General features: G+C 42.7%; 6 protein-coding genes across 9 annotated transcripts; 5 read left to right on the top strand and 1 right to left on the bottom strand.

Moving 5' to 3' along the window:
• The first annotated feature begins 4,918 nt into the window (after window positions 1-4,918).
• Window positions 4,919-5,059, top strand: LOC125092971 (protein PIGBOS1-like). The gene has a single exon (XM_047717513.1). The coding sequence runs from the start codon at window positions 4,919-4,921 to the stop codon at window positions 5,057-5,059; it is 141 nt and encodes a 46-aa protein (XP_047573469.1).
• Window positions 5,060-7,295: 2,236 nt separating this feature from the next.
• On the top strand, window positions 7,296-8,252 carry LOC125092058 (olfactory receptor-like protein OLF4). Its single transcript, XM_047716357.1, has one exon. The coding sequence runs from the start codon at window positions 7,320-7,322 to the stop codon at window positions 8,250-8,252; it is 933 nt and encodes a 310-aa protein (XP_047572313.1). The 5' UTR covers window positions 7,296-7,319.
• Window positions 8,253-14,289: 6,037 nt separating this feature from the next.
• Window positions 14,290-15,228, top strand: LOC125091988 (olfactory receptor 7C1-like). The gene has a single exon (XM_047716236.1). The coding sequence runs from the start codon at window positions 14,290-14,292 to the stop codon at window positions 15,226-15,228; it is 939 nt and encodes a 312-aa protein (XP_047572192.1).
• A 19,155-nt stretch (window positions 15,229-34,383) lies between these two features.
• On the top strand, window positions 34,384-35,346 carry LOC125083328 (olfactory receptor 7C2). Its single transcript, XM_047699674.1, has one exon. It carries the CDS (start codon window positions 34,384-34,386, stop codon window positions 35,344-35,346), a length of 963 nt encoding a protein of 320 aa, XP_047555630.1.
• A 1,687-nt stretch (window positions 35,347-37,033) lies between these two features.
• Window positions 37,034-52,697, bottom strand: SLC1A6 (solute carrier family 1 member 6). Of its 4 annotated transcripts, XM_047699641.1 has the most exons (12): window positions 52,559-52,629; window positions 51,094-51,189; window positions 47,257-47,468; window positions 46,930-47,067; window positions 45,185-45,389; window positions 44,324-44,366; window positions 43,482-43,825; window positions 40,714-40,947; window positions 39,332-39,526; window positions 38,421-38,555; window positions 37,213-37,646; window positions 37,034-37,179 (listed from the first exon to the last, which is right to left on the bottom strand). In XM_047699641.1, the coding sequence occupies exons 3-11, from the start codon at window positions 47,459-47,461 to the stop codon at window positions 37,451-37,453; spliced, it is 1,695 nt and encodes a 564-aa protein (XP_047555597.1). In that variant the 5' UTR covers window positions 47,462-47,468; window positions 51,094-51,189; window positions 52,559-52,629; the 3' UTR covers window positions 37,034-37,179; window positions 37,213-37,450. The 4 variants fall into 4 exon arrangements, with proteins under 4 accessions (XP_047555597.1, XP_047555588.1, XP_047555606.1 ...); XM_047699632.1 differs by lacking the exon at window positions 51,094-51,189 and having other exon boundaries at window positions 52,559-52,697; XM_047699650.1 differs by lacking the exons at window positions 51,094-51,189; window positions 52,559-52,629 and adding an exon at window positions 52,371-52,508.
• On the top strand, window positions 52,327-53,224 carry LOC125106508 (translation initiation factor IF-2-like). The gene is made up of 2 exons (XM_047740701.1): window positions 52,327-52,338; window positions 52,478-53,224. Exons 1-2 carry the CDS (start codon window positions 52,327-52,329, stop codon window positions 53,222-53,224), a joined length of 759 nt encoding a protein of 252 aa, XP_047596657.1.
• The last annotated feature ends 18,277 nt before the right edge of the window (window positions 53,225-71,501 follow it).

The raw sequence follows: 71,501 nt of genomic DNA, 5'->3' as shown, positions 1-71,501 counted from the left end.
GATGGCGGCCTCCCGGTCTCCGGCCCGGAGGAGCCGAGAGCCCGGGGCCCCACTCCTCAGTGCGCCCTCAGAGAACAGCGCCCAATGACTCCCGTCACCCTGGCCTCCGGCCGCGCCCCGAGCTGACCGAGCCTGCGACCAGTTCAAGGCAACCCGGAGCTGAGAGTCACTCCTCGGCTCTGTCTCTGCAGCCGGCTTCCCTGTTCTAATACCGGTAAGCTCTGCGACACTGAGACACCCCCGATCCTTCTGCGATCCTGCGGGACCTGAGGCCGCGCTTACCCCGCCTGGGCTTCACCCCAGTTAAGCCTCTGGAGCGATGTCCCTCAGCGGAACAGACTTTTAAAAGTCCTGATTTTGCTCCGTTGCTCTGCCGCTCGCCGGGAGCCGGCCCCTCCCCCCGCGGTCTATCTTCCCGTCGCTTTGGATTCACTTCTCCGCCAGTCCTACCTTGCAGAAAGTGGTTGATTTTCTGTTTCTGGAATTGCTGTTCTTCTTCTCTTCAATCTCCCGTTGGATTTGTAGGTGTTTGCAATCTTTAGATAAGCTATTTAGCTGATCTCCCGCTACCCGATGTAGTCTCAGCCTGCTACTTCTCCGCCATCTTGACTCCTCCCTGTTGGGAGACTTTTGATTACTGATTCAATTTCATTGTTGCTTATGGGTCTATCCTATAACTCAGCAATCACACTACTAAGGATTTATCCAAAGGATACAAATACAGTGATATGAAGGGGCACATGAACCTCAATATTTATTGCAGTAATTTCAGCAATAGTCAAGACATAGAAGAGCCCAAATGTCCATTTACTGATGAATGGATGAAGAAGATGTGGTACATATATACAATGGAGCATTACTCAGCCATCAGAAGGATGAAATCTTGCCATTTGAGACAATGTGTTTGGAACTACAGTGTATTACGCTAAGTGAAATAAGTCAGTCAGAAAAAAACAAATACCATATGATTTCATTTATATGTAAAATCTAAGAAACAAAACTGGTGAACATAGGGGATGGAAGGGGAAAATAAGATAAAAACAGAAAGAAAGGCAAAACATAAGAGACTCAACTATAGAGAACTGAGGGTTGCTAGAGGGGATGTGGGTGGGGAAATGGGGTAATGGGGTGATGGGCATTAAGGAGGACATATCATGTAATGAGCACTGGGTGTTATACACAACTAATGAATCACTAAATACTACCCCTCAAACTAATAATGTACTGTATGTTAAATAACTTGAATTTAAATAAAATGTAAAAATAAATAAATAAAGGTACTGGGGGTGAAGATGTGAACACATTTGGGAGGTCTTATTCTGCCTACTACAAAGTCTTTTTCAAAAGTGCATTATTTTGGTCATTTATGAAAGCAATAAACAGAGTTTACAAACTCACTCCTGAAGAAGGAGTGAATACCTGGTTTCCTCAAAGTTTCATGCTATGACAATATTTGGTGCAGAACTCTTAAATCTCCCTACACCTAACTCTAACACAGGATCACAACTTTGCTAATCAAAGACTTGTCCACACACCAGGACCTGCATATCAACACCATCAAAGAGTTTGCTACAAAGGCAGAATCTCTGGGCCACCCAGGACCTGTGATTAGATTCTGCATTTATAGTGGGACCTGTGTGGATTCACAGGCACATTGAAGTTGGAGAGATGCTGGTCTAGATGAATTTCTCATGTGTTATGGTTGACATTTGTGGTAGGATAATATTTTGGGGGTGCTTTCCTTTGGATTGTAGGTGTTCAGCAGCATCCATTCAGAGATCACCAGACATCCCCAGGGTCAAATTATTTTATGGCTGAAACCAATGCCACAGAGCTTGAGAACTGGAAAGAACCTGACAGAATGACACTCGAGGCCCACCACATAGTCACATATTCAGTGTGGACAGATCATTAGCTAGCAATAAGCACCATGTCTACAATTAAGATTGGAATACATAAATGTACTTCCTTGGGAATAAAATGTTTATAAAAGTAAATCAAACAGTCCCTATGAGATGCAAGCTCATGTTATAGAACACAAAAATATCTAAACACATCTGTTATAACTATCAACCATTTTATGACAAAGGAGCATGTGATGGCTCTTACCTTGTATAAAGTAATGCCTAATTGTAATGGCAAATGTGGTTTTTTTTTTTTTGAGCCAATATGTGTGATGGCCAAGGTTTATTATCAGAAGAACCCTCTTCAGTTTTGAAGGGGCCGGGGGTGGGAGGTTGGGGGATCCAGGTGGTAGGTATTACAGAGGGCATGTACTGCATGGAGCACTGGGTGTGGTGCATAAGCAATGAATTCTGTTATGCTGAAAAGAAAAATTTTTTAAAAGAAAGAAGAACCCTGTTCTCTGCCTTAAAAAAGAAGAATAGACTCTGTCTGGAGACAGCAGAGCTGGGTCCACACCACATGTTAATTCTTTGATGATAAAATGTTCTAATCCAAGCGGGTTACTAGGTCTTAGATTTGAAGAAAATTATAACTTGGAGCTAAGATAAGATGCTAGGAAACTCACACATCAAAAGAGGGGCAAGTTCAGAGAAAGGGAGTAAAAGAAACTTAAAAATTACCAAAAACTGGCTTCACTTGACCTCTAACCCTGTCTTTTGGGAATTGAGATCCATTAGGAAAACATCCTTTCTGTCCAGAGGACTTTTCCACTTGGGAATCGTGTGCTTAGAGACTGGAGTCACAAAAGGGCAATGTGCCTAATGAGCAGATACAAAGAGCTCTAAATACTTCCTTGTCTCCAGTCCTTCAGCCTGTGCAACCTTGGATGTGAAAGCATGCTCCTTGTCTGTTTGTTCCAAATCCCAATTCTGGCTGGAGTCTGATGCTTCACTCCGTGCTGCCTCGGATGAGGACAGAGCTTTCAGCTCTATCATCTGCTCTCCAGGGAGGAATTCAGACTTCCACAGGACACCTTCCTCTCAGACACCTCAGCCAGGTGAGTCCAACACCCCAACTGACTGTTGATGACAGGGTCAGAGAGAATGGAAGCCAAGAACATTGACCAGTCATCACCTGAGAGCCAATTCAACCTAGCCCAGAGCAAAAGATCCCTGTGCTTGTTTGTTTGTTTGTTTGTTTGATTGATTAATTTATTCAGTCCTAATGTCAGTTTCTCAGAGTGATTGCTACTCACACTTTTGAAGGTCTTTCATATTCTTTATCATTAAACTATTATTATAATGCTAGAAAAAATATGTTGAGATTGTTAAACTCAATGTGTGATTCTAATCCAGTGTGATTTTGTCCCCTGAGGGTCACTGATCACAGTCGGAAGCCAGCTTTGCCTGTCACAGGGGAAATGGGTGCATGGGGGTAATGTCTAAACACCCAATAAGGCACCCCGCCCCAGGGCAGGTTCTGTCCAGCATGTCCATGGCACAGAGACAGAGAAACCACGAGGTAAAAAAAAATACCAGTATTTGGAACACAGATGTCTTCAGGTTCTGACTTCAATCTTGTAACAACTTACTTTTCTACCAGCAAATTCACAGTAACCCCTTGGCCACCAGTTTAAAATTTCCAACCACAAAGAATGTAACTGCTCTATAAGTTTGTTCCCCAGGCTGCTGGTGATAGAGATGTTTCTTGCTGTTCTTAAAGTATCCCTCAGTTTCAGCCAACTTCATGTATTTGATGACCATTCTCATTGATTTTTATTACTATATGCCTATATGTTATTCTCTTTCTCCCTCTTTTATTTTTAAAACACTATCAGCATTTTAAATTATTTCTTCAGATCTTTACTTCTCAATTGACTTTTGGAACATATTTTGACCATAAAAATTTGACATTTTATTTAAATGTGTCTACCTACTTACTTCTGAGTTTCTTGTTATATTTAAGTGGTTTTGCCCAACTGCAATTTTTGTGTGTCGTTTTATTAATGTTCTAATATAAGCTATGGTTACACTAATACCAAGGCCATAATCCTCTGAGTTTTTGTAAGATCTGAGAGGGGACTGATTTCATATTCTTCCAAACAGATATTTTTTTAATTTCTTTTCAGCGTAACAGAATTCATTCAAACAGATATTCTCTTATGCCAATATTTATTTAGCAATTCAACCTTGTCCAACAAAATAGAAATACAACATTGCCATATGGTAAATGTCCTTATACAATGAGACCTAATTCCTGACACATATAACAAATAAAAACTGAGGATCAGCCATAACCCAGAACATTCTAGGAATATTACATGCTATATTCATATATAAGCTTTTTCCAATTTAGTTATTAATCCACACTGTTATCATTGATGATTGCTATTTTATATCCCATTTCAGTTCATTTTGGTTTTACATACAAATTTCCCTAGGACAGGTGTTTTGAAACTACTCATTTTACATTTTAACCTAGTTTTGGTTAACCTAGTTAAACCTAGTTTAACCTAGTTTTTTCATTCTCTAACTTTTTACATTCTTAGGTCTTTTTATATTAAGCACGTATGTTCACAAAACTTGGTGAAAAAAAACAAAAGTGAGCCAGGAAGGTAAAGTCCATGCACTTTTGAATCATGTCTCATAGCAGTGAGGACAGCACAATGAAATAAATGTATGATATGATGCCCACAGACAGAAGATCTGAAGCAAATTATTGAGTACAAAATGATAGAATTGTCATGGTGTGGGCAGGATTATAGAGCATGGTCTGTGGACCCTTTTGCATGTTGGATGAAATCCAGTTTGAAGATTAGAGTGGGCACATTGGGTTTGTCAAAGGATAGAAAAATACCTAAAGCCCAAGAATGTCAATAAAAAGATGCCACATAAAACTCTGAAATTTGCGTCTGCCACTGAGTGCAGCAGATCTGAAGATATTTCCTGGATGTGGACTGTAATTTTTCAAAAGCCACAGTGTGACAGAAGCACTGTATGGGATTTGTTGGAAAATGTTTGGGAGATTGACTCTTCCAAAACTGCTTTTTACTAGCATCCTTGGAATTGCTGGAAGGATGTATATTTATCAACTAATATTGGAACAATATTACCAAGATCAGATGGAATTAAAAGAAAAGTTGAAATTGGCATAAGAATCAAAAGAGAAGAAAAGTTAATACTACATGGAGATGAACTGTAATTGCTTAAAAATCTACTGAAATTATACATTGATTATAAATAATCTAGTAAGACAAACCATAAGTGACTCTTAATTCACAAAACAAACTGAGGGTTGATGGGGGGAGGGGTTTGGGAGAGGGGGGTGGGGTTATGGATATTGGGGAGGGTATGTGCTATGGTGAGTGCTGTGAAGTGTGTAAACCTGGCGATTCGCAGACCTGTACCCCTGGGGATAAAAATATATGTTTATAAAGCTGTAAAAAAAAAAAAAGGAAAGAAAGAAAAAGAAAAAGAAAAAAGAAAGGATGAATACCCAAGTTTTGTAGCAACATGGACGGGACTGGAAGAGATGATGCTGAGTGAAATAAGTCAAGCAGAGAGAGTCAATTATCATATGGTTTCACTTATTTGTGGAGCATAACAAATAGCATGGAGAACAAGGGGAGATGGAGAGGAGAAGGGAGTTGAGGGAAATTGGAAGGGGAGGTGAACCATGAGAGACTATGGACTCTGAAAAACGATCTGAGAATTTTGAAGGGGTGGGGGGTGGGAGGTTGGGGGCACCAGGTGGTGGGTATTGTAGAGGGCACGGATTGCATGGAGCACTGGGTGTGGTGCAAAAATAATGAATACTGTTATGCTGAAAAAATAAAAAATTAATTTAAAAAAATAAATAATCTAGTAGATTGGGAACACTGAAAAGAATTTTTTTTAAATAAATAAAAATTTTTTTAAAAATAAATAATCTAGTAGAAAATTAAAAAAAAAAAAAAAGATGCCGCATAAGAGAAGGGAGAAAGGGGCTAACCTCATCTCCTATAAGACCACATATAAAAGAGTTGGTCAAATAATGATGCAGGAGGTACAGGGAAAATAAGTCTTCTATGCTTGATATAAAAATCTCCAACTTTTGTTGTTTTGTGTACCTTTCCTTTTGGGAAGTGTTGGTTTATCCCGTTGCTAATTTGAGGGGGGTGTACATATATATCACACCCAATTAGAACCACACATTGAGTTTAACAATCTCAACATACTTTTTCTAACATTGTAATAATAGCAATTTAATGATAAGGAATATGAAAGACCTTCAAAAGCGTGAGTTGCAGTCACTCTATGAAATTGACATTAGCACTGAATAAATTAATGAATTGTATATATACACATATACATAAATATATATTTTTATATATTATTTGTCCATAGGAGGCTTAAGAATTGGCATTTCTGCATTTTGTAGGGGAAAGTCACTAATCTGGCCTACTTGCATTGGATCCATTCCTAGCATAACCAGGATGGTCGGGGCTGAGAAAGGGGAATAACACAACCCAGAAGACCATGGTGTCCTCTGTGTGTATGACTTGTAGAGTGTGAGCAGTCCCCAAAAAAGGGTGCCAGGATTCATAACTCCCAAGGTTACACAATACAGGGCCAGAACTGAATCAAGAGAGGACCCTAAGAAGGAGATCTTGTTTAATTAATCGGATGCCTTTGCAATACGATGAATACAGTGGGAGCAGTGGGAGAGACAGTGTGGACATGGATATCCCTGTGCCTTGAGTGTTCATAGGTAGAGAGGCCACTTTCCTCCTCAGCATGTCTGATGACATCTCTCCTCAGTCTCCCTCCTGCTCATTCCCCTTGCAGCACTGACTTTGCTCCTTTGACTTGAACCTTGGAAACATGTACCTTCTTTGAGGATTTTGCACTGGCCATTCCCTCTGATGGACACACACTTCCCCCATATTCCTTCATCTATCCCTCTGTCTTACTTGAGATCTATATTCCAGTATCACCTTTGCAGAATGTCTTATATATCCAGAAAAACAGCATGCCCTATTCACACTATGCTTTACCCCTGCTTTCATTTTCTTCATACCACCTGCCACCATCTGAAATGCTTTTTAATTTTCTTATTTGTTAATGTATTTTTTTCTACATCGGTGAATACTAAGGATTTTTACTCTTTACCACCCCATAGTCCTTGCCTAGACAATGCCTAAAATGTGGACAACACTCAATTTATGTTTGGGGAAAAAGTAAGTAGAACAAAAATTCCAAAACAATGGGGGTATAGAGGTTCCCCTGAAGTGTACCATATCTATGCACAATATATTAAAGTGAATTTCTGGAATATAAAATTTTAAAAGTAGCATTTAAAAACTGAGAGTAATACAAGATTCTGTGAAAATTATTCATGCTATTTGTTTCTGTCCTTGAAGTCACCTCTACCACATGGAACCAGGAAATGATACACAAATTTCAGAGTTTCACCTTCTGGGCTTATCTGAGGACCCAGAACTGCAGCCCCTCATATTTGGGCTTTTCCTCTCCATGTACCTGATCACTGTGTTTGGAAACCTGCTCATCATCTTGGCCATCAGTTCAGACTCCCACCTCCACACCCCCATGTACTTTTTCCTTGACAACCTGTCCTTTGTTGACATCTGTTTCACCTCCACCATCATCCCCAAGATGCTGTGGAACATCCAGACTCAAAGCAAGGTCATAACCTATGCAGACTGCCTCACGCAGATTTATTTTCTCATACTCTTTGCTGTGTCAGACATCTTCCTCCTGAGTGTGATGGCCTATGACAGGTTCGTGGCCATCTGTCAACCCCTGCACTACACGGTCATCATGAATCCCTGGCTCTGTGGCCTGCTGGTTCTGGTGTCCTGGATCATTTCTATCCTGAATTCCTTGCTACATAGTTTAATGATGTTGCAGCTTTCCTTCTGTGCACATTTCCAAATCCCCCACTTCTTTTGTGAACTCAATCAGATGATCCAACTTGCCTGTTCTGACACCCTTCTTAATAACTTGGTGATGTATTTTGCAGCTGTCCTGCTGTGTGGTGGTCCTTTTGCTGGGATCCTTTACTCTTATTCTAAGATTGTTTCTGCCATATGTAGAATATCATCAGCTCAAGGCAAGTATAAAGCATTTTCCACCTGTGCATCTCACCTCTCTGTTGTCTCCTTATTTTATTGTATAATGCTTGGTGTGTACCTTAGCTCTGCTGCTCCCCAGAGCTCCCACTCAAGTGCAGTGGTCTCCGTGATGTACACTGTGGTCACACCTATGTTGAACCCCTTCATCTATAGCCTGAGGAACAAAGATATTAAGAGGGCTCTGAAAGCAATCACTGGTGTTCCAGTGATGTAACAGCCAATCATCCTGGGTCTGAGGAAGTGCCCATGATTGCAGGGTTCACAGCCTCAGAACCAGGAATTGATATTCATTGATCAGACTTTGGAGGTAGAATTGGCTCCTTCTATTTATTTCCTGGAATTTCCATTTGTTTGAATTCAACTTCTCTGTATATTTAAGTAACTCACTTTATTAAACTTCTGCTCTATCTGATATACAGACAGTTTTCCCCTATGTCCATAATATATTTTTCCACATTTTTTTCTACCCTTGATCAAAAATACTTGGAAATTCTCATTTATGTCATGGAGTACCATGGATTTCTTAAGAATACTTTCTCCTTGGGTCACCAGGGTGCCTCAATCAGTTAAGCATCTTCCTTTGCCTCAAGTCATGATCCCAGAGCCCTGGGATTGAGCCCTATGTTGGGCTCCCTGCTTGGTGGGGAGTCTTCTTGTCTCTCTCCCTCTGTCTGCTGCTCCTCCTCCTTGTGCTCACTCTCTCTCTCCCTCTCTTTCCCTCTGTCAAATAAATGAATTTTAAAAATCTTTAAAAGAAGAATACTTTCTATTTAAAAACACATATCATCCCAAGTAATTTTCTCTTATTTTAAAAAAGAATAGTCATGATTCATATTATTCATACAGAAAAAAATACTAGTTTGATAACTATGGTCATTTATATAATCTTATAATAAAGGAAAGTATGAGATCCCAGTTTTTCTCTTTTGTGTATATCAAAACTTTGTATATCACTGCCTCACTGCTCATCCTGACAATGTAGACAAACTTATAGTTTGTCCTATAGGTAGTCACTGACTTCCAGTCTCCTTATTGGGATCTTGTTCTCCCACCCAGCTGTGTCCATTGTGCCTACCGCAGTGATGGGCAAAATGAATACCAAGTACATGTCTCCAAGTGGAGTCTACACAGAAACACACATTAGAATAAATAATTTCATATGGCCTTTGAGTCAGGGAAGATCTTAAATACGATGAAGAAAAATTGAAATTATACTTTGTGTTACTAAGCAGAGTATTTCATTTTATGTTGCCATAAAACACTCATACTCACTGAAGTATGCAGTTTGACATCCATGTACAAGAATTGGCTTCCCCCTTTGTGGTAAATAATTGGTTGGCATGTTTATGATGTTTTACTGACTCATCCTCTTCTTTCTGCTGCATAGAAATAGGACTATTTTCTCCCTTCTAAATGAAATATTTCCTCTTTTCTAAATTTTGTCATAACCATAAAATGGGAAATGATTGAATAAAATCAATATCATCCATTATATATCATCCATAAATATCTTCAGGATCAAAGGATGATTCATTAGAGAGACAATTCCTGTTCAGTCATGTGATTCAGGTCACAACCTTTGTGCAAAGAGGCATCTCCTTCCACCTTCTCTTGGTGACCTGGAAGGTACTCTAACAAAGCCTGTCTTCATTTCAGCCACCTGAAATAAATATACAGAAACACTTTGTTGAATCCAAAGGAAACATTCAAGGTTAGGAGTGTGAGTATGTATTGTGTGTGTGTACTTGTATACATCTTTCTCTAAAATGAACACATTCACACAATTTATGTAGACATATAGAGAATTATTTAAATCTCATCTACTGTATTGAAAAGAAAATCTAAATAAGGGAGAGGATACAAATCCAAAGAATAAACATTTAAATCAACATTAAATAGGAGGAATGTAGAATTTTGACACAAACATGTAAAGTAGAATGAGTAACCTTAATTTTAATAAGGAATTATTTATCTCAAAATTTCAAGGACCTCAGATTCCAAACCATATTTACATTTATGCAGTGGGAAATCACTGTCCAGGTAATGGGGCAGAATAACTCCAAACTTAAACTGATTTTCCCCTTCCACTCAAGGTGAAATTTCACTACCAAATGCCTTTACCCAAGAGAAGTTCACTAAATGAATTGAAAGGCTCAAACTCCATTCCTAGAAAAAATATTTTTCTGAACAAATGTATTCAATTACTGTTGTAATGAATGACCACATGAGTGGATAAAAACAATGATTTATCCTATTTCTAGAAGGTCATAAGCCTGAAATAGATCTCATCGGGCTACAAGTAAGAAGTCTGCAGGGCTGCGATCCTTCTGGACACTCTAGAGAATGGACTCTCTTTCCTATTTCACTTTTCAGTGGCTACCTGCCTTTCTTGTCTTGTGCCTTTCTTCTGTCTTCAAGCCCATAGCACAGAGTCAGAAAATGTCTCTCAGATTCCAATACTTAGTCCTCCCTCTTCCACATTTAGAAGGCCATTGTGATTGTTCATCATCACTAGCCATCAGGGAGATTCAAATTAAAACCACATTGAGATACCACCTTACACCAGTTAGAATGGCCAAAATTAGCAGGACAGGAAACATGTGTTGGAGGGGATGTGGAGAAAGGGGAACCCTCTTACACTGTTGGTGGCAATGCAAGTTGGTGCAGCCACTTTGGAGAACAGTGTGGAGATTCCTCACGAAATTAAAAAGAGAGCTTCCCTATGACCCTGCCATTGCACTACTGGGTATTTACCCCAAAGATATGGATGTAGTGAAAAGAAGGGCCATCTGTACCCCAATGTTTATAGCAGCAATGGCCATGGTCGCCAAACTGTGCAAAGAACCAAGATGCCCTTTCACGGACGAATGGATAAGGAAGATATGATCCTTATACACTATGGAGTATTATGCCTCCATCAGAAAGGATGAATCCCCAACTTTTGTAGCAACATGGACGGGAGTGGAAGAGATTATGCTGAGTGAAATAAGTCAAGCAGAGAGAGTCAATTATCACATGCTCTTCTGACTAAGCAAGCCAGACTCCCCTATTTGTTTGGTTTTTTAATCATCCTCTAAGAGATACACACTGAAGTTGCTTGAATATTTATGGGTAAAATTATATTTTGTCTGGGAGTTGTTTAAAAATAATCCTCTTGTGGTGACTAGAAATAGAGTGGCATGGTTACTGATAAAATAAAACATGTCATGGGCTAATAATTGTTGAACCTCCGTGATGAGTACGTGGATGGGAGTTCATCCATGATGATTAGAATCTTCTCTCTCCTTCCATATGTTTGGGTTTTCCATAATTAAAAAGGTTTGTAATGGTCCTAGTGGGAGGGGACACATTCTTCTGACATCAAAGACACCCCCAAGAGACACAATTGACTGAAAATTTTCCATTTTGATTACAATCCCCAGATTCCTAGCAGTTATACTGCCCCAAGATTACAACAACAGAAAATTTTATTTAAGAGTAAGCTATGAGAATTCAGTGTGGAGTTCAACAAACTTTGTCCCTCACCTTCAGTTCATAAGTCTGAGGAAAGAAAGAAAGCCTCTTGTGCCTCCCAGAACCATCATCCTGGTCCAGAGATCCACGCCTGATTCCATCTCCTTGATCTGGAGGATACAGCTGCTGCCTTCACCCTTCACCTTCCTGGAAAGACTAGATTAACAAAACACATCCTGTAGATGACTCCATCTGATGTCAAGTAGGAAGAACAAGACAGAACATTCTTGGGAAATGAAATAAGAGGGAGGAGAAACAGTTTCCCTAGCTGCACAGCCAGGGGTAAGGAGACTGGGAAAGGCTATACATTCAAAATGATTCAGTAAATTTGAAATGTCCACCTGGATAACCAAGCAGAATGTACTTCATCCTTTGCTTGTTCCAACTTTTCCACAGCCCTCCCCCTTTTCACAGGAACTATCCTCCTAATTCTCTCCCCAGTGGCTTGGGGTTTCCCTAACACCTCACCCAGTGCCTGGTCTCCCCCTGGTACCCTACTGGCACTTGCACCACAGAGGGACTGTGTGGTGCAAGTGCCAGTACACTTCTCAGACTCACACACCCAACAAGCATTCACTCAGTTGTCTCTGCCATGTTCATGAGTGATGGCAACCTTCTCATTCCACCTATTTCTAAAGAGATAAAATGAGAACGTTCTGAAAAGGTTATCATGGTTCCAGCACCTTGTAAGTGTTAATAAATATTAATTAATGTTGTATTACCTAAAACTATTCAATGGTTTCCAATTGTACTTGATATAAAATATATAAGCCTTAATACGCCCTAAAAAGCATCCCCCCAAAAATATTAATTGCTATTTGTATCATTTTTCCAAGCACCTTCAAAAAGCCAGCCCCTAGTCTGTGTATGTCATATTTTCATACAATTGTAAATAGGCTGTTTTTCCCATTGTGTATCTGCTTATTGCTGGAACTAGAGAAGGAAAAGATACATGTTTATTTTTTTTAATCTAGCCTTATCAGAATGACTTCTTGGTTGTAACAGCTTTCCAACTGAACTTATGTAACCAATTATATCATCTGAGAAATGTGATCAATTTACTTTTACCTAAGACATAAACCTATTGTTGTTTTCTTTGTACTGATTTTTTTTATTTAAGTTCAAATATCATTGTTTTTTCTCTAGTTATATTGGTTTGAAATTTCACAACAGTGCTGCATAGTGGCAATGGCAGGCATACTTGTCTTCTCTATGGTCTTCGTGGGGATTCCTCAAATATTTTCATGTCAAGGTTAATATTAGCTGATGATCATGGAGCCATTTTTTTAGATTTTATTTATTTATTTGAGAGAGAGAGTGAGAGAGCATGAGAGGGGAGAAGGTCAGAGGGAAAAGCAGGCTCCCCATGGAGCTGGGAACCCCATGCAGGACTCGATCCCAGGACTGCAGGATCGTGACCTGAGCCAAAGGCAGTCACCCAACCAACTGAGCCACCCAGGTGCCCCAATCAGGGAGCCATTTTATCATAGTTAAGAAATATCCTGCTTACAGTGTCCTCAGAACTAAGAGATTCATGCAGAATCTCTAACATCTTATATTTGGATGATGTTTTCCTGCTCATTTGCTCTACTATACTAAATAAAGTACCAATATGAAATGCTGGTTGCTTTCCAGGGTTGAATGCTACCTAGTCATAGCATTTGGTTTGCTTGATTAACTGCTGGATGTATTTTTTTGCTATTGTCTTTTTTTTTTTTTCGGAAGAATTTTTTTTTTATTATGTCACATTATTCACCATATGGTATATTGCTATTATCTTTGATCTTTTTCCTAATACGCTAATTAAAGAGATTAATTAGTGATTTTTGTTATATTCCTCCTATCATAGAGGGCTGTTGGTTTTTGCATCCTGATTGAAATGGCTTCAGAAAACTCACTGGGACATTTATTTTCACATGCTTCCAAATAATTTTTATTTATTGCAAATACCTTTTGTGAGATTTCAAAGTCAGTGATTTGGCATCATATTTTTCTGGGAAGTAAATTTGGTTGATGGCTCAATTTCTTCTTTGATGATTGGTCCATTATACATTTTATTTTCTTTTATTTACTTATTTATTTATTTATGTTGAGAGAGAAAGAGAGCAGTTGGTGGGGTGGGGTGGAGGGGATGAGGAAGAGTGGGAATCTTAAGCAGTCTCCATGCTGAGAACCAACGCAGGGCTCAATCTCACAATCCTGAGATCATGACCCAAGCTGAAATCAAGTCAGGTGCTTAACCAACTGAGCCACCCAGGCAACCCAGTCCATTATATATGTTGAATGGTCGAGTGAGTAACAAATATCATGATGTTATCATAGCTTATGGAAATTATTAGATCCAAACCCTTTTATTTTGTATTATTAAAATGATAATAAAATTATACTTTTATTATAAAGAAAATGTCCTTTTATTATATTTAGAAGTAAAGTATGAATTAAAGATATCTGAGAAGGCTAAGTCTGGGTGATCAGGTGTCAGTACAGTTGAACAACTGGGGTGAGCTTTGAGTGCAAAATTAGTTTTTACATGTAGGTTTTCCAGCTGGTGGTGTTAACATGGGGGAATTTGGTGGCATCTGGAAACCCCAAATTGACAGACAAGAAAGAAGAGACCATTAATCAAAAAATTGTCTCCTCAATATCAGGTTCAAGGTAAAGGTGATTATGTTTCTGAGATGCCTGTTGGTCATTGATTTAATCTTGCTTCTTGTGCTCTTGGCAGACACTCCCTTTACATGGATCCAAGAAACCACTCAGGTATTCCAGTATTTCTCCTCCTGGGACTTTCTGAGAAGCCAGGGATTCAGTCTATTCTCTTTAGGCTGTTCCTGTCTTTGTACCTGGTCACTGTCTTTGAGAACCTCCTCATCATTGTGGCAATAAGTTCAGACTCTCATCTCCACACACCCATGTACTTCTTCCTCTCCAACCTGTCCTTCTCTGACATCTGTTTCACCTCTACCACCATCCCCAAGATGCTGCTGAACATCCAGACTCAGAGAAAAGTCATTACCTATGCAGGCTGCATCACACAGATGTATTTTTTCACTGTTTTTGGACTTTTGGACAATTTACTCCTTACTGCAATGGCTTATGACTGCTTTGTGGCTGTCTGTCATCCCCTGTACTACACAGTCATCATGAATCCCCAGCTCTGTGCCCAGTTACTCATCCTGACCTGGCTCATCAGTGTTCTGGGGGGCCTTCCTGAGAGTTTAAACATGTTGCGGCTCTCCTTCTGTGCAGTCATTGAAATCCCACACTATTTCTGTGAACTCCCTAAGGTCCTGCACCTCGCCTGCTCTGACACCTTCATCAATAATGTTGTATTATATATTGTGACAGGTGTTATGGGTTTTTTTCCTCTCACTGGGATCCTTTTCTCTTATTCCCGAATTGTCTCTTCTGTACTGAAGATCTCAACAGTGGGAGGAAAGTGTAAAGTATTTTCTACCTGTGGGTCTCACCTCTCTGTGGTCTCCTTGTTCTATGGAACCTGCCTGGGGGTCTATCTCAGTTCCATGTGGACACATGCCTCTCAGACAGGTGTGATCATCTCAGTCCTATACACTGTGGTCACTCCCATGATGAACCCCTTCATCTACAGCCTGAGGAACAGGGACATGAAGAGGGCCCTGAGAAAGCTTCTCTGTAGTGTGTTGTCCTCCCAATGACAACAACAATGACCCTGTGCCTGGGCAAGTGATTAAGGACAACAGAACAGAGTTCTTAATAGTGTGGACTCTGAAATTTCCCTGACTGGGTTCAAATGCTAGTGCCGCCTTTGATAGATAATGATCTCGAGAAAAATGCTCACCCTTCATGCACCTCCATGTCTCCATGGAACTATAACAAAGCATGCTTCATCAGGGTGATGAAAGGATTGAATGGAATAATATGTTAAGCTCCAGCATAGGGCATGAAAGTGGCAAGTCCTAAGTAAATATCAGCTACTGTTACAAAAAAAAAAGGGGGGGGAGCTATTTTTTAAATATTTTTTTATTTTATTTATTTTCAGCATAACAGTATTCATTATTTTTGCACCACACCCAGTGCTCCATGCAATCCGTGCCCTCTCCAATACCCACCACCTGGTTCCCCCAACCTCCCACCCCCCGCAGATTGTTTCAAACCCCTCAGATTGTTTTTCAGAGTCCATAGTCTCTCATGGTTCACCTCCCCTTCCAATTTCCCTCAACTCCCTTCTCCTCTCCATCTTCCCTTGTCCTCCATGGAGCTATTTTTTTTAAATGATGTTCCGGTTTTCTGTTTCCATACAATTAAGCTAGTTTCTCTTCCCAAGTGCTGTCCTCCATTATGACTAAGTCATAAAGCTCAGTGACCCCAGGAAGAAAAAGACTTTGATGTAGGGCAAAATCTCTCAACCTTGGCATTATTGATATTTAGGGCTGGATCATTCCTTGCTGTGGGAGTTGTCCTGTGTGTTATAGGATGTTTAGCAGTATCTCAGGCTTCTAAACACTGGGTGCCAGTAGCATTGCCAGCCAAGTTACAACAATTAAAAATGCTTCCAGATATAACCAAATGCTCCATGGGGACCAAATCACCCCCACTTGAGAACCACAGAGGAGTGTATTTCCTTTTATTTTCTCTCTTCAGTTTTTTTATTTAAATTCTAGTTAGTTAACATACAGTGCAATATTGGTTCCAGGAGTAGAATTCAGGATTCATCACTTACATACAATACCCAGGACTCATCACAAGTACCCTCCTAATACCCATCACCCATCTAGCCCATTACCCACCCACATCCCTCCATCAACCCTGTTTTTTCTCTCTCTTTTTTTAAGATTTTATTTATTTTAGAAAGAGAGAGCTTGTGAGCAGGGTGGAGGGGCAGAGGGAGAGAATCTCAAGCAGACTCCACACCAAGCACAGGCCCAGTGTGGTGCTTGATCTCATGATCCTGAGATCAAGGCCCAAGCAAAAACCAAAGTAGGACACTCAACCGACTGAGTCACCCAGGTGCCCCTGTTCTCTGTCTTGTGTGTGTGTGTGTGTGTGTTTGTGTGTTATGTTAGTCACCATAAAATACACTAGTTTCCCTGTTCTCTATCTTTAAGAGTCTCTACAGTTTGTTTCCCTCTCTCTTTTTTCTCTTTTCCCCCTCCCATATGTTCATCTGTTTTGTTTCGTAACTTCCACATAAGAGTGAAATCCCATGGTATTAGTCTTTCACTGACTGATTTATTTTGCTTAGCATAATACACTCTAACTCCATCCATGTCATTGCAAATGGCAAGATTTCATTTTTTTGATGGCTGACTAATATTCCATTGGCTATGCCATATCTTCCTTTCTTTTTCAGCATAACAGTATTCCTTGTTTTTGCACCACACCCACTGCTCCATGCAATCCGTGCCCTCTCTAATACCACCACCTAATTCCCCCAACCTCCCACTCCCCACTGCTTCAAACCCCTCAGATTGTTTTTCAGAGTCCATAGTCTCTCATAGTTCACCTCCCCTTCCAATTTCCCTCAACTCCCTTCTGCTCTCTAACTCCCCTTGTCCTCCATGTTATTTATATGCTCCACAAATAAGTGAAACCATATGATAATTGACTCTCTCTGCTTGATTTATTTCACTCAGCATAAGCTCTTCCAGTCCTGTCCATGTTGCTACAAAAGATGGGGATTCATCCTTTCTGATAGAGGCATAATACTCCATCATATATGGTCCATCCATATATGGACCACAACTTCCTTATCCATTTGTCTGTTGAAGGGCATCTTGGTTCTTTCCACAGTTTGGCGACGGTGGCCATTGCTGCTATAAACATTGGGGTACAGATGGCCCTTCTTTTCACTATATCCATATCTTTGGGGTAAAAACCCAGTAGTGCAATGGCAGGGTCATAGGGAAGCTCTCTTTTTAAATTCTTGAGGAATCTCCACACTGTTCTCCAAAGTGGCTGCACCAACTTGCATTCCCATCAACAGTGTAAGAGGGTTCCCCTTTCTCCACATCCCCTCCAACACATGTTGTTTCCTGTCTTGCTAATTTTGGCCATTCTAACTGGTGTAAGGTGGTATCTCAGTGTGGTTTTAATTTGAATCACCCTGATGGCTAGTGATGATAAACATTTTTTCATGTGTCTGATAGCCATTTGTATGTTTTCATTGGAGAAGTGTCTGTTCATATCTTCTGCCCAGTTTTTTATATGATTATCTGTTTTCTGTGTGTTGAGTTTGAGGAGTTCTTTATAGATCCTGGATATCAACCTTTAGCCTGTACTGTCATTTGCAAATATCTTCTCCCATTCCGTGGGTTGCCTCTTTGTTTTGTTGACTGTTCCCTTTGCTGTGCAGAAGCTTTTGATTTTGATGAAGTCCCAAAAGTTTATTTTGTCTTTTGTTTCCTTTGCCTTTGGAGACATATCTTGAAAGAAGTTGCTGTGGCTGATATCCAAGAGATTACTGCCTACGTTCTCCTCTAGGATTGTGATGGATTCCTGTCTCACGTTGAGGTCTTTTATCAATTTTGAGTTTATCTTTGTGTATGGTGTAAGAGAATGGTCTAGTTTCATTCTTCTACATATAGCTGTCGAGTTTTCCCAGCACAATTTATGAAGAGACTGTCTTTTTTCCACTGTATATTTTTTCCTGTTTTGTCGAAGATTAATTGACCATAGAGTTGAGGGTCCATATCTGGGCTCTACTCTGGTCCACTGGCCTATGTGTCTGTTTTTATGCCAGTACCATGCTGTCTTGGTAATCACAGCTTTGTAGTAAAGCTTGAATCAGGTGACATGATGCCCCCAGTTTGTTTTTTTTTTTTTTTTTTTCAACATTTCCTTAGCGATTCAGGGTCTCTTCTGGTTCCATACAAATTTTAGGATTATTTGCTCCAGCTCTTTGAAAAATACCGGTGGAATTTTGATTGGAATGGCATTAAAGGTATATATTGCTCTAGGCACTATAGACATTTTAACAATGTTTATTCTTCCGATCCAAGAGCATGGAATGGTCTTCCATCTTTTTGTGTCTTCTTCAATTTCTTAAATGAGTGCTCTGTAGTTCCTCGAGTACAGATACTTTACCTCTTTGGTTAGGTTGATTCCCAGGTATCTTATGGTTCTTGGTGCTATAGTAAATGGAATCAATTCTCTAATTTCCCTCTCTGTATATATAAAATTATGAATGAAAAGAGAGAGATCACAACTAACACCAAGGAAGTAGAAACAATCATCAGAAGTTATTATCAACAGTTATATGCCAATAACCTAAGCAACCTAGATGAAATGGATGCATTCCTGGAAAACTATAAACTCCCAAAATTGAACCAGGAAGAAATCGACAACCTGAATAGACTGATATCTACTAACAAGATTGAAGCAGTGATCAAAAACCTCCCAAAAGACAAGAGACCAGACCTGATGGATTCCCTGGGGAATTCTACCAAACTTTCAAAGAAGAAATAGCACCTATTCTCCTGAGCTGTTTCAAAAACTTGAAGCAGAAGGAAAACTTCCAGACTCTTTCTATGAAGCCAGCAATACCCTGATCCCCAAACCTGGCAAAGACCCTACCAAAAAGGAGAACTTCAGACCAATATCACTGATGAATATGGATGCTAAGATTCTCAACAAGATCCTAGCAACAGGATCCAACAGCACATTCAAAAGATTATCAACCATGACCAAGTGGGATTCATCCCTGGGCTACAAGGATGGTTCAACATTCGCAAATCAATCAAAGTGATAGAACAAATCAATAAGAGAAGAGAGAAGAACCACATGGTCCTCTCAATTGATGCAGAAAAAGCATTTGACAAAATCCAGCATCCGTCCCTGATTAAAATGCTTCAAAGGATAGGGATAGAGGGAACATTCCTGAACTTCATCAAATCTATCTAGGAAAGACCCACAGCAAATATCATCCTCAATGGGAAAGAGCTTACAGCATTCCCGTTGAGATCAGGAACACAAGGATGCCCACTCTCACCACTCTTGTTCATCATAGTATTAGAAGTCCTAGCAACAGCAATCAGACAACAAAGAGAAATAGAAAGTATCCAAATTGGCAATGAAGAAGTCAAACTCTCTCTCTTCAAGATGACATGATTCTTTTATATGGAAAACCCAAAAGACTCCACCCCCAAACTACTAGAACTCATACAGCAATTCAGTAACGTGGCAGGATACAAAGACAACATACAGAAATCAGTGGCTTTCTTATACACTAACAATGAAAATACAGAAAGGGAAATTAGAGAATCGATTTCATTTACTATAGCACCAAGAACCATAAGATACCTGGGAATAAACCTAACCAAAGAGATAAAGGAACTATACTCGAGGAACTACAGAACACTCATGAAAGAAATTGAAGAAGACACAAAAAGATGGAAGACCATTCTATTCTCTTGGATGGGAAGAATAAACATTGTTTAAATGTCTATACTGCCTAGAGCAAGCTATAATTTTAATGCCATTCCAATCAAAATTCCACCAGTATTTTTCAAAGAGCTGGAGCAAATAATCCTAAAATTTGTATGGAATCAGAAGAGACCCCAAATCGCTAAGGAAATGTTGAAAACCAAAAATAAAACTGGGGGCATCACGTTACCTGATTTCAAGCTTTACTACAACGCCATGATCATCAATACAGCATGGTACTGGCATCAAAACAGGAATATAGACCAGTGGAACAGAGTAGAAAGCCCAGATATGGACCCTCAACTCTATGGTCAATTAATCTTCGACAAAACAGGAAAAAATATACAGTGGAAAAAAGACAGTCTCTTCATAAATTGTGCTGGGAAAACTCGACAGCTATATGTAGAAGAATGAAACTAGACCATTCTCTTACACCATACACAAAGATAAACTCAAAATGGATAAAAGACCTCAACATGAGACAGGAATCCATCCGAATCCTAGAGGAAACATAGGCAGTAACCTCTTCGATATCAGCCACAACTTCTTTCAAGATATGTCTCCAAAGGCAAAGGAAACAAAAGCTAAGATGAACTATTGGGACTTCATCAAGATCAAAAGCTTCTGCACAGCAAAGGGAACAGTCAACAAAACAAAGAGGCAACCCACGGAATGGGAGAAGATATTTGCAAATGACAGTACAGGCTAAAGGTTGATATCCAGGATCTATAAAGAACTCCTCAAACTCAACACACACAAAACAGATAATCATATAAAAAACTGGGCAGAAGATATGAACAGACACTTCTCCAATGAAAACATACAAATGGCTATCAGACACATGAAAAAATGTTCATCATCACTAGCCATCAGGGAGATTCAAATTAAAACCACATTGAGAGGAGAGGAGTCAAGATGGCGGAGAAGTAGCAGGCTGAGACTACTTCGGGTAGCGGAGATCAGCTAAATAGCTTATCTAAAGATTGCAAACACCTACAAATCCAACGGGAGATTGAAGAGAAGAAGAACAGCAATTCTAGAAACAGAAAATCAACCACTATCTGAAAGGTAGGACTGGCGGAAAAGTGAATCCAAAGCGACAGGAAGATAGACCGCGGGGGGAGGGGCCAGCTCCTGGCGAGCGGCAGAGCAATGGAGCAACGGAGCAAAATCAGGACTTTTAAAAGTCTGTTCCGCTGAGGGACATCGCTCCAGAGGCTTAACTGGGGTGAAGCCCAGGCGGGGTCAGCGCGGCCTCAGGTCCCGCAGGGTCGCAGAAGGATCGGGGGTGTCTGAGTGTCGCAGAGCTTACCGGTATTAGAACAGGGAAGCCGGCTATAGAGACAGAGCCGAGGAGTGACTCTCAGCTCGGGGTTGCCATGAACCAGTCGCAGGCTCGGTCAGCTTGGAGCGTGGCCTGAGGCCAGGGTGACAGGAGTCATTGGGCGCTGTTCTCTGAGGGCGCACTGAGGAGTGGGGCCCCGGGCTCCTCCGGGCTGGACACCGGGAGGCTGCCATCTTCATTCCCATCCTCCGGACTCTACGGAAAGCGCTCAGGGAACAAAAGCTCCCGAAAGCAAACCCGAGCGGATTACTCAGCGCGGCCCCGGGTAAGGGCGGTGCAACTCCGCCCGGGGCAAAGACGCTTGAGAATCACTACAACAGGCCCCTCCCCCAGAAGATCAACGGGAAACCCAGCCAGGACCAAGTTCACCTACCAAGGAGTACAGTTTCAATACCAAGGAGAGCGGCGGAATTCCAAGGAGAAGAAAGCAAAGCACGGAACTCATGGCTTTCTCCCCATGATTTTTTAGCCTTGCACTTAATTTAATTTTTTTTTTCTTTTTCAATTTTTTTTTCTTTTTCACTTCTTCTGCTAAATTTTTTAAACTTTTACCGTTTTCTTTTTTAACGTTTTTTAAATAGTTTATCTAATATATATATATATTTTTTCCTCTTTTTATATTTTTTCTTTATCGGCTTTCTTTTTTTAAATAGTTTCTTTTTTTTCTTTTTTCTTTCTGAACCCCTTTTTATCCACTTTCTCCCCCCTCACGATTTGGGATCTCTTCTGATTTGGCTAAAGCATATTTTCCTGGGGTTGTTGCCACCCTTTTAGTATTTTACTTGCTCCTTCATAAACTCTTATCTGGACAAAATGACAAGGCGGAAAAATTCACAACAAAAAAAAGAACAAGAGGTAGTACCAAAGGCTAGGGACCTAATCAATACAGACATTGGTAATATGTCAGATATAGAGTTCAGAATGACGATTCTCAAGGTTCTAGCCGGGCTTGAAAAAGGCATGGAAGATATTAAAGCAACCCTCTCGGGAGATATAAAAGCCCTTTCTGGAGAAATAAAAGAACTAAAATCTAACCAAGTTGAAATCAAAAAAGCTATTAATGAGGTGCAATCAAAAATGGAGGCTCTCACTGCTAGGATAAATGAGGCAGAAGAAAGAATTAGCGATATAGAAGACCAAATGACAGAGAATAAAGAAGCTGAGCAAAAGAGGGACAAGCAGCTACTGGACCACGAGGGGAGAATTCGAGAGATAAGTGACACCATAAGACGAAACAACATTAGAATAATTGGGATTCCAGAAGAAGAGGAAACAGAGAGGGGAGCAGAAGGTATATTGGAGAGAATTATTGGAGAGAACTTCCCCAATATGGCAAAGGGAACAAGCATCAAAATTCAAGAGGTTCAGAGAACCCCCCTCAAAATCAATAAGAATAGGTCCACACCCCGTCACCTAATAGTAAAATTTACAAGTCTTAGTGACAAAGAAAAGATCCTGAAAGCAGCCCGGGAAAAGAAGTCTGTAACGTACAATGGTAAAAATATTAGATTGGCAGGAGACTTATCCACAGAGACCTGGCAGGCCAGAAAGAGCTGGCATGATATATTCAGAGTACTAAATGAGAAAAACATGCAGCCAAGAATACTATATCCAGCTAGGCTATCATTGAAAATAGACGGAGAGATTAAAAGCTTCCAGGACAAACAAAAACTGAAAGAATTTGCAAATACCAAACCAGCTCTACAGGAAATATTGAAAGGGGTCCTCTAAGCAAAGAGAGACCCTCAAAGTAGTAGATCAGAAAGAAACAGAGACAATATACAATAACAGTCACCTTACAGGCAATACAATGGCACTAAATTCATATCTCTCAATACTTACCCTGAATGTTAATGGGCTAAATGCCCCAATCAAAAGACACAGGGTATCAGAATGGATAAAAAAACAAAACCCATCTATATGTTGCCTACAAGAAACTCATCTTAAACCCTGGAGGTGAAGACACCTCCAGGTTTAAAGTGAGGGGGTGGAAAAGAATTTACCATGCTAATGGACATCAGAAGAAAGCAGGAGTGGCAATCCTTATAGCAGATCAATTAGATTTTAAGCCAAAGATTATAATAAGAGATGAGGAAGGACACTATATCATACTCAAAGGAACTGTCCAACAAGAAGATCTAACAATTTTAAATATCTATGCCCCTAACGTGGGAGCAGCCAACTATATAAACCAATTAATAACAAAATCAAAGAAACACATCGACAAGAATACAATAATAGTAGGGGATTTTAACACTCCCCTCACTGAAATGGACAGATCATCCAAGCAAAAGATCAACAAGGAAATCAAGGCCTTAAATGACACACTGGACCAGATGGACATCACAGATATATTCAGAACATTTCATCCCAAAGCAACAGAATACACATTCTTCTCTAGTGCACATGGAACATTCTCCAGAATAGATCACATTCTTGGTCCTAAATCAAGTCTCAACCGGTATCAAAAGATTGGGATCATTCCCTGCATATTTTCAGACCACAATGCTCGAAAGCTAGAACTCAATAACAAGAGGAAATTTGGAAAGAACCCAAATACATGGAGACTAAACAGCATCCTTCTAAAGAATGAATGGGTCAACCAGGAAATTAAAGAAGAATTGAAAAAATTCATGGAAACAAATGATAATGAAAACACAATGGTTCAGAATCTGTGGGACACAACAAAGGCAGTCCTGAGAGGAAAATATATAGCGGTACAAGCCTTTCTCAAGAAACAAGAAAGGTCTCAGGTACACAACCTAACCCTACACCTAAAGGAGCTGGAGAAAGAACAAGAAAAAAAGCCTAAACCCAGCAGGAAAAGAGAAATCATAAAGATCAGAGCAGAAATCAATGAAATAGAAACCAAAAAAACAATAGAACAAATCAACGAAACTAGAAGCTGGTTCTTTGAAAGAATTAATAAGATTGATAAACCCCTGGCCAGACTTATCAAAAAAAAAAAAAAGAGAAAGGACCCAAATAAATAAAATCATGAATGAAAGAGGAGAGATCACAACGAACACCAAAGAAATACAGACAATTATAAGAACATACTATGAGCAACTCTACGCCAACAAATTTGACAATCTGGAAGAAATGGATGCATTCCTAGAGACATATAAACTACCACAACTGAACCAGGAAGAAATAGAAAGCCTGAACAGACCCATAACCAGTAAGGAGATTGAAACAGTCATCAAAAATCTCCAAACAAACAAAAGCCCAGGGCCAGACGGCTTCCCGGGGGAATTCTACCAAACATTTAAAGAAGAACTAATTCCTATTCTCCTGAAACTGTTCCAAAAAATAGAAATAGAAGGAAAACTTCCAAACTCATTTTATGAGGCCAGCATCACCTTGATCCCAAAACCAGACAAGGATCCCAACAAAAAAGAGAACTACAGACCAATATCCTTGATGAACACAGATGCAAAAATTCTCGCCAAAATACTAGCCAATAGGATTCAATAGTACATTAAAAGGATTATTCACCATGACCAAGTGGGATTTATTCCAGGGCTGCAAGGTTGGTTCAACATCCGCAAATCAATCAATGTGATACAACACATTAATAAAAGAAAGAACAAGAATCATATGATACTCTCCATAGATGCTGAAAAAGCATTTGACAAAGTACAGCATCCCTTCCTGATCAAAACTCTTCAAAGTGTAGGGATAGACGGCACATACCTCAATATTATCAAAGCCATCTATGAAAAACCCACCGCAAATATCATTCTCAATGGAGAAAAACTGAAAGCTTTTCCGCTAAGGTCAGGAACACGGCAGGGATGTCCGTTATCACCACTGCTATTCAACATAGTACTAGAAGTCCTAGCCTCAGCAATCAGACAACAAAAGGAAATTAAAGGCATCCAAATCGGCAAAGAAGAAGTCAAACTATCACTCTTCGCAGATGATATGATACTCTATGTGGAAAACCCAAAAGACTCCACTCCAAAACTGCTAGAACTTGTACAGGAATTCAGTAAAGTGTCAGGATATAAAATCAATGCACAGAAATCAGTTGCATTTCTCTACACCAACAACAAGACAGAAGAAAGAGAAATTAAAGAGTCCATCCCATTTACAATTGCACCCAAAACTATAAGATACCTAGGAATAAACCTAACCAAAGAGACTAAGAATCTATACTCAGAAAACTATAAAGTACTCATGAAAGAAACTGAGGAAGACACAAAGAAATGGAAAAATGTTCCATGCTCCTGGATTGGAAGAATAAATATTGTGAAAATGTCTATGCTACCTAAAGCAATCTACACATTTAATGCAATTCCTATCAAAGTACCATCCATTTTTTTCAAAGAAATGGAACAAATAATCCTAAAATTTATATGGAACCAGAAAAGACCTCGAATGGCCAAAGGAATATTGAAAAAGAAAGCCAAAGTTGGTGGCATCACAATTCCGGACTTCAAGCTCTATTACAAAGCTGTCATCATCAAGACAGCATGGTACTGGCACAAAAACAGACACATAGATCAATGGAACAGAATAGTGAGCCCAGAAATGGACCCTCAACTCTATGGTCAACTCATCTTCGACAAAGCAGGAAAGAATGTCCAATGGAACAAAGACAGCCTCTTCAATAAATGGTGTTGGGAAAATTGGACAGCCACATGCAGAAAAATGAAATTGGATCATTTCCTTACACCACACACGAAAATAGACTCAAAATGGATGAAGGATCTCAATGTGAGAAAGGAATCCATCAAAATCCTCGAGGAGAACACAGGCAGCAACCTCTTCGACGTCAGCCGCAGCAACATCTTCCTAGGAACATCACCAAAGGCAAGGGAAGCAAGGGCAAAAATGAACTTTTGGGATTTTATCAAGATCAAAAGCTTTTGCACAGCAAAGGAAACAGTGAACAAAACCAAAAGACAACTGACAGAATGGGAGAAGATATTTGCAAATGACATATCAGATAAAGGGCTAGTGTCCAAAATCTATAAAGAACTTAGCAAACTCAACACCCAAAGAACAAATAATCCAATCAAGAAATGGGCAGAGGACATGAACAGACATTTCTGCAAAGAAGACATCCAGATGGCCAACAGACACATGAAAAAGTGCTCCATATCACTCGGCATCAGGGAAATACAAATCAGAACCACCATGAGATATCACCTCACACCAGTCAGAATGGCTAAAATTTACACGTCAGGAAATGACAGATGCTGGCGAGGATGTGGAGAAAGGGGAACCCTCCTACACTGTTGGTGGGAATGCAAGCTGGTGCAACCACTCTGGAAAACAGCATGGAGGTTCCTCAAAATGTTGAAAATAGAACTACCCTATGACCCTGCAATTGCACTGCTGGGTGTTTACCCTAAAGATACAAACGTAGTGATCCGAAGGGGCACGTGCACCCGAATGTTTATAGCAGCAATGTCTACAATAGCCAAACTATGGAAAGAACCTAGATGTCCATCTACAGACGAATGGATAAAGAAGATGTGGTATATATACACAATGGAATACTATGCAGCCATCAAAAGAAATGAAATCTTGCCATTTGCGACGACGTGGATGGAACTAGAGGGTATCATGCTTAGCGAAATAAGTCAATCGGAGAAAGACAACTATCATATGATCTCCCTGATATGAGGGAGAGGAGATGCAACATGGGGGGTTGAGGGGGTAGGAGAAGAGTAAATGAAACAAGGTGGGATTGGGAGGGAGACAAACCATAAGTGACTCTTAATCTCACAAAACAAACTGAGGGTTGATGGGGGGAGGGGGTTGGGAGAGGGGGGTGGGGTTATGGATATTGGGGAGGGTATGTGCTATGGTGAGTGCTGTGAAGTGTGTAAACCTGGCGATTTGCAGACCTGTACCCCTGGGGATAAAAATATATGTTTATAAAGCTGTAAAAAAAAAAAAAAAAAAAAAGAAAGGATGAATACCCAAGTTTTGTAGCAACATGGACGGGACTGGAAGAGATTATGCTGAGTGAAATAAGTCAAGCAGAGAAAGTCAATTATCATATGGTTTCACTTATTTGTGGAGCATAACAAATAGCATGGAGGATAAGGGGAGATGGAGAGGAGAAGGGAGTTGAGGGAAATTGGAAGGGGAGGTGAACCATGAGAGACTATGGACTCTGAAAAACGATCTGGGAGTTTTGAAGGGGTGGGAGGTTGGGGGCACCAGGTGGTGGGTATTGTGGCGGGCGCGGATTGCATGGAGCACTGGGTGTGGTGCAAAAATAATGAATACTGTTATGCTGAAAAAAAAAAAAAAGCACATTGAGATACCACCTTACACCAGTTAGAATGGCCAAAATTAGCAAGACAGGAAACAACATGTGTTGGAGGGGATGTGGAGAAAGGGGAACCCTCTCACACTGTTGGTGGCAATGCAAGTTGGTGCAGCCACTTTGGAAAACAGTGTGGAGATTCCTCAAGAAATTAAAAAGAGAGCTTCCCTATGACCCTGCAATTGCACTACTGGGTATTTAACCCAAAGATACAGATGGAGTGAATAGAAGGGCCATCTGTACCCCAATGTTTATAGCTACAACGGCCACGGTCGCCAAACTGTGGAAAGAACAGATGCTCTTCAACGGGCGAATGGATAAGGAAGCTGTGGTCCATATACACTATGGAGTATTATGCCTCCATCAGAAAGGATGAATACCCAACTTTTGTAGCAACATGGACAGGACTGGAAGAGCTTATGCTGAGTGAAATAAGTCAAGCAGAGAGAGTCAATTATCATATGGTTTCACTTATTTGTGGAGCATAACAAATAGCATGGAGGACATGGGGAGTTAGGAGAAGGGAGTTGAGGGAAATTGGAAGGGGAGGTGAACCATGAGAGACTATGGACTCTGAAAAACAATCTGAAGTGTTTGAAGAGGTGGGGGTTGGGAGGTTGGGGGATCCAGGTGGTGGGTATTAGAGAGGGCATGGATTGCATGGAGCACTGGGTGTGGTACAAAAACAATGAATACTGTTATGCTGAATATAAATTTAAAAAATGATTTAAAAATTTTTTAAATGTTTTACTGGAACACAGTGTAGTTGTATGAATGGTGGCCCCAAAAATGATATGTCACATCCCAACCTCCAATACCTGTGAATGACCGCATTTGGAAAAGAGGTCTTGAGGTTTCTGGATGGCTCAGTGGGTTAAAGCCTCTGCGTTCAGCTCCGATCATGATCCCAGGGTCCTGGGATCGAGCCCCACATCGGGCTGTTTGTTCAGCAGGGAGCCTGCTTCCTTCTCTCTCTGCCTGCCTCTCTGCCTACTTGTGATCTCTGTCTGTCAAATAAATAAATAAAATCATTTTTTAAAAGTTGTTTAAAAAAAGAGGTCTTTACATATATAATTAAGGATTTTGAGGTACAATTGCCCTGGATTATCTAGGTGGATGCTATATCCAGTGACAGATGTGCTTATAACAGACAAAGGTAAGAAGTACATAGAGATGAGGAGACCACATGACTACAGAGGTGGCGATTGGAACGATGCACCCACAAAGTCAGAAATGTTTGGAGTCTCCAAAAGCAGGAAAAGCAGGGAATAGAATTCCCCTTAGAGCTTCAGGACATAGCACAGCACTACTGAGACCTGGATTTTAGAATTCTGGAAGGCCAGAACTGTAACAAAGTAGGTGTCCATTGTCTTAATTCACCTAGTTCTTGAATTGTTAGAGCAGCCACAGGACACTCATACTGATGGCCACGCCCACTTGTGCACATATTGTCTATACATGTTTATGCACTATAGTGGCAGGAAGTGGTTGCAACAAAGAACATAGAGCCCACAACTCCCCCCCAAAATATTTAGTATCCAATCCTTCACAAAAATGTTTGCCAACCTGTGCTCTAAGTCGTTGTCAGTTACTAATATTTCCAAAGTAGATGATCTTTCTGGGAAAGAATGCTCTAAATAGCCTGCCTGGGGAGTATAGCCAGAAAAATTCTGCCAAGTGAGCTTAAAGATATGAACGTGTTTACTCCAGATTGGGGGGGGGGGGCTAAGTAAGTGGACCTGGGGGACTTTTGCAAAGAAAAGTCTATGTGTGCAGTCAAATAATGAGCTTTTTTATTACCCTCCACCAAACACAATGACCCATCTCTACTCTTCTTCCATGTAACTACTCAACACTTGTTGGGAGTTGGGTGTGGTTCAGATCCCTGTTCACAATCCCAAGTCGAAATCCGTGGGACTCACAGACTCTTGAAAAATACACCTGCTTCTGTCTTTGATAGACAAAGAAATTCCATGTCAAATGTTGAGGAAATGTTTGAAAAAGAAAACAATGATGCTCAGGCCCGTGGAGAAAAGAACACATGACTTAGGGGGGCCATGAGGTGGCATAGGCATATCTGACATCCAAGATGGTCCCAAGAGGACAAACCCAGCAGAGGAGAAGTCCTTTTTCATTTTGGTTCCTTCACCCATGGGAAACAAGTTTCTCAGAGAGCAGAGTAATAACAGCACAATTAACTTAATGAGAATTGTCAGAATCCAACCTCCAAGGAACTATAAATAGTAAAAATGCAATGTCCTCACCTCATCTACAGCTCAACTGTCTGGGAGGAGGGAGTTCAGCCGAACCCTCTCAGAGAACAGGTACCTGACGCCACTTCCCTGCCCTTCCCTGGATATCCTTCTGCCAGGGAATAAAGGACACACAGAACTAAAGGTGCCCCAATGCCATCAGAGTGCCTACTGTGGAAAACAGGTGGGGGTGGGGGCAGGCAAAGCTCTCAGAAGATGATTTTGGGCGGTACAAATGGGGATAAGATGCTGGTGAGAGTCCACTTAATTAAACCATTCTACACAACTCCATTCCTCTGTCTCTCAATTTCTCCTCCTCTCAGTTTGTTGGCAGCCATTGCAAACACCACTGTTCTCCTCTATCAAGGCGCCCCTGTATTCCTTCATCTGGAAAATCTTCATTTATTCATTCAAACAAGAAACATTCCCTGGGATTCCACACAGTTAGGGCTTACGAGTCCATTCATACATCTTCTGATCTGTTAAGTTCCTTAATGTTCTGTGCCTCAGCTTCCACATTTGTAAAGTTAGGAGAATAGTAGTACCTACTTCAGAAGGTTAACATGAGGATTAAATTAAGAGAGATGATGCTTGGGAGGGTTTTTTATTGTCTCTATTGCTTAATGAAAACCTAACCAGTTCATTGTTATCACTATGTTACTGCAAACACATATTCATTTGTGGAATAAAAATATAGTAATGATAATAAAGAAAGCTAAGGCATAAAAAACACAATATATGTATTTGATACATGGAGGTCCTCAAGAAATTTTAGCTAATTTAACAAAGGCATCGTTCTCATTTACTGTGTATTTGCAAGTTTCCAGTTCCTATTCCAGGAGATTTATATTTGTGTTAACATGTGAAATGATTGTGACCTATTTTTTTCCTATGTAGGCTCCACACACAGTGTGGGGGCCAGTGGGAAGGGCTTGAACTCACCACCAGAGATCAAGACCTGAGCTGAGATCAAGAGTTGGAGGTTTAGCTGACTGAGCCACCCAGGTGGCCCTGTGATCTATTTTCTAAATGTAACTGCACATATGAACACTGCTGGGTTTTTTTTTCCTCTTGTGCCTTTTTTCTTTTTGCTATTTTTGTTTTTGAATAATGTTACATTTACAGAAAAGTTACAAAAATAGTTCAGAGTTCCCATGGTAATGAAAAAATTTTGGAATCAGATAGAAGCAATGATTGCTAAACACATTAAATGTACTTTCTTGTAACGGAATGTTACTTACAATGGCTCCTGGGTTTTACATATGTGTTTTGTATCAAATGCATTACTAAAATCATACTCAGTACAGAGGTTTTCAGCTGCCAACTCGCTACCCGCAGTCAACCCATTATCTTCATAGTGAAAAGTGTGGCATCTTCCATATTGAACAGCCCTTACATCTTTTTCTTCTTGAATTTCATTAGCTGTAATTTCCCAGGTGTTGATAAACAACCATTGAAATAGTAAACTTTTTTTCATCTTTCAAATTGTCATAATTTTTTCTTCCAAGATTTTTTTTAATTTCTTTTCAGAAATTGAAGAAGACACAAAAAGATGGAAGACCATTCTATTCTCTTGGATGGGAAGAACAAACATTGTTAAAATGTCTATACTGCCTAGAGCAATCTATGCTTTTAATGTCATTCCAATCAAAATCCCACCAGTATTTTTCAAAGAGCTAGAGCAAATAATCCTAAAATTTGATGGAATCAGAGAGACCCCGAATCGCTAAGGAAATGTTGAAAAACAAAAATAAAACTGGGGGCAGCACGTTACCTGATTTCAAGCTTTACTACCTCTTTGTTTTGTTGACTGTTTCCTTTGCTGTGCAGAAGCTTTCGATCTTGATGAAGTCCCAAAAGTTCATTTTTGCTTTTGTTTCCTTTGCCTTTGGAGACATATGTTGAAAAAATTGATTCCATTTACTATAGCACCAAGAACCATAAGATATCTGGGAATCAACCTAACCAAAGAGGTAAAGGATCTGTACTCAAGGAACTAAAGAACACTCATGAATGAAATTGAAGAAGACACAAAAAGATGGAATACCATTCCATGCTCTTGGATCAGTAGAATAAACATTGTTAAAATGTCTATACTGCCTAGAGCAATCTATACTTTTAATGCCATTCTGATTAAAATTCCACCAGTATTTTTCAAAAAGCTGGAGCAAACAATCCTAAAATTTGTATGGAATCAGAAGAGACCCCAAATTGCTAAGGAAATGTTGGAAAAGAAAAACAAAACTGGGGGCATCACATTACCTGATTTCAAGCTTTACTACAAAGCTGTGATCACCAAGAGCATGGTACTGGCATGAAAACAGACACATAGACCAGTGGAACAGAGTAGAGAGCCCAGATATGGACCCTCAACTCTGTGGTCAAATAATCTTTGACAAAGCAGGAAAAAAATATACAGTGGGAAAAAGACAGTCTCTTCAATAAATGGTGCTGGGAAAATTGGATGGCTATATGTAGAAGAATGAAATTCGGCCATTCTCTTACACCGTACACAATGATAAACTCGAAATGGATAAAAGACCTCAAAGTGAGACAGGAATCCATCAGAATCCTAGAGGAGAACATAGGCAGTAACCTTTTTGATATCAGCCACAGCAACTTCTTTCAAGATATGTCTCCAAAGGTAAAGGAAACAAAAGCAAAAATGAACTTTTGGGACTTCCTCAAAATCAAAAGCTCAATGTGGGTTTTTTTGTTTTTTGTTTGTTTGTTTTTAATTTTTTCATTTATTTTCAGTGTAACAGTATTCATTGTTTTTTTGCACCACACCCAGTGCTCCATGCAATACGTGCCCTCTCCAATACCCACAACCTGGTTCCCCCAACCTCCCACCCCCCACCCCTTCAAAACCCTCAGATTGTTTTTCAGAGTCCATAGCTCTCATGGTTCACCTCCCCTTCCAATTTCCTCAACTCCCTTCTCCTCTCCATCTCCCCTTGTCCTCCATGCTAGTTGTTATGCTCCACAAATAAGTGAAACCATATGATAATTGACTTTCTCTGCTTGACTTATTTCACTCAGCATAAGCTCTTCCAGTCCCGTCCATGTTGCTACAAAAGTTGGGGATTCATCCTTTCTGATGGAGGCATAATACTCCATAGTGTATATGGACCACAGCTTCCTTATCCATTCGTCCGTTGAAGGGCATCTTGGTTCTTTGCACAGTTTGGCGACCGTGGCCATTGTTGCTATAAACATTGGGGTACAGATGGCCTTTCTTTTCACTACATCTGTATCCTTGGGGTAAATACCCAGTAGTGCAATGGCAGGGTCATAGGGAAGCTCTCTTTTTAATTTCTTGAGGAATCTCCACACTGTTTTCCAAAGTGGCTGCACCAACTTGCATTCCCACCAACAGTGTAAGAGGGTTCCCCTTTCTCCACATCCCCTCCAACACATGTTATTTCCTGTCTTGCTAATTTTGGCCATTCTAACTGGTGTAAGGTGGTATCTCAGTGTGGTTTTAATTTGAATCTCCCTGATGGCTAGTGATGATGAACATTTTTTCATGTGTCTGATAGCCATTTGTATGTTTTCATTGGAGAAGTGAACTAACTAGATTTTAAATAAAAACTACACACACACACACAAAGAAAAAAAGAGACAAAAAAATCTCTTAACTAAAGAGAACAAACTGGTCGTTTGTGGATGAGGATTGGGTGAAATAGGTGAAGGAGACTACGGAGTACACTTATCATGATGAGAACTGAGACATGTATAGAATTGTTGAATCATTATACTGTACACCTGAAACTAATCTAAACTTTTATGTTAACTATACTGGAATTTAGAAAATGATTTTTTTAAATGTATAAATAAATAAGTAAATGAGAAACTCTAGGACACTATATTTATAAATTCTATTTTTGCTGAAATTATATAGGGACATTGATACTATAAATGAAATATAAATGATGATTAAAAATAATAATATTGGTGGTTTTTTTTAACAGAAGGAACACCCAAGGTCCAGAGGATCTAAGATAAAGAAATTACAGAAAGGCAGTACAATGAAAGAACCTGGCGAAGATTAGAAGATTTGCCTGGCATTCAGGAATTCTCCATTCCCACAAGCACTGAGCAGAAAGCACAAGAGCAGGCATCAAGGATGACTGCTTAGGGATGAAGACAAGCATTAGAGCAGGGCTCCTCAAACCTGGTGTGCACCAGAGTCCCCAGGAGGGCCTGTCAAGGCACAGAATGCTGGCTCCCCACCCAAAGTGTCTGATTCATTAGGTCAGGTGGGCCCGAAAAATGTGCATTTCCAACACAGTTCCCAGGTGATGCTGATGATGTTGGTCAGGGATCACAATTTGAGAACCACTGATCTTAGAGAAAATTTTTCCAGGTAACAATGGTAACCATAATTTGTCAGCAATGAAGGCCAATCATTAGTCAAAATGAATGATTTCATGAATCCCCTGAGTTTGGATTAAGGAAATTACTAATATTCTGGAAAATGCTTATTTGGAGTGAATCTTGTGCTGCTTTTTTCCTCCTTCTGGGCAAACCCAGTAGCCCCATGAAAAGAGGAAACCAAACAGGAGTTGGGAATTTTCTCCTCCACGGTTTCTCAGAGGAACTGGACATGCAGTCTTTCTTCTTCGGGCTGTTTCTGTCCATATTGTTGGTCACCTTCACTGGGAACCTGCTCATCTTCCTAGCCATCTGCTCAGACTCCCACCTCCACACACCCATGTACTTCTTCCTCTCCAACTTGTCCTTTGCTGACATCTGTTTCACCTCCACCACCATCCCCAAGATGCTGCTGAACATCCAGACTCTGGACAAAACCATAACATATGAAGGATGCCTCAGCCAAATTTTTTTTTTCATTGTATTTGGATGCCTGGACAATTTACTCCTGACCGTAATGGCCTATGACCGCTTTGTGGCCATCTGTCACCCCCTGCACTACTCGGTCATCATGAACCCCAGGCTCTGTGGGCTGTTGGCCCTGGGGTCCTGGTGCATCAGTGTCATGGGCTCCCTGCTCGAGACCTTGACCCTTTTGGGGCTGTCCTTCTGCAAAAACATGGAAATCCCACACTTTTTCTGTGATCTTCCTGAAGTCCTGAAGCTTTCCTGTTCTGACACCCTCATCAATAACATAGTGGTTTATTTTGTGACTATTGTCCTAGGTCTTTTTCCTCTCTCTGGAATCCTCTTTTCATATTCTCGGATTTTCTCCTCCATCCTGAAAATTTCATCAACCAGGGGTAAGTACAAAGCCTTTTCCACCTGTGGGTCTCATCTCTCAGTGGTCTCCTTGTTCTACGGTACAGGCCTTGGGGTCTACCTCAGTTCTGCAGTGACTTCATCTTCCAGGACAAGTCTGGTGGCCTCAGTAATGTACACTATTGTCACCCCCATGCTGAACCCCTTCATCTACAGCTTGAAGAACAGGGACATGATGGGGGCCCTGGCTGCACTCCTCAGGAAGAAGGTGCCTCTCAGCATCAGGACCATTATAGGACTCTCCTGAGTACCTGGGCACACAATACTGAAGACCACAAATCTTAGTTTCCTTCATGCAATATTTTTTATTTTTCCTAATTTTACATGTTTTCAAGCAAGATTTTCCTTGGTTTTTCCCTGCCCTCTATTTTTCTTCAGGTTCCCTTGTGCATTCTTTTTTTCATTCTGTAACTAGTCATTTTAACTTGATATGAATAGAACCTGCTATTCTCTCAGTAACCTTCAGTGATGGTTTGGATTTCTTGAAAAATAAATCAAATCTCATGTGTTTAATAGACATATTCAAGGTGATAGGATGTGTGCCTAATTGGGAAACGTCGCCTTGCAAACTCATTTAGATGTTTTCTGCAGTTATGTGAATGGAATCAAGTCAAATATTTGTGTCCAAAACTATGAGAAAATAAATTCCTATTGCTTAAGCCACCAGTCTGTGGTACTTTGTCATCACAGCCCTAGCAAACTAATACACCCTGCTTCCACAAGGAGATTTCTACCAACACAGACCATGGGCTAGAGGCAGAAATTCTTGTTTGAGATTGGGATCCCAGGCAAATCTCCCAAGAGTCAAATGTGGAGTAGGATGTTCTATAAGCATCTTGCCTTTGCATGGACTTTTCCAGTCACTGGCATAAATGTTTCCATGGTGACTGCAAATAAGTTAAAGAATTCTTGGATCCCTTCTTCCACATTCTCCCATTTACATAGCCCAAGGGTTCTCTTAGGATCCTAAAGAATGGGGGGAGACATCCCCAAACATACCTGTGTTTGAATGTCCCTTCCCCCTTGAGAGAGGTAGGTGCTCAAGTGAAGTTTATTTGATTTAGAAAAAGCTAATATTGTGTTCCCTAGACAAAAGGATTATAGAGTTAAGTTATACCCATGACGTCTGGAATTATGTTACTCTCTATTTACTTGGGTTTTCCCCCAGTTTTATTAAGGTCTCATTTAATGTCCCACCTGGTTCATTAGGCTTGCCTGTGTAGTAAGGAGACACAGAGCTTCCTGAGGTCAGCATGGGTGTCTGAGCCAACTGGTTTCAGCAGTCAAGAGTTGGGACTACAAGATGCTGCTACTCATCCCTATGGGAAGCTGCTTCCTCAATTACCAGCTATGGGTGTATGAAGTAAAGGGTTAACTGGAAGGGCTAGGGGTACTCAGAGCCTACATATTCCAAAGAAAGGACTTGCCCTTGATCAGCTCCCAGGAAATAACATCTGAGTCCTTGGAATATCCTCCCTGATAAAAGTGTCTTTGTAACCTAGGGCCTTGTACCATGCCAGTTGTCTATGCTGACCATGTAATTTATGGTGAATGCCTGTTTTTGTTCACCTGGGGCCCTGGACAAGACTATATTCACTTGACTTCTGTGGGGCTGAAGCACTCCATGCCTACAAGACAGAACCCCCAATAAAAATCCTGGACACCAAGACTAAGGTGAGCTTCCTTGGCTGGCATACGTACTGTCACCCATCACTGCTGAGAGAATTAAGGGTGTCCATGGGATTCTACAGAGGGGACAATTGGAAGCCCATATCTGGTGTCTTCTGGACCCTGCCCCAGGCAACTTTTGTCCTTGCAGATTTTAATCTATATCCTCTCACTGCAGTAAGTCATAAACGTGAGCATCACAGTTTTTCCAAGTTCCATGTGTCCTAGCAAATCACTGATGGTCATGGGGACCCCCAACACAGAGATCATGAATATTGTTTTATTATAATAAATGGTAGTTTTCCTTTACGTCTTTCAATTCCACCACTCCTTGAGAAAATAAATAACATAAACTGACCCCTCAGCTTGTGGGACCCAAAGCTGTCCTCACCCCCAGTCCCAGGGGGACTTGCTCACTGCCCTCCACAAGTTCTGCCTTGCTCACTGCCCTTGCTCACTGCCTTGCTCACTGCCCTCCACAAGTTCTCCCCATGCGCTTTGAGAGAAATGGAGGCCTTGGACATCCTTTCGTCCCTGCTCCTTTATCTCGGTTTCCACCAAACAAGCCAGACAGAACATGTGTGTTCAGTGCACAGTCATTCGGGCAGCAGGTCTTCCCTAGGACATCCCCCCCCCACCCCAGCCCTATTCCCTCCTCTCTGAGCGGCAGAGCTGGGGGCCCCTCACATGGCACTCTCGTTGCCTCCCCGTCCCCTGGACGTCCCCTTCTCTTGTGCCATGAGTGACTTGTAGGGCTTCCCCAGGCTGGGGAGGGTAAGCTCAGCTTCCTGCAGCTCCAGCTCCCGCTGGGACAAATGCTCAATGACGGCAGCTCCAATAGAGTCCCCCAGGACATTGGTCATTGTGCGAAGTCGGTCACTGGGGAAGGGTGGGGAGAGAGAAGCCACTGTTAGCTGAGATTTGAAGAGCTCGTGGAGGAGAGGGTGCATCAGGGTGGGAGGTTCCTTGTGTCTAGGATGTGGGGCTCATGTTCCATCCACAACCACATAACCTCAAGCAGGTGCCTCCCACTTGATGTCCTCAGTTTCCCCTCCTCCTAACAGATGTACGTTGGATCAACTCTAATAAGCTCACGTGATCTTAGCATTGCAATTCTTTTTTTTTTAAGGATGTAAACATCTGATAGAGAAAAATAGGGGCTGTGGGCTGAACAGCATACAGGATGAGGAAGGTAACAACTGTGAGCAAATCAGGCCAGCCTGGATCCTGTCTAAGTGGGACTCAGATCCACCTGACTGCTCCTAAATGGGAAGGAAAGTCCAGATTTTTTTAATGTAAGCCTTCTGTTTTTCGAAGTTAAATATTAAAAACACAAACTAAAAACAACAAAAATTTGCAAGCCAGCTCTGTCCCATGGATCACCTTTTTGTGACTTCTCCAGGGACAAGGGCTTTTCAGGCTCATCGGTAAAGCCCCCATTGCTCATCTCCTCCCCATCCTACTCCCCAGGTTAACTCTATGGGATTTGGGATCTACAGGCCATGGTTTGGAGTATTCTCCAAGACTTTCCTTCTACTCTAAAATTCTACAACTCTATCCTTGCTGGAATGAGGGCCCACGGGTTAGGGGTCTCACAAGGAAAGCGGGGATGGGGTTGAGGAAAGATAGCACCAGGGCCTGAAGAACACTCACAGGAACCAGTCCACAGCTATGATCAGCGTGATGTCTTCAGTGGGCAGGCCGACCGATGTGAGCACAATGACCATGGTGACCAGACCTGCCTGGGGGATGCCAGCAGCCCCAACGCTGGCTGCTGTCGCCGTGATACTGTACATGAAGAGAGAACACAGGGAGGAGGCAGGAGGTGGGAAGGAGAAGACGAGGAAGAGAGTGAGAAAGGGCACAACAGAAGGGAAGAGGTGGTTCCCTGGAACATCTTAAATTAAGTGCCTGAAAATAAAAAGCAGCCTTCAATAAATGTATTCTTTCAACTCATATTTATTGAGCATCTACTACATGCTAGACACCTAGTAGAAACTCCCTTAAAAGAAAATCCCTGCCCAAACAGAGCTTACATTCTAGTGGGGGAGGCAGGCAATAAACAAGATGAGTACTTAAAACATATACTAAGGCAGAGGGTGCAACAGAGAAACAGTTCAGCCTACAAAAGTCCAAACTATGCCATTTTAAATAGAATATTCAGGAAACACTTCCCTAAGCAGTTGACACTGGACCAAAGACCTGAAGGATGTGATATTTGCCGTTACATTTAAAATGACCATACGGAACCTCTGGGTAATGAGACCCAGGGATCCATCCTTCTTTTCAGAGCCTCAGGTTATTAGGATGCACCAGCCATACTTTGGAAAATACTGGGCAAAGGGATCTCCCACCATAGCATGTGAGAGAAGATGGGACTGAAACATCTGGCCAGCTCCTGATAGCCTCAGGTTGCACAGTCTCACCTTTAGCCTCATTTGGCATGGGTAGCTGGGGTCTTCCCACATCCCCCCTCCAACATTCAAAGCCTCCCTCCACCCCTAGCCAACCTAATGACTTCTTAGATCTCACCTGCTGGCAGATCCCACCCAGGATCACCTCACCTGATGGTCGTGATCTGGCCCAGGTTGAGCTCATAGTTGTTGACTTGGGCGATGAAGATGGCAGCCAGGGCCTCATACAGAGCAGTCCCATCCATGTTGACAGTGGCCCCCACAGGCAGCACGAACCTGGTGATGCGTCGGTCCACACCCAGGCCCTCCTCCAAGCAGCGGAAGGTGATGGGCAGTGTTGCAGAGCTAGGGGAGAGAGCCCTGGAGGCTGAGAATGGGAAGTGGCAGGGAGGGACTGGAGTAGCCATGGGCCAAAGGAGGGATTCTGCTGAGAACACTGGGAGACCAGGTGGGAGCCAGAGCAAGGGGAGGATGGCAGGAGCATAACATTTCAGAGGTTGGTAACTGTGCATGGGGAATAAGGGCTCCTCATGATGCAAGAAGCACATGGCAATGGTAGTCCCCTAGGTTGAAGGTCTCTTGACCCACTTAAAGGCAACAGCTTAAAGCTAATTACTAGACACTTATTCATGCCACTGGTGAACTTTCCACTCCCAAAAGGAAAGGACTAGGGGTCTACTGACCTCGCACACCCTCAGGGTTAAAAGAGAAGTATTACATAGACCCCTAATCCCCACTCATGTAGCTCAGGGAGCAACATCAGCTATACTAACCCTCCTGGTCTCTCTCCCCACCACTCCACAGCAGGGTAAGAGCAGTCGAACTGATTGGGGAGTTTAGTTGAAGGAATGGACATCTCACTTGGAGTTGACCACAAAACATATGGTCTGGTCAGCTTGATGTCATGCAGTGAGAAGCCTGGCCTCACAAAGAAGGCCTCTGGGGATCCAACCCTGTGGTGATCGGGTGAGTGTCATTCTGGGTTACAATGGCATCAATCTTATTGGCCAAAGACCAAAAGGCGCATTCTCCAGGCAGCATTATGAGCAATAACAATGATATTATTCTTCCACCCAGTTGGCTCTTGTGATACTTCTCAAACCTCTTTGAATCTGGATGACGGGGAAAGGGGAAGCTCTTTACTAACCCCATAAAACCACAAAAAAGGGGGGAAGGAGGAGAAAGGAGCCAAGTGAGCTCCCAGAGACCATTTCGAGGGGAAATGAGACTCTGAGCTAGAAAATGACACAGAATAGGGAGCACCTTTGTCCTAACCTCAAATTGGCAGCTGGTTCTCCTCCACATAAAATAGAGAAATAGAAAATGTGGAAAACAGGTCAGTAGAACCAGTCTGGGACAAAGATCAGCACCCAGGTGTCAACTGGCCTGCAGACCTTCAGGAACCACTAACATTACCACATAGCTCAGACGAGGTTTAGTACAGGGATTGGGGGCCAGGACTCTTAGGAGAGCCTGTGAACAACTGACAGTGAACCTCAGAAAAGTGCTGGAGGTGGGGGATGAAGCCATACCTGGAAGACGTGCCCATGGCAGTGATGAGAGCCTGCAGCATGCCCCCAATGAAGGGGAAGGGGTTCCGGTGGGTGATGAGGAAGTAGATGAGGGGCAGGACACCACCAGCATGGAGGAACAAGCCCACAATGACGGTCAGGGTGTACATGCCCAGCTGACCCCCCAGTACAGCCATGTCCTCCATCTCTAGGATCTTCCCAGCGATCAGGAACAGGATCCCCACAGGTGCATACCTAGGCCAAGCCAGACACCTGTCAGAGTGCCCTCATGACTTCCCCTAAACCTCAGAGCTGGCATCCCCAAGGCTTTGCCCATATAAGCCCCTAGAGCCAGGCAGTGCCCATCATACAGCACCCCCTACTCTGCCCCAAACTTCCCCACATACTGACAAACAGGGATGGACCCCATAAACATATCCCACTGCCTCTGCCTGCCCACCCACAGATCACACCTAGAACAGCAGGGAAAAGTTCCTACAACTCCAGTGCATACAATCCTATAAGGTTTCGCTTTCCTCCACTCCACCATTCAAGTCCCTCCCCAAATAGTCACTCCTTGGGACTCTTTCTCTAGATGTGGCCCAAACATCCCCTATTACTGGCCCTCAAACTTCCCTTATTCACCACCTCCAACTCTGTTTAAATGTGTAAACTCAATGCCCCTGTTCTCTTTCCTGTAAGTGCATATTCTCACTCACTCACTGGCCCTGAGTTATTTCACCTGAATTTCCCCCAGACATCCCAAACCACATGTCTTATCAAATCATTTATTTATTCGACCACTCTCTTGAGCACCTACTCTGCACCAGTCACACTGTCCCTGCCCCTGTGGCACCTATATTCTAATGGGGAAAACAGGCAATACACATAAAAATGCCTAATTAAAAACTTCAGATGGTGAGAGCTGCATAACAAAGTCCCTCAGTGGGCTGCACCCGCATAAGTGGCCTGGAAGGGCCTCCCTAGAGATGTGACGTTCACACAGTGGCCTGAACGATGTGAAGAGACACATCTATCTGAAGGGGAAGCATTGCAAGCACCATGCAAAGACCCTGAGATGAGCATGAGCTAGAAGTGCTGAAGGAGAAGAGAGCAGACAGTGTTTGTGGAGTGGCAAGTGAGAGGAGACAGAGTGAGTTCATCAGGGGCTCACCTGTGCTCCCCACAAACCAGCGCATCTTAGTCTTGCAAGATGAGACACTGGCACCTGCCAGTGGTGCCTTCATTCACCCATCACCAGGCTTCTGCGTTACTCCTCTCTTTAGAATCTGAAGACTACACTTGGTTGTTCTCATGGTAGAGGCATTGGAGGACAGGAGGAGGCCGGGACCTCTTGGGAAATTGGTACAATAGCTTGGGTCAGAAACAATGAGACCCACCCTGAGGTGGTGGGAAGGAGGATGTGGAGCACTCTTCTGGCCACATCCGTATTCCCCTGGGCTCAGCTGGGCTCATGGTGAGACCAGATGGGAGGCTGCTGAGCTGTCTCCCAGTCTTCACCTACCTCTATGCCTGCTCTGTGAACCCCCTCCCCAGCTCCCTCATCATCATCCTTCCTCTTCATTCTCCACAAAACCCCTCAACCCTAGGTCAATTGCATGGGGCTTCTTTCCTTCTACATTCATCCAGCCAGCACATCTGGATAAACTCTGCCAACGACACCTCTATAAGTTTATGGTTTCCAATACAGTTGAGCTTCCATCTTGCCAGTCTTCTTGCCTATCCTCGATAAGCTCCCCCTCTCAGCTCCTTTTCCAAGTTTTAAACTTGGCCTCTAGCCCCCTATGCAACTTTCTAATTATTGGAGATTATGTACAAAGTCTTCTCCAGTCTGGCCCTAGACAGTCTTGTTAATATCTTGCACCACCACTCCCAACTTACCCTGTGCTCCTACCTCCCTGAACTCCCCACCATTCTCCAGCCAACTCAGCTTCCTGCAGGCTTTGTATGTTCTCTTTCCCTGCTTGAATGGCCTCTCTCCATTCCTGTCCTATTGGGTTCCCACTTGCCTCTCCAGACCCAACTATGAGGCGACCTTTTCCATAACTCCCTCTTTACCTTACCAAGCAGAGTTCACTGCATATCCCTTCCTTGGCTGCTCACTTCTTCATGTTCCCAACTCTTTTTGAACACCCCTTTGCTCTAGAACCTTCCACCTTGTAATACACTTATCTAGGATGTGTCTGGCTCCTCCAAGATTTCATAAGCTTCTTGGGGACAGGGGCTGAATTCAGCATATCCCTGCGTTCTAGACAAAGTTAACCCAGAAAAAGTTCTGCTGAATGAGTAAAGGAATTTGTGAAGGAATAGAGAATAGTAAAATGGATGCACGCATGCATCAACTAAGGAATAACTAGTGAGTGGATAAACAAATAAGGAAATGAGCAAATGAGGCACAAATGATCGGGTGAGTGAATGAATAAGTGTGTTAAGTGAATAAATGCAGGGAATACCTGAGGGAGTGAATGGGAGAACAACAAATGCAGAGATGAATGAGTGGGCCAAAGAATGAGCTTGACTGAATACACAGCAGAGTGAGTAAATTAATCAGTCAGTCAAACAATGGCTAATTAATGCGTGGATGAGTCTGTGAATGAGTTTATGAGTGAATGTATGAATGAGTAAATCAACCAATACATACATGAATAACCTTGGCAAAATGGCCCAATGGCCCCTTGAGCAGCTGCCCCACAGCCTGACTTCCCAGTCCTGGTTCCACACTTCCCACGTGCCATCACCTGTCAGCCCTGTCAAAACCCAGCACTTACCAGATAATAATGCCCACCATCCTCATAATAGCCTCATTGAGGCTGTCGAAGAAATCCCGAAGGACTCGGCCCTTGTGTTTCATGCCACCAATGACCAGCCCAAAGGCCACAGAGAAGACCACAAGGCCCAGGGCATTAATGCCATTGGCTGAGCCAGGTACAGGTACAGTCTCCTCGAAGCTCAGCACCTCCTGCAGGGTGCCCAAGGCCCAGGTGACATTTTCCAGGAGGCTAGTTCCGTTGTCCATTGAGGACGGGGGAGGCATGGAGGTGCCCGGCTCAGATCCATTCTCTGTCCTCACTATGGTCCTGGTTACCAGCCTCGTGCTATACTGTGTCTTGAACTGAAATATGGAGAGATTGGGGCCAAAATCAATTCATCAGAATCTCCTGAAGAAGTTTATTTAGAACACCAATTCCTGGTTGCTACCCCTGGAGAGTCTTATTTAGAGGACTTGACCAATGCATAGAAGATCGAGGGAAGGAATACATGAATAAAGGAGTGAACAACCAATGCATCGAAGAATGAGGAAAGATTCTGCCTTTTTCAAAGCTCCTGTTCAAAGAGATTTAGGAACCTCTCTCCTCAGCCATCTATGGTGAGATGCCCTGGTTCCTCCTTCAGCACCATCCCCAGGCAGCTCTTGGCCTAAGTCCTTTTCTATTATCTTCCCTTGATCATTCCACCAATGGGAGGTACATTCTTCTCCAAGACTCTTCCAAATGCCCCTGCCCACTGCACTGGCATGCTCTTCTTCCCTTCCCTCACCCCAGGACCACTCACTCAGCATCAAGCTACCCCCCTCAAACCTCCTTGAACACACCGTGCACTTCCCCCTGACCTGTTTGAAGCAGGCCTCGACCAGGTTGGGTGGAAACATATTTCTGCAGAAAAACAGAAGAAGAAGGGAGGTGGTTAGACCTTGGGAAGGAGTCCAGGGTGATAACAGTAAGAATAATAGCAATAATACCAACCATAATAATGGCAGCCAACAAGTGAATGCTTACTCTAGACCAAGTACTGAACTAAGTGCTTATCTAAAGTTAAAGTTATCTAAAGTATCTAAAGCTAAGTGCTTATCTAAATACAACAATAATTCTTGAAGTGAGCACTACCAAGGTCCCCATTTTATGCACAAAGAAACCAACACAGAGAGAACTTACAGATGTTACCCAAAGCTACACAGCTCAAAAGGGGTACAGATGGACCTCAAATCCATGCCTCTCTAAGCCCTTCCATAGAACCCTATGCTACCTCAGACTTCAATTCACACACATGTGCCAGTGATGCCTCAAAAAACACAGATAACTTGTGGACCTCAGATGTGGGTTTCCTCCAAGTCAGTGACTAGGGAAGAACCATGGTAAGCCTTGATTCTGGTTGGCAAAATTTAGCTTCTTTAAAAGAAAAGGAGCTTGGAAACACCAAATACCACCTGTTCTGAGCTCACTTCAAGATGCAGCTAAAGCCTCCAGAGCCTAAGGTCCAAAAGATCCTACCCTAGGAGTCAGCTACTCTCAGGATTTGCATAAGGCTCCAGGACATTAAATGGGTATCAATGAACTAGGTTCAACTTGGGTGTTGCATTTCCAGGCTGAATCAGCCCGTCCCCTTGAATATCTCCTTGCCAGCTTGTCTCTCCTTGAGTATGGTTGCTTGCATCTAGGGCCAGAGTTCCCATCAAAATTAGAAAGGACGTCACCTGACCAGGTCCATGAAGGCATCAGCTGTGGGGATGGTCTCAATGCGGCCTTCGCGGTGCAGCCCCTCCTTGGAGCCCTTCCCAGGATGGATGATGGTGACCATGAGGATGCCAATGAAGACAGCAATGACCGTAGTCACCATGTAGTACACAGCTGCCCGCATCCCCATCCGCCCTGTTGCCTTGTTATCCAGGGATGCCATACCTGGAGGACAGGTGGTGCAACCCTGAGCATCATCATGCACACCCCACCACCCTCTCTCCCAACCATCAGCTCTATTTCCCTCATACCACCAGCTCAACAAGAATTTACAAGAATCTCCTCCTTCTGCGCCCCACCCCAGCACCCACGCTGCTATCATTTGACCCCTCTTATCAGTCTTCAACCCCTATTCTATTTTCCAAATACGTCTTCCACCCCATCCTTCATCCCAAGCCCCACTTCACTAAACTTCCTCTACTTCAAGCTGAACTTTTCAACTCCCATCCCACCCTCCATTTATGCCTGTTACACCATAATGTCACCTTCATTCCACTCTTCATCCTACTATTGACCCCAAGATTATACTTCCCTCCAGCCCACCTTACTGTACCCTATCTGTAAGAAATAGTTCTTTTGGTGCTCCCTCCAAAAGCCCTTTACCAGGCTAACACAACTGCCCTTCAGCTGCTGCATTGCTGGTTCCCAACAGTTTGTGTGGCCCCCTTCTCTGGAGAATGGCCCTCAGCAGAACAAAAGTTGCTTTGCCCAGAAATACCTCATGGAAGACCTAAAACCAAAGGCTGCCTGGTACAGGGATTCAGAAGGCCAGTTCCTTTGACTCAAATGAGGGCAGAGTTGGGAAGAACAATCCTGTAGCTTTTCTTCTGCTCCAGAGTTATCCATGGGATAAGGCTGAGAGGCTGGCCTTCTTCTGAACCCATCTCTGCTTAGATTCTTTCCCTGCCCCATCTTGCTCCCCTTGCTTCCTCATGGGTCTCTCTTGAATGTTATCTCTTGATATATCACTTGTGCAAATATCCCCATTTTAGGCTCTGCTTCTGGGAAACCCAACCCAAGAAACCACTCTTTCGGTCCTTTATCTTCATTCCCATCCCAAAATCTTGGAGGTTGGCAATCAACCACTTAGGGGCTAAATCTGGCCCCCTCTCTGTCTTTATAAATAAAGGTTTATTGGAACACAACCACACGCATTTGCTCACAGGTGAATCTGCAGCTGCTCCTGCACTACCATAGCAGAACTAAATAGTTGACAGAGATCATATGGCCCCCAATGTTGAAAATGTTTACTATTTGGATCTTTACAAAAAAAGTTTTCAACCTCTGCATAACTCATCCCTATTTCTACCCCGGACCCCATCCACCATCCTGTCACCTCCATCTCAAACACTTTCACCCAATCCCACCCCCTGACCCTTGATGCCATTCTATCTTCCCCCCAGCTGCCCTATCACAGCCTTTCTTTCACCTTTGGATGATGATAAGCCCCTAGCAGGCTGGTATTTTATCTACACGGAAAAGCATGGTAAAGTTACTGAGATAAGTGGCATAGGTCATATGGGGACTGGAACCTGAGTCTGATGAAGATCTAGGCTTTGGCCAAGAACTCGGGGTAGGTGCAGGGTTCGTGTTTGAGGTTCTAAGATAGGGAGGTGATCCCATGCTTGCCATAGCTTTGGCTCCAGGTTTGAGTCGGGACTCCAGGATGGGTCTCGGAGGCCAACACTGACCTGGGCTCTCTCACCTGTGACCAGGCTGGAGACAATGAGTGGCAGCACCAGCATCTGCAGCATCCTCATGAGAAGCTCTCCAGGGAAAGAGAAGTACTTGATCTGGCGGTAGGTAAGCTGGTACGGGCGCAAGGCAAAGGCCAGGCTGACTCCTAGAACCGAAAGAAGGGCTCTGTGGAATGGTTTGGGTCACTGGGCCCCATTTGTGTGAATGTGTCCTTATGCGGGGGAAAGCGGTGGGTGTTGCCAAGTGCATGTGCCAGTGAGAATGGGTGGGTGGAGTGACGATGTGTGCGTGCAGGGAATTTCTCTGAGGTCTCCGCCCCTCCCAGCCAGCTCACCGATGACCACAGCACTGACGGTCAGCAGGATGAAGGCGTTCCGGCACAGGAAGCGCAGCACGTGCTCACGTGTCATGGTCTGCAGGCGCAGGCGCGTGCGCAGTGCTCTCTGCTGCAGGCTCTCCTGCAGCCGCTGCAACCAGCCCACCCGGCCCAGCCGCTGGCCGCTCTCCCGCAGGAACAGGCTGTTCCCGTGGCTGCTCATGGTCTATCTGCGGGGGACAGAGGGGCTTTCTGGTAAGGGAGAGGACAGAAGGTGGCTGTGGGGACAGGGGAAAGGGTGGACAAAGGAGGAACTCAGAATCCAAACATCAGGGGAGGGACCATGTCCACCTGTCCACGTGGGATGTGCCCGTGCTGGGACACCTGAGAACACTGCCTGGGGCTCAGAGTTAAATCCTGGCAGAAAAGGGTCCAGATCTCCACAATCCGCTCCCAGACATGAAGGGGAAGGAGACCACAATGTAATGGACACCTTTGCCATCCCTGACTCCAGAGCCCTCCTTATTTCATATCCTCACAAGCAGCTGGGAGTTGTCCCAGCACACAAACCGAACTAGAGAGCCTTTACTGAGCACCAACTGCATGCAGAGCCCTAGACAAGGCATCCTGGTGTTAGTCCCCCCCCCAAATTAATATGGTTTGGTGTCTGGCCTGGTAGTGCTAACAAGTGGCCTTTCCACAACGACAAAATCAGCAGGTGCCTGGCAAACAGTGAGTGCCCAATAAATACAAGTGCCCTGCATGAGTGAACAGAGGGGCTGGAGGTGGGATCCCTCAGGAAGGAAATGGTGACAATCCTTGACCCCAGTGGCTCTTCAAGATCCATTTTTTTTTATCTCTTTTCAGCATAACAGTATTCATTGTTTTTGCACCACACCCAGTGCTCCATGCAATCCGTGCCCTCTCCAATACCCACCACCTGGTTCCCCCAACCTCCCACCCCCCGCCCCTTCAAAACCCTCAGATTGTTTTTCAGAGTCCATAGTCTCTCATGGTTCACCTTCTCTTCCAATTTCCCTCAATTACCTTCTCCTCTCCACCCCATTGGCTCTTCAAGATCCATTTTTGAAGGGAAATGTGATGTTCAGAATCACTCTGGGTCTTTACCAAACTTCAGACTTTTGTGTCTCCTCTATATTTGACCCCATCCCTGTAACCTTATATGCTTATTTAAATAAATATCTCTTAAATGGAAATGAGATCATTACTTGAAATGCAAATTATATTTTAATACACATTAAACGAAATCCAGGTAAAAATTAAAACCTGCCTATCCTTTACCAGTGAAACATGTTACATGTATCTGGCAGCTTGTAGCAGGAGCCAGAAGAATTTTTATTTTTGTGGACTCCTTCCTCCATTAAAATATATACATTATATTAAAATATTAAATTATATTTTTACAAGTGAATTGTTACAAAAATGAATATAGTATTTTGGAACTAGATAGAGGGAATGGTTGCACAACATTGAGAATGTACTACAGGCCACTGATGCCACTTTAAAATGGTTGAGTTTCTGATATGTGAATTTCACCTAACATTATACATTAAACCATTTTCTTTGATCTAAAAGTGTAGTTCTTAACAATGAATCTTGGAACATGAAAAATTTAAATTAAATTAAAAAAATAAAAGTGTAATTCTTTCTTCTGATTTAAAAAATGAAAACAAAATAAATACATAAAATACAAAATAAGTTAAAACAAGAGGAGGGGTGGGGTTATGGACATTGGGGAGGGTATGTGCTATGGTGAATGCTGTGAAGTGTGTAAACCTGGTGATTCACAGACCTGTATCCCTGGGGATAAAAATATATTATATGTTTATAAAAAAATTAAAAATTTAAAAAAAAATAAGTTAAAACATTTCTGTGGATCCCTAAAGGTATCATGGGCTCAGGGCACTGGACATCCTATTCTTGAACGATAGACAGACTGGCCTGCAATGATCTCACAGGAAAAAAAAAAAAAAGTGTGATAGTGTCCATATTCCAGGCAACCTGGGAATTCTGTTGAACCTGTAGATTCACTTCAGGCAAACAGTTGACCACCAGGGGGGGCATTGCCCAGGATTCCTTGCCAACTGGCTCCCTTTTTGGTCTGACCAGTGGGAAGCAGCAGAATGGCTGGTGGGAGCAGCATTCTCCCTGCCACACCCCTGTTCAGCCAAGGTTGCGTTCCTCTGCCTCAGTCTCCTGTCAGTCCTATGTATCTATTGGCTGTTCGGATGCCTTCTTTGAAAAAATGTCTATTTAGTTCCTCTGTCCATTTGTTAATGAGATTGTTGTTTGTTATTGAGTTGTATGGGTTCTTTATATATTTAGGATATTAATCTCTTATCTGATACGTGGTTTACAAAAAAATGTCTCCCATTCTGTAGGTTGACTTTTCATTTCCTTTTACTGTGCAGTGTTTAGTGTGATGTGGTCTCACTTGTTTATTTTTGCTTTTTTTTTTTATGCTTTTGGTGTTATATGCAAAAAATCTTTGCCAAGCCCAATGTCAAGGAACTTCTTCCCCACCTTGTATTCTAGGAGTTTTATGGTATCAGGTCTTATGTTTAAGGCTTGGATCCATTTCAAGTTAATTTTTCTGAGTAGTATAAAAAAGGGGTCCAATTTCATTTTCTGTATGTTTTTATCCAGTTTTCCCAACACCTGTTGAAGAGACCATCCTTTCCCTGTTGGGTGTTCTTGGCTCTCCTGACCAGATAGAGGAGCTATTGCTACAATGACAATCATATTACAATATATAAATGTATCAAAACAACATGGCACACACTTTAAACTTATACAATGTTACATGTCAAATATGTTTCAACTAAAAAAGAAACACAATCCTTTGTTTCAGCCAAGGCTCTGGCCCTGTCCTCCTCCCTCCCTTCCTTCCTGCTGGTCCCGCCCCTTTTCCCGCCCCCACTCTTGCTGGTCCCTGAGTGTTACTACATCATTCTTACTGGTTTCCCTTAACTTTGCTCATATCTTTCCAGTTCTGCTTTTCTAGTGTGTTGTTTCCTGACAAATACACCAGATTTATTTGGCTCTTAAAAAACTCTCCAAGCCAAAGGAAGGCAGTCAATATTGTTCCTGTGCCGAACTTCACCCAGGTCGGGGCTGGGAATATGGGAGTCTGAGAGAAGTCTCAGTTCCACCAGTAGGTAGAACCCTGGATTTTTTTTTTTCTGCCACTGGCTGTGCAGTCACTTTTCTGGGGCCACTGTCTTCCTTACCTTTTTCTGGTCCCCCATATCCAAAGCATGGGACACCTGCCTCTACTCTTAAGGCCCTGCTCCCTCCAGGTCCAAGCCCCGATTCTCAATGCTAAAGCCCAGTTGCGGTCCTGCTCCAAATGGGTCCATCACTTTGAAACCATAGTTTCACTGATTCTCACCTTGCAGTGAAAAATCCCAGACTTGGAACCACAGACTACACAGGAAACTCATAATTCCTCCCTCTGTCTAGAATGCATGTTCCCAGTCACCAAGCAGTAGCACAGAATTACCTTTGGGTCCCCAGGGAGTGTCCAGCTGAGATCTCAACTAGCCACAAGGGGTCCAGAACTAGTTCTGTCTCCTTCCTTACAAGAAGCAATACAGTGTATTGCAGAAATGGACAAACAATAGTCTGAGAGCCAAACCCAGCCCACTGCTTGCTTTTATAAGTAGTTTTATTGGCACAGAACCACACTCATTTCTTACGTGTTGCCTATGGCTACTTTCGTACTACAACATCTGAGCAAGGGTGTTGGGACAGAGAGTGTGTGGGCCACGGTACAATCTCTCTGGCCCTTCACTGACAAAATTTGCTAGTCCCTGTCCTAACAGAAGAGCATACCTGAGCTCTTTATTTCAAATCTCCCTCCACCTTGATGGAACTGGTCACTTTTGTGTGGCTTGGATGGCCCAATTCACATGACACTTAGAACAACGCCTGGTGGGCACAAAATAGAGATCAACTGGGGTTGATATAAAGCAGAAACCCAGCAGACACACAGCTGAGGGCAGAGACAAACACTGAACCCTGGGTTCTCTCTTTTCCAGTCTCTCCTGGTCCTAGGCATTCTCTTGACCCTGGTTTTTGTTGTTGTTTTCTTTTTCTTTCTTTTTTTTTTTTTTTTTAGACTTGCTGCTTGGGAAGTGGCCCTTCAAGTGTCCCCAGTCTGCAGGAGCTCAGGATGGGTCTCCCACCTGGTTTCCCCATCCTTGATTTTGGGATGCAGTAAGATGTGAGGGCCACCCCTCCCTTGGAGCCAAAGGAAAGAAAGGAAGGGCCTCTACATCCTAAAACCGAAGCAAGCTCAGTGGGAAAATGTATGCTTCCTCTACATTTTTTCTCAACACTCTGCTGGCCAGAGGAGTGAGTGGGGGAAGGAAAGAGAGGAGAGAAATCACATACATAACATATCACGCACAGCTTCAAACGCACAATCTCACACACCTCTGTGTGCAATTGACACAAATACCACTGCACAGACATACAGTCACACACACAGAACTCTTCAGACACACAAGCCCACGCACACCTTCAGAAAAGCAACTCCACTCCTGCAGTGTCGGTCATACAATCCCTACACACACAAACACACACACTTTCATGCACACCATCAGACATACAACCCCCCACACACCTTCAAGACCCTGAACAATTCCTCTTCCTAAATGAAACTCCATACACCGAGAGCCACAGAATTCACACACACACACACACACACACACACACACGCACAACTTGGGACTCCAGACACAAAACTTCAGACATTCAAATTCCTTCCCACATTTAAGCACCCAGCCCACACACCTCTCTAGGAAGGCGAGCCACTCATAAATTCAGCCTCCCACACACACACCACCACCACCACCCCACACACAACTTCCCACCCACCACCGGTGTGACGGCGGCCAAAGTCTCAGTCACATCCAGTCTGTCCGGAGTTGGAGGAATAAACACCCTGATAGGGATGGGAGCCGAGCCCTGGAAATGGAGGAAGCATCATGCACAGAGATGGAAACCTGCCCACGAATCGAGGCCACGGTCAGAGAGACGGGATGAGGAGGAGGAAGATGGGTAATGAGCCCACAGGTAATGAATGGCTAAGGTGGTAGGAAACTCACCAAGGCGACCTGACGAGCGGCGGCGATCATGCTGAGGAGCAGCAGAGACAAAGGCGGCCGAGAGCTGGGAACGCGGACGCAGGGGCGCCCCACCCGCCTGACCCCAGGGTGGGCCAAGCCCGCCTCGGATCCCGCCCGCTCCGACCCCAAAGCCCCTGGCGGAGCGGAACCGCGGTGTCCCCACTCACCCGCTCCCGGAGCGGCGGGGGCGGCCTGCCCGCGCCTCGGCCTGCGCTCTGCGCCCGGATGCAGGTGCCGGAGCCCGGCGAAGCGCCGGGCGGGAGCAGCGGGAAGCCGCCAGGGATGGCGCCGAGCTGGCGCGGGGACAGGACCGCGGAGGCACCGGCGCGAAGCCGGGACGCGCTGTGCAGCGGGTGGGATTCCGGCTGGCCCTGCGCTCACGTGGGTGCGGGGGCGCGGGGCGGCCGGGGGAGGGGGCGGGATCCCCTCCGGGATGCCCCCCGCCTCCCCCGCGCCGAGCCCAGGCTCAGCCGCAGCGCGGGAGGAAGGGCAAGGCGCGGGTGGGGAGGGAGGGGGATCCTGGGCTGGGCGAGGTGGGTGGCCTCTCCCGCGTCCCGCCCCCGCCCCCGCCTCGGAGCCGCGCCTCCGAGCCCCAGCCTCCCGCGCCTCCCCCCTTCCCCCCCCACGCCCCGCGACCAGGCCCGAAAGTCCCGGGAGAGCTGCGGGACCCGCCCGGGTACCGCTGGGCCCGGACCCGCATCCCCGGAGGAGGTCTGGGCCAGACGCGGGGGCGACCCTCCAGGTGCCCCGGCCGCCACGTGGGCTCCGTGGCCCCGCTTCTCCCTTCGGGCACACAGCCGGGCCTTGGCCTCTTGGCCGCTGTGTGCCCTTGAGCCAGCCCCTCTCCCTCTCTGAGCTTGGCCTTATTTAAACAACGGAGATTACTTGGCCGACCCCACAGAAAATTAAAGCTGAGAAAAATTCGAGCGCGTGAGTGTGGAAATGCTGCGAGCCCCATGAAGCATCGTACAGATGGGAGACGAATAATTCCTGTATTGTTGTAATTAATATTATTCTTTGCTGTCTGCGTTTCTTCTCAAACGACACCGATTTGGTCGATTCCAACCCCCCTCTGCCTCTCCTGAAAGCTAACTGCCCTTTTCAAGAGCTGAGGTCTCAGCCCCACAGGTCATAAAAATCAGCATATGTTTGTTACTGCTGTTGTTGTTATCGAACAACTGTTGAGGGGAACTTCCTAGCCTGGGCAGGCTCTTTTGCTTATAGTTAATCTACGCAACCCTCTGAAGTAGATACCACTACCCCCATTTGATGAAGGAAAAGCCTTTCAGAGACGTTCAGTAACTTTCCCAAAGTCACACAGGCAGGGAGCAACCTCCTGAGCTCCAGCTCTTTCTCTATACTACCCTACTCTCCTCCTCGACAGTAGCACCCCTCCCCCAGATAGGTGGTTCTCAAACTTAGCTGTACCTGGCGATTACCAGGGGAACTTTTAAAAAAAAATTCTGATGCCCAAGTGGCACCCTAGACCAATTCCATTAGTGTCTCTGTGTGGGGATCAGGCATCAGCGTGTTTTCATACTCCCTGAGTGATTTCAGTGTGTGGCTAAGGTTGAGCCCCTGCCCTAGGTGACAGGTTCTCCTGGACCACACCTGCAACTCCTCCCTGAACCCTCCCCACTCCCTCTTTTTCTGTCAGGGGCTATGCAGGAAGATTCTGGTCTCTGAGCCTGAGCCTAGAGCTCCTGCCTTTTGTAGTCATTCACCCCACAAATATTTATCTTGTGTCCATGGTGGGGCTAGGCTGTGCTAGAAGCTGGGGATTGAGCAGGGAAGAAGACAGAACACCCCTTGCTCTTTTACACAAAATAATAAGTAAATCGGAGAAGTTCTGAAATGGTTGGTTCTCAGAACCTCTTTACACTCTTTTTATTTTTTTTTTTTTTTTTTTTTTTTTTGAGAGAGAGAGAGCGTGAGTGGGGAGCAGAGGGAGAGAGAGAGAATCTTAAGCAGGCTCCATGCTCAGTGCAGAGCCCAACGTGGGGCTCGATTTCTTGACCCTGGGATCACAACCCTGAAATCACAACCTGAGCCAAAATCAACCAACTTAACCAACTGAGCCACCCAGGCACCTCCCTTTTTTTTAAGCACTTTTAACAATAAGAGTGGATCTCCAAAACTCAAAACCGCAGTCTGATCATACCTTCAAAAAAATCAAATTCCAATAGAGGGGCATCCTATGATATACTGAGCTAGTACTCCTCAAAAATGTCAAGCCATCAAACATAAGGAAAGTCTGAGACACTGTCACAGCAAAGAGTAGCCTCATGAAATGTGAGTCCCACAGGGGCTCCCAGAACAGAAAAAGGATACTAGGGGGAAAACTAAGGACATTTCCACAGAGTGTGGACTTTAATAATAATGTATCAATATTGGCTCCCTAATTGAAATAAATGTATCATACTAATAAAAGAGAGGGGAAATCATTGAGGAGGAATATGGGAATTCTCTGTACCATGCTTTCAATTTTTCTGTAAATCCAAAACTCTTCTAAGAAAGTGTGTCTGTTGATTAAAAAGATCATGGGACATTGGATAGTTTTCATCTGGGATTATAATTATCCATCTTCACTGTATTAGAAGTTAAGGCTGGGAAAGCTTTTAAAATATTTATTTACTCATCTTAACCTAAAAATAAACTCATTATATGTTCATCTAAATAGCATATTCACAGACCTGTACCCCTGAAGCAAATAATACATTATATGTTAATAAAAATAAATTTTAAAAAGGTTAATCCCCTTTGAAGGAATGTATCTATTCCCTGGGGCCCTATTGTTTAATGCAAAAATTATTAATAACAAGGTTTCTGACATTAGTTGATGATTAACTGGTTTCAGTGAGCTCCTCTGTCTTTTGATGATCTCCACTACCAAAAAGATAGTTTTTGAGTATAATGGATTTGCACTATTAATCTGTCCACCTGTGATAATTCTAACTACACCTGTAAGAGAAATAAATCAATTTTGATTTAAAAAATAGCATCTTCTATGAAAAATAATTATATTTTCCAACACAAGAAAAAATTATGAGAAGACAAGTAATGTTTTACACTTTTGCAAATTGCTTTCGTATCTCACTTAATAGAAAGAAAGCGGGAGGGATGCCTGGGTGGTTAGTCATTTAAGCATCTGCCTCCAGCTCAGGTCATGATTCCAGGGTCTTGGGATTGAGTCCCACATCAGGCTCTCTGCTCATGGGGGAGCCTGCTTCTCCCTCTGTCTGTTCTGCCTGCCGATCCCCCTGCTTGTGCTCTCTCTCTGACAAATAAATAAAATCTTTAAAAAAAAAAAAAAGAAGAAGAAGAAGAAAAAGAAGAAAGGAAGGAAGGGATTCTCATATAGTCAATCCTCATTATGTGAGGATTCCATATTTACAAGTCACCCATTCACTTAAATTTCTATATGACCCCAAAATCAATACCTGTGGCACTTTGTGGCCATTAGCAGACATGCTTACAGAGATACAAAATTTGAACGGCTGGCATGCACGTTCCCAGCTGAAGCTGAACAGAGCTGTGTTCTGCCTTCGTGTTTCAGATGCTGTGCAGTAGAAGATGTCCTTTTTCAGTCTATTTAGTACCGTGTTTTTCACATTTGTGTGCTTTTTGTTGATTTTGCTGTTTAAAATGGTCTAAGGTGTAGTGTTGAGTACTGTCTAGGGTTGGTTAGCACAAGAAGGCTGCGGTGTGCCTCACTGAGAAACGTATGCTAGAAGAGCTTCACTCGGCATGAGTTACAGTGCTATTGGTTGTGAATTCAACGTTAATAAACCAACAGCATATGTTAAATAAGGTGTCTTTATACAGAAACACACATAAAACAGAGTTAAGCATTGACTGGTGAATGGTTGGTTGTAAAAAATGTGACACAGGCTTGTAGAAATCTAACCCTGTATTTCTCCCTGAGGGCAGTGGCTCAGTATTCACTAATTCAGTATTTGCAGCAACTTTATAGAACAAAACTGTCTTGAATAATGAGAATTCTCATTATTATTAATAATTATTAATAATGAGAATCTTGAATAATCTTGAACAATGAGAATGTGTATCTTCTGCCTTGAATCTGTCATGATGTGCTGTTTTAGTTGAAGTGTATGAAGAAAACTTAACTTCACATGGATTCTTCACAAGGAGAATTTTTTTTTATGATTTCATTTATTTATTTGACAGAGATCACAAGTAGGCAGAGAGGCAGACAGAGAGAAAGGGGAAAGCAGGCTCCCCGCTGAGTAGAGAGCCCTGCACAGGGCTCAATCCCAGGACCCCGAGATCTTAAACCCAGTTGAAGACAGAAGCTTAACCCACTGAGCCACTCAGGCACCCCTTAAAAAGGAGAATATTTTAATCAATTTTTCAGATACTTGTGGCTATTCTTTGAGAATATACCAAAATTTAATATGCCTTGGCTTCTTTTTTTTTTTTAAGATTGTGTTTATTTATTTGAGCAAGTGAGAGAAACACAGAGCATGAGATGGGGGAGAGCCAGAAAGAGAAGCAGACACCCCACTGAGCAGGGAGCCTGATGCAGGGCTTGATCCCAGGACCCCAGGACAATGACCTGAGCTGAAGGCAGACGCTTAACTGACTGAGCCACCCAGGCTCCCCTTAGTTTCTTTTTTTTTTTTAAGATTTATTTATTTGTTTGAGAGAGAGAGGGATGGGGAATGGATGGAGAGAGAATCTTAAGCAGACTCTGTGCAGAGTGTGGAGCTCAAAGTGGGGCTCAATCTCAGGACCCTGAGCTGGAACCAAGAGTCAGACGCTTAACTAACTGTGCTATCCAGGTGTCCCTCAATATGTCTTAGTTTCTTTTTTTTTTTTAAGATTTTATTTATTTATTTGACAAACACACAGCGAGAGAGGGAACACAAGCAGGGGGAGTGGGAGAGGGAGAAGCAGGCTTCCCGCTGACCAGGGAGCCCAATGCGGGCTTGATCCCAGGACCCTGGGATCTTGACCTGAGCCAAAGGCAGATGCTTGATGACTGAGCACCCTATGTCTTAGTTTCTTAAAGGATAGTTGCAGTGTGAGATCTGAGACTGCCAGTGAACCTTTTCTACTCTATTAACATTAAAATCCTTTGAATGGCATCTTTTACCCACACATGATTTTGAAACATCATGCACTAGTCATTTGAAAAGTACTAGTTCATTGAGTTACACAGATTTTCTGAATATGAACACATTTCATTATTCAATATCCAAAAATCACAGTTGTTTAGTATGACCACCAGTCTCACGAAAAAAAGTCTTTAGGGGCCCCTGGGTAGCTCAGATGGTTAAGCATCTGCCTTAGGCTCAGGTCATGATACCTGTTCAGCTCCCTGCTCAGCGGGGAATCTGCTATTCCCTCTCTCTTTCCCCTGACTTGTGCTTTCTCTCTTACTCACTCTCTCTCTCAAATAAATAAAATCTTTTTTTAAAAAAGAGAGAAAGAAAGAAAGAAAGAAAGAAAAGCAAAGCCTTTAAACATCAGGAAGCTGTCAAGATCACTGTGGTAAATACAGATTTTTCATAATTCCAGTTTTCACTTAAAAGCTCAAACATTATCACTGGTTAAAAAAAAAAATACTGTCCGTTGCTTTTCCTGAAGTGATAGGCCCCTCTCTTTCACTTTTGTGAAGAATGTCTGTCAAATAATATCGATATCGGGGTAACAGGTTTGTATATCTAAAAATGGTATCCCATTTAAAAAGTAGCTGTTTCAGCTTGCAAATCAAACAATGATGCAGGTGTATTTTCCTGGAGACAGCTACCATAGTAATTCAGCATGCAGAAAAATGCTTTATGCACACTTTCCATTTCATCCTACAGAATATTAAAAAGACATGATCTGATACAGCATTTAGTAAACAGTTTGGCAGTGTCTTACAAAATTAAACATCTTCTTACCATACTGTCCAGTAATGGCACTCTATGATATTTACCCAAAGGGGTTGAAAGCTTATATCTATGCAAAAACCTGCACACAGATGGGCATAGCAGCTTTATTCATAACCGCAAAAATTCAGGAGCAGCCAAGATGTCCTTCAGTAGGCAAATGGATAAACTGTGGTCCATCCAGGCAATGGAATATTATTCAACATTGTAAAGAAATAAGCTCTCAAGTCATGAAAAGGCACAGAGGAAACTTAAAAGCATATTACTAAGTAAGAGAAGCCAATCTGAAAAGGCTGCATACTGTGTGATTCCAACTATGACATTTGGGAAAAGGCAAAACTACGGAGTCAGTGAGATCAGTGTTTGGCAGTGGGGAGGGGAAAAGGAGGGAAGAATTAGTGGAGCACAGAGGAAGGAAACTCCCCTGTCTGAGAGTATAGTGGTGGATGCATGTCATTCTACATTTGTCCAAACCCACAGGATGTACAACACCAAGCACAACCCCCAATGTAAACTGTGGACTCTGAGCAATAATGGTGTGTCCGTGGGGGTTCATCAGTTACAGCAAATGCTCTGCTCTGGCGGGGGTTGTTGATGATGGGGAGGCTGTGTGTGAGTGAGGGTAGAGGACATATGAGAAATCTCTGTACCTTCTGCTCCATTTCGCTGTGAATGTAAAACTGTTAAAACAAAAGTCTGGGGGTGCCTGGGTGGTGCAATCAGTTGAGCGCCCCCACCCCAACTCTTGGTTTGGGCTGATCTCAGGGTCTTGAGATCGAGCCCCACCTTGGGCTCCACGCTTAACATGGAGTCTGCTTGAGACTCTCTCTCCTCTGCCCTCACAACCTCCACTCTTTCATTTTCTCTCTCTGTCTAAAATAAATTTTAAAATCTTTAAGAAATAAAAATAAATAAAACAAAAGTCTTTTTTAAAAAAACCACTAAAAGCAGAAAAAATGAAGGCATGCACTCAAGAGTCGAGGTTTAGTAAAATACATAGTTTTTATTGCTTCATCAATAAAATAATGGCTTTTGTTTTTTTGAACCATGAACGAGTCGGTGAAGAACAGAAGGACTCGGCACGGTTTGGTGCGGCTAACTTGGTTCGTGCTGATGTGCTAGCAGCTGTTAGTCACCATTGCTGTTGCACCGTTAAAGGACAGGCTAATGCAGTGGTAAGGTGGGGATGGGGAGTGATTGAGGATGGGTACTGATGTCCTTTGGGGGATGAAAATGTTCCAGAACTAAATAGGATAGAGATGATGGTTGCACAACACTGTGAATGTGCTAAGGGCTGCTGCACTGTACTCTTTGAAGTGGTTAATTTTATGTGGTATGAACTCCACCTGAATAAAAAGAAAAGCGGTACCCAAAACTCAGTATTTCAGATAAATAGCATTTCAACACAAAATTTTGAAAAACCAAAGCGAATGCCAAATTCACGATGAGCAAAATATCAACTTTCCAAATAAAGACAGGATCAGAATTCTTGATTTTTTTTCTCCTGCTCAGGCTCCCATATGGCTTGGCTCAACACTCTTGCTAATGCTGTCTTTTTTTATGTTTTGCTCACTATGAATTTTTCCACTGAATTTTGGGGGGGAGGGATGAATTATTGATACTGGAATATTATTTATCTTTTTTATAGGAGAATATCTTTCTTACCTCTGAACTCAGAAAATACAACATAACTATATCTCCAAAGAATACTCATAAGAAAAAAAGAAATCTGATGTATTTCGCTGTTTTGAAATTAGGTAAACATAGCATCACTCTTTCATTGCCTTTTTCATTTCTTTCTTTAACCATTTTATTGAAATGCAATTGACATGTAAAGGGCTGATTATCTTTAATGTATATAACTTGATGAGTTTGAGAATAAGTAGACACCCATGAAACCATCACCATCATCAAGGCCATAAACATATCTAACACCTCTCAAAGTTAATATTCCAATAAAATATTCCAGCATCATTTCTCTTAACTGCAGAATGTTAGGGTACTCCCTTACATTTTCATGTCTCCAACAAGAGCCTCACTCTCCTCACCCTGGCCCCGCCCCAGAGTCTCCCATTCTCTCAGTAAGCCTAAGACTGGTGGCTCCCTTTTATAGATGTAGAAGGGGCTCAAAGAGATTAAGTCACCACCCATATTATCAATATCAATAAGTGATGAGACCAGAGCTTGAGCCCAGATCTTCTCTGACAAGTGGCTTCAGCTCTGATTCTAGCATGAGGTGGGCATACCAGGCTAGGAGCATCCCCAAGCTGTCCCAGATGACTGCCCGTGCTGTGGGGTGGGGCCTGTGCAGAGGATGAGCCAAGAGGAGCCTGAGATGGAAGAATCCAGGCTAATTCCTCTGTGGGAAGCGCTCCCTATTAATTAATTAGGGCAGAACTGGCCTGCGGCATCCCCGCAGCCCCCAGAGTCATTAAGGGAGAGGGGGTCTCATTATCAGCTAGCAGCTTCCCCATCATTCCCAGGGCCCCAGAGGAAACTGAGGATAAGGGAGAGGAAGGTCAGGTCCTCCTTCTCTGAAACCCACCCTTCCTACTACCCGAGTGGCCTGATATGCAAGTGATTAAAACCACAAGCAGAATTTTATGGGGGGAAAGAAAAAAGAGATGAGGGGATAAGTTTCCTGCCCCCTCCCAATTCAGTCTGCATTTATATTTATATGAGATATTTAGAATAGGTAAATCCATAAAGATAGAAAACAGATTAGTGGTTGCTGGGGGCTGGAAGGAGTGCGGAATGAGGAGTGACTATTAATGTTTGCAAGGTTTTCTTTTTGGGGTGATGGAAACTAGATAGTTCTGGAGCTAGATAGTGGTAATGGTGGCACAACGTGGTGAATGAACTTAAAACCACCGATTTGTGACTTCAAAGTGGTTACAAGGGCTATGGTGATAAACATTTTGCAATACACAAATGTACCAAATCAACACGTCATGCACCTTACGTGTTGATGTTATACACAATGTTATATGTAAATTATATCTCCATAAAGCTGCAAAAAAATGGTTACAGTGGTAAAATTTTATGTTGTATATATTTTACAATTTTAAAAATTAGTCTCCTTCTGGTTCTTGAATGTTTCTTCAGCATTTAGGAACATCTGTTTTGTGCCCAGCGTTATACTGAGCAGGGAAGTGTGGTCCTGCCCTCCTTGCTCTCGCTGATTGAGGAGCAGCACTGCAGAACTCTGGAGTTCTTGGCTTCTAGAGACACTCTCTGTCCTCCCCCTTATTCTGTGTCCTAGGACACTTATGGATCACACCAACAGGCTGCCTTGCTCTCTGGCTTCTGGTTGGGTTCAGGCAAAGGGAGTCCTTGCGGGATGGAGGAGCATGAGCTCAGGATATTTTCTCCCCAGGTTCCTCCCCACAAACTCACTGAGGATGGCTGTACCCCTAGACCCTAGATCGTGGGTCCTGGGAGGTGACCCCTCTGAATCCTGGCACTAAATGCTCCCTCATCTTTCTCTGTTTCTGCCCAGGCGCTGCTAGCTCCAGGATCCTGCACCATCCTTATCCCCTCCCCACCACCCCTTTACCAAACTGTCATCACAGTACCCAGTTTGAGTGTGCATCTGCTTCCTGCTGAGACTTCCCACTAGAAAGGCATTTAGGAAAAACAGTAGCAAAATACATAGACATGAATAAATAAGTCCTGGAGATGTAATGCACAGCATAAAGATTATGGACAACAATATTGTACTAGAAACTTCCAAGATGCTGAGAATCTAGATCTTAATTTTTCCCACCACAAAAAAAGAAATGTGACATGATGGAAGCGTTAGCTAATACGATGGTAGAAGGCATATTGCAATATATAAATGTATTGAACCACCACATTGTCCATTTTAAACTTAAACAGTGTTGAAGTAGTCCCCCCCTTATCTTGGGGGTTGGAGTTCCAAGACTTCCTACACATGCCTGAATCCCAAATAGTACCCAACCTTATACATACCATGTTCTTTCCTACACACACACACACCTATGATAAATTTCAACTTATAATTTAGGCACAGTAAGAGATTAACACTAATACTAAAATAGAATAATTATAACAATATACTGCAATGATATTTATGTAAACATTCTTGCTCTCTCTCCCCCCTCTCAAAATATCTTAAGCGTACTGGGCTCATCCTTCTACTTGTGATGATGTGAGATGACAAAATGCCTACATGATTATATGAAGTGAGGGGAATGATGCAGACATTGTGACATAGCATTAGACATTTCTGACAATATGTCAGAAAGAGGGTCATCTGCTTCCAGAACTCGGTTGACTGAGGGAACCTGAAACCATCGAAAACAAAACCGTGGGTAAAAGGGGGAACAACTGTGTGTGTCAATTCTATCTCAATAAAAAATAAATTCATAAAATTAGCCATCTCAACTCAAGAATATAAAATATAAATAAGCAGGCCCTGGAAGTAGACTGTAGCAGCAGAAGTGCCCTCAGTGGAAAATTGAAAAGCTGGGAAAACATTATAAAGCAGTACCATTGACAGGGAAGAGAGAAGGAACAGAGAGCAGAAATTTTAGACTTTTTTTATGGTCAAGGCCATGCATGTTCATTGCAGAGAACTGTTTAAATGAAGAAAGTGTAGGGGCACCTGGGTGGCTCAGTCATTAAGCTTCTGCCTTCAGCTCAGGTCATGATCCCAGGGTCCTTGGATCGAGACCCGCATCGGGCTCTCTGCTCAGCAGGAAGCCTGCTTCTCCCTCTCCCACACCTCCTGCTTGTGCTCCCTCTCTTGCTGTGTCTTTCTCTGTCAAATAAATAAATAAAATCTTTTAAAAAATAAAAAAATAAATGCAAAAAGTGTAGAATCCTAATCTTTATTACCATTAAAATGTTGGTGGATTACTTTCTAGGTGGGGATATTTTTCCTGATTCAAAATTAGAATCCGGCTGATATGCTACATGAATGAAACTTGAGGACGTTATGCTAAGTGAAATAAACTAGTCACAAAAACACAAGTCCTGTATGGTTCCACTTATATGAAGTACTTAGAGTAATCAGATTCATAGAGACAGATAATAGGATGGTGGTTTCTGAAGCTGGGGGTAGGGGAGGGGGAGGAATGGAGAGCTGATGTTTAAAGGGGACAGAGTTCCTGTTTGTAAGATGAAAAATTCTGGAGATAGATGGTGGTGAATGTTGCACAACAGTGTGAATGTACTTAATGCCACTAAACTACACACTTAAAATTGGTTACGATAGTAAAGTTTATGCCACGTATATTTTGCCACAATAAAGAGAATTAGAATCATGTCATTTTGGCAGTTTGTTGTCCTGTCTATAATGATTATTATGGTATTATTATTATTTGTCATATGTCTTAAGCAATTACCTCTATCTGCCATGATCTTGGTGGTTTCCTTTAGTTCTTCATGTTCTGTCTCCCTCACTGGATGAGAAGCTCCACGAGAGATGGGACTTTGTCTTGTCACTCTTTCCTTATCTTAGCCTAGTGTGTGACAAAGCAGATGCTCCGTAAATATTTGTCAAGTCAATGAATCCATTAGAAAAGAGAGATTTCTGGTGGACCCCACACACACACACACAAGTCCACTATTTCCAACCTGCTCTGCACCGCGGGAGACATATCTTTGTGGCCCCTATCCATAGGCTTGCTGCTTTGGGAAATCTGGAAGGTTCCATTTAAAGACATTTCCAGCATGAGATGGGAGCACAGGGGAGGGAGGATTAAGGTGGGAAACCCAGCAACAAGGTGAGCTTAGATAGTGAGGAGAGGAAATACTATTCCTCTCTGGTTCTGCACTTTGAGCACTGAAGAGATGCTTGCAGTGTGCCCAAGTGACCAGGAATGCCACATAGAGATAGATCAGGAGTAGGCAGGGGACCCCAGAATAAAGGGGCAGATGCCATTATATTAGTTTTCTAGAATGCCTCACAAATTACCACAATCTGGGGGTGCTTAAAATAACAGCAATATTCTCCCATACTTCTGGAGCCCAGAAGTCTGAAAACAAAGTGCTGGTGTTAGAAAGGCTATGCTTCCTCCAAATGTTCTAGGAGAGGAGCCTTCCTTGCTTCTTCCAGTTTCTAGGGGTTGCCAGAAATCCTTAGCATTCCTCAGCTTGTAGAAGTATCACGCCAGTCTCTGCCTTCTTATTTACAGGGCCTAGTGTCTGTCTCTGCATCTTTACATAGCCTTCTTATAAAGATGCCAGTCATTGGATCAAGGGCCCCTCATATTCCAACATAACCTCGTGGTAACTCAACTAATTACAACTGCTAAGACCCTATTTCCAAGTAAGACCACATTCACAGGTGTCAAGACTTATCTTTGGGGGGACACAATTCAACCTACAACAGTAGGTAAGACCCTTCAACAGTCCTGCCTCCCCCTTAATTTGGATTCCCCTATAAATTAAAAGGATGCTTAGAAGTTGAGTGGCCAGAACAGGAATTTCTATGGCAGAAGCAGCACAAAGTCCTTTTGGTTGCTCCATGCAATGGATTATATCCAAGAGTGGCAGGGCCACCATCTTTCAGTCATTCAACAAGTAGGTATTAAGGGTCTGCATGCTCCGTGCCAAGAACCCAGCTGGCACGGTGGATTCAGTGATGACTAAGGCAGATGAGATCCTTATCAAGGAGCTGACATCTAGAAAGGGAGGTGGCAAACACAACCTGATAAGTGCTATGAAGAGACTGAGGGTTCCAGTGTGGCATGGCTATGTAGTACTTCAGATCAGATAGTCAAGGAAGTTCCCATTAGGATATAATATTTGACCAGAGATAAAGGATGAGAGAGAGAGTAAAACATATAAAAATGTAGGAGAATATCTCAGAGAGGGAAGAACATTCCAGAGAGGAGAGTCTGAGCACTAGCATGGCTGACCCCTCATGATTTGAAGACAGAGTGGCAGGAGATGGGAAAGTAAATGTGGACAGAGGCCAGGTGGTAAGGAGCTGGGATCTTGTAGATCATGGTTAGAAATATGGATTCTCTTCTAAACTTAAGGCTCACCTCACTGAATCTACCCATTGGACTAAAGCCACAGTTTCCTAACCTAACAAGTAATACCTGAATCCACTGATGTGGATGAGCTTTTCTAGGGAGAAGGTGAGAAATGAGAAGCAAATGGGGGGTGGAAGCCTAATGTATTAGTTAGCTATTGCTATATAACAGATTATCCCAAACTCAGCGACTTAAAAAAACAGATATTTATTAAGTGAGTTCTTGTGAATCAGGGCATGGCTTAGCTAGGTCCACTAGTTCAGTCTCTAACCAATCTGAAGACATGATGTCAGCTGGCACTGCACTCTCTTCCCAAGGATAGACTGGGAAAGAATATGTTTCTAGGCTCACTCATGTGGTTGTTGGCAGAATTCAGCTCCTTGTGGGATGTTGCACTGAGGGATTCAGGTCATTGCTGGCTGATAGCCAGAGGCTCCCTCAGTTTCTTGCCATGTGGGCTTCTCCATTTCTGAAAGAATGAGCAAGACAAAAGCCATGATGTCTTTATAACTTAATTCAGAAGTGGCGTCTTATCACTTTTGCCATATTCTAGTGGTTAGAAGTGTCATTAGATCCAACCCACACTCCAAGGGAGGAGATTACATAAGGCATGAAGACCAAAAGGTAGAGACCATTGGGAGCCATCTTCAAGGCTGCCTAACTCACCTGAAGAACTCTACACTTGACAGATGGATGGCAGACAACCATCCCATGAAGGACCAAGACTAGAGGCAAAAGGGGAAAGGTGTGATGAGTATAGGGGAAGAGAGTCAAGTTCCAGGTGGTTGATAATTTCAAATGGTACCTAGAGGTCAAGTTGAATGGGACAGAAAAGAAACTACAGAATTTGTTGTAAGACGACCTTTCATCTGAACCATTTCAAGGGACTTATGGGGACTAAAGTCATAGGGACCAGTCCTTATCCCTTACCAACAATATGGTCAGCACCTTTGCAGGAGGTGACTGGGAAGAACGAGGAAGAACCTCTTCTGCCAGCCTGGGGCTTCCCACTGTCTCCTGACACCTCCCCCAGGAGAGTGACCTCATTTCTCAAAGACAAAATTGATTCTAGGTCATATCCCCCTGGAACGAGAGACCAATTGATGTGATTATCTCCAAGAGAAAGGGGGGCACCTACTAAAAGTAGAACTTGGTGCCCCAGAAGGGAAGACATCGGGGAACCTAAAAAGGGGTCTCTGATAATTACCTACCAAAATTTCAGAGTGAAGGGCATCTCCATGTAATACCAAAGGAAAAAAAAAGGAAAGAAAAGCTAGAAGTTTTAGAAGGTTCTTCTTCCTCATATACCCTGCAATTCCACACTATTTAATCCAAGGGCAAAACTCTGTTCCCCACTTTTCACAGTACTTGTTGGGTAGAATGCAAGATGTTAGAATGCAAGATGTAAGAATGCAGCAAAGACAGCTGCAAAAAGAGTTGCTGTAAAACATTCTTCATTATAAAAATCAGAGAGCTAATTTCACAAATATTATTCCCCATTGGGCTGAGTTAGAAATATTTGAACTTCGGTATATTGGGAGGAAGGAGATGTGTATAAATGTAACTGTAGTTATGGGGGAAGGAGTATAGGGAAATAGAGTAAAATCAAAACATGTTCATAATAGATGTCTCTGGATGATAAAATTACAGATGATTCTTTTTCTCCTCATTTTATTTTTTTCTGTATTTTACACATTTTGCACAACTTGTATTCTGTTACTTTTGTAGCTTAAAAACAAGATTATTTATTAACTTAAGAGAGTGACTTGTATTTGAAGAATAGTGAAAAACTTTCTTAGTCCTCTGCTCGTGTATATAAATGTTTCTGAGGCATATTCTGAATTTCATCATTTCCTTTTTTTAAAGATTTTATTTATTTATTTGAGAGAGAGAGAATATGAGAGAGAGCAGGAGAGGGGAGAAGTCAGAGGGAGAAGCAGCTTCCACGCTGAGCAGGGAGCCCAACGCGAGGATCCCAGGACTCCAAGATCGTGACCCGAGCCAAAGGCAGTTGCTTAGCCAACTGAGCCATCCAGATGCCCCTGAATTTCATCATTTCTGTTCAGCCACACGTAGTTGAAGCTCTTGAAGACTGAAGCCTAATCCCAGCACTGCCGTGGTTCTTTCCAAGCACCTGCTGTCTTGGTGTGTTTGGGCTGCTATAACAGAATACCATAAACAATGTGGCTTATAAACAACAGAAATGTATTTCTCCCAGTTCTGGAGGCTAGGACATCCAAGATCAAGATGTCAGTGGATTCACCATCTCATGAGAACTTCCTAGTTCATAGACAGCCATCTTCTCCCTGTGCCTTCACATGGAAGAAGGGGCAAGGAAGCTCTCTTCCGGTCTCTTTTGTAAGGCCCTACGTTCATTTATAAGAGTTCCACCCTCATTACCTAATGATCTCTCAAAGGCCCCACCTCCTAATATCATCACATGAAGCATTAGAATTTAACATACACAAATATTTGGGAGGACACAAATATTGAGTTTTTTTAACAGGTGCCCATCGAGGCTATGACCAGCAGGCTTTGAAAGCAGAGCAGAAGATGGTTCATTCGTTGCTCAAACAGACACATACATGTATGAGACTAGAGAAAAGTATCTAAAATAGGCCATCAGAGCCAGGAACCAGAGGTGAATTTTAGAAGTTGATACAGTCAAACTTGGATCAAAAAATGAAAATGAGATGTTTGCTCATTGAGCACTGAGCAGTAGTGTGCACTTATTTCAATGTTCAAAAAATGGTGGTATACATTAGGAGTATGTTTTGATGTGAATGGGTTGAGCCAACAGAAAGCCAGAACAGAACAGACTGCATCCCCTACTCAGAACCCTAATGAATTTCACCAGAGATGCTTGTTAGAGCCCAAATCTTTTGTATGCGGTCTGGCATAAAAAAGCCTCCTCGGGTGTCCCTTAGTAGCTTGGTGGGAATAGTGTTCTGTACACCAGTCAGTGAACCAACACAGTACAATCCTCTCTTGGGAAAATAGAAGCACATAATGGACAAAGCAAACGTTGAGTACAGAATGCTGTCCCAAGTGGGCTGTCTCCCTGGTTCTTTGGGAAACCCTCTCTGCCTCTCCTGGTGTTAGAGTAGCTCATTCATTTATTCATTCAATTACTAAAAATGAAAAGTAATCTCTTGAATCATGCTTATTCTATGTGAGCCATCATGTTAAGCTCTTTTCTCATACTGTCACATTTAATCCATGCCATGATCCTATTATCCTAGTTGACAGATGAGGAAATAGAGTCACAGAGATGTCACTGACTTTTCCAAGATGACACAAACATTATGTCAGAATCATAATGTGAATCCAAGCCATCCAGCTCCATAATCTTAACCACAGCACTATCCTGACTCTAATGAAGAGCTGTTTGTTGAACCAGATACCACTGGTCCCAGCAACTATTCTTATAAATCCTTATAAATTCTTATAAATCCTGGAAACAAGTCTCCATCACCAAATGTCACCTGCCTCCATCACTTCCTGGTGACCTGATAGTTCTCCAGCATGGCTGGCCTGAGCGGCTTCAGTTGACCATCTTACCCCTCCCCATTACTGAATGATCCCTTGTTTTGCAAAGCCATTCATTCCCTCTTCATCCTTGCACCTCTCAATCACTGAACAAGAAAAAACATACTCATTCCCTTACTCATATATTCATTTAATAAATGTTTATTGAGTACTTACTAGGAGCCACGATCTGTGCTGGATCACATGGACAGTAGCATATAAGACAGGCAACATGATACCCTCTTAAAACTCACAGTCTGATGGGGAAAAGGAACCAAGGAGATAAGTTTAAAAAAAAATTAAATGTCTATCAATGGATAAACAAAGTTGTGGTATATAAATATAATGGGATCTGGTCATAAGGAGGGAGGAATGAAGAACTTCTACATGATACAGCATGGGCAAACCTCAAAAACATTATGCTAAGAGAAAGAGGACAGACAGAAGGGGTCACAGTGTATGATTAATTTAAATGAAATATGAGAACAGGCAAATCCATGGGGACAGAAAGTAGACTAGTGGATGCCTAGAGCAGGGTGGGGAAGTTGGGGGGGTGGGAATAGGAAGTGACTGCTGATGGGTATAGGGTTTTATATGGGGATGATGAAAATGTTGTGGACCTAGATAGAGCTGGTGGTTACACAACACCATAAATATCCTAAATGTCTCGAATTGTGTGCTTTAACATCATTAATTTTGTTCATGAGTATTTCATCTCACAAAAAAAAAAAAAACAGTTGGTTAAGTGTCTGACTCTTGGTTTTGGCTCAGGTCATGATCTCAGGGTCCTGGGACCCAGTCCCGTGTCAGGCTCCATGCTCAGCAGGGAGTCTGCTTGAGAATTCTCTCTCCCTCTCCCTCTGTCCCAGCCTCCACTCGTGTGCTCTCTCTCCCTCTCTCAAATAAATAAATAAATTTTAAAAAAGAAAAGGAAACAAATAAAATGATCACAGCATGTGACTACCATCCATTCCTTCATCACATGTGTACTGAGAACCTACTATCCGCCATGAGCTGTGCCAGGCATTTGAGAGCAAGGTTCCTTCTAGGGGAGGTGGGGGAAGATCAAAAATTAAAAGGATACAAATGGATAAGAGACTTTCAGGTAGTAATGAGTGCTATGAAGATACTGTATGAAGGAACTGTAAGACTAAGACAGATACTTTTGTGTAAGTAGACAAGGAATACCTGTCTAAGTGGTGAGACCTCCTTGAGGGACACGAAGAACCGAGCCAGGCAAAAATCTTAAGGGAAAGATATCTGAGCAAAAGATAATAGCATATGCAAAGACCCTAGCTAGGAACTAACGTGATGTGTTAGAGGAATTCAAAGATACCCAGGGAAGCTAGAGCACAGTGAGTGGGCCTGGGGATGGGAGGTAGAAGGTGAGTTAGTTCAGGGAAGTGAGAAAAGTCAGGTCATGCAGAGCCTTGTGAGTAAAGAATTTGGATTTTGTTCTAAGTACAGTGACATTCACTTAAGAGTTTTAAGTAAGAAAAGGATGTGCTCTAGTTTAAAATATGGTGCTGTCTGTGGTGTGGAGAATGAATTGGAGGAGACAAGGGGGGGCAGGTATAGGCAGAGAGATCATGTAAATGAGACATGAGAATGGGAGCAAGAATAAGAATTGATTGTTGGGATGCCTGGTGGCTCAGCCCGTTGAGTGTCTGACTATTTATTTCAGCTCATGTTATGATCTCAGAGTCATGAGATAAAGCTGCAAGTCTAGCTCTACACTCAGCACAGAGTCTGCTTGAGTTTTTCTCTCTCCCTCTCCATCTGCCCGTCTCCACGCTCACACACACTCTCTTTCTCTGTCTCTCGAAATAAATAAATAAAATCTTTGAAAAAAAATAATGTTCGTGGTAGCAATGGAGAAAAGGATGATCATCCTGGGGATAAATTTTTAAAGTAGGGCTGGCAGAACTTGTTAATGGGTTGGCTACATACATGAAAAATTAAGGAAGCTTCTAACTTTTTTACATAAGCAACTGGGGTGAACGATGGGTCAACTGTCAGGTCAAGCAATACTAGTGGAGGAAAAGATCAGGAAGATTAAGCAAAAGTTTGGTTTTGGACCTGTTGAGTTAGAGGTGCCTACCAAATGCTCAAGTAAAAATGCCACTGCTAGAAAGAAACAAACAAAATGATGTCGTAGAGACTAATGAGAGAGGGATGGAGAGCTGTCCTCTCTTTTTTCTTCCCCAGACTCTAACCTGCTTCCTATATTGAAGAAAATCCACATCAGATGATTCTCAGTAGGACATTAAGTTCTCCTTCCTGCCATAGAAACAGGAAGTTCAGACATGACTCACTTTCCCAGCTTCCCTTGCAGCAAGGGCATGGCCATGTGATACAGGTTCAATCAGTTAGAGGCTGCCAGCTTAGACCAGAAAAGTAAAGAAGCAAATGCCACAGACAGGTGACTCCCTGCTCTGGCAGCCTCCAAGACAGACAACACAGCTGAGAGCACGATGTTCTCAAGAGCCACAGCATGACTTTTTATTTTTTGGCTGCGATTCTGACTGCGAGGCCATCTTTTCTGTTTCTGTGGCTTGCACAGAAAAAAAAAAAAAAGAAAAAAGAAAAAAGAAAAAGAAAGAAAGAAAGAAAGAAAGAAAGAAAGAAAGAAAGGAAAGAAAGAAAGAAAGAAAGAAAGAAAGAAAGAAAGAAAGAAA

This window comes from Lutra lutra, chromosome 1 (genome assembly GCF_902655055.1).
Source record: "Lutra lutra chromosome 1, mLutLut1.2, whole genome shotgun sequence".
In the NCBI taxonomy this organism is placed as follows: domain Eukaryota; kingdom Metazoa; phylum Chordata; class Mammalia; order Carnivora; family Mustelidae; genus Lutra; species Lutra lutra.
This window is presented reverse-complemented; position numbering and strand designations above follow the sequence as displayed.

Coding starts and splice junctions, on each gene's coding strand:
- LOC125092971 (XM_047717513.1), top strand. CDS start 4,919: ATGTTTGGGAGATTGACTCTTCCAAAACTGCTTTTTACTAGCATCCTT.
- LOC125092058 (XM_047716357.1), top strand. CDS start 7,320: ATGGAACCAGGAAATGATACACAAATTTCAGAGTTTCACCTTCTGGGC.
- LOC125091988 (XM_047716236.1), top strand. CDS start 14,290: ATGGATCCAAGAAACCACTCAGGTATTCCAGTATTTCTCCTCCTGGGA.
- LOC125083328 (XM_047699674.1), top strand. CDS start 34,384: ATGAAAAGAGGAAACCAAACAGGAGTTGGGAATTTTCTCCTCCACGGT.
- SLC1A6 (XM_047699632.1), bottom strand. CDS start 47,461: ATGAGCAGCCACGGGAACAGCCTGTTCCTGCGGGAGAGCGGCCAGCGG. Junction 39,527..40,713: donor GCCATGGGCACGTCTTCCAG/GTATGGCTTCAT, acceptor TCTCTCCCCTAG/CTCTGCAACACTGCCCATCA. Junction 37,647..38,420: donor ATAGCTGTGGACTGGTTCCT/GTGAGTGTTCTT, acceptor ACCCTTCCCCAG/TGACCGACTTCGCACAATGA.